Here is a 70,906-nt window from a genome sequence, read left to right on the forward strand (position 1 = left end):
CCTCTCAAAAGGTTTCTTACAGACACAGCAAGTCATAGCAACAACTGTTGAAATTTCTTCTTGTCCCTGGTCTGTTCACATTTAATCAAACTGATGGGTTTATGACCCCTAACAAAAGAAACATAGCCAATAATCCTTTCATCATTCAATCTCCAGCCCTTCCTGCCTACTCAACATCTACCACTTTCATTTATATAGCAGTTTTAACATAATACAATGTTCCAAGGTGCTTCCTCCTCACACAGTCCTTCCCTTTTCCTCATGGAGTTGCTGCCCATAGTCCCACCACTTTCTCTGGCCCCTTTTCACCCCCTATTGTAACATTTTTTGCTGTTTCAGCCCTTGCATTAGGTTTGGGCTGAAGGACTGCCCCCCACCCCCACTTTGTGCCCTTCAAAAACATCCCCCATTCCACACGACAGAATCTCACTTCCCAACTCCATGTCTCAGAATGTTTCTAATGCCTCACTCTCAGGCCTCAATGTAACCTTCTATTCCTTCTCCACCTCAAATGCATCATCTCTCTTGGAAAGTCCTGTTCACAGTTTGTCCAACAATGCCACTTCCTTCAGCTTCTGACACTTTTCTCTTTCTGGGCAAAAGGTGCCTCTTCCTCTTTCTTGCTCAGTTCCAGTGATTTTATCTGCCCTACCCCTTCCCTATCCCTCCTGTCATTCTTGGAGGGGTCCACACTTCATCTGGCTGCTGTTTATGGACCAATACCCAAACCTCCTGCCCACACAAAAAAAACCACCAACAACTATTTCCAAACTCACTCAAACTACTCACAGCGATCAAGCTCCTGACAAGCATCTTCTCACCCTGGCCGCTCCTACAGCACTTGAAGCACTTAGGCTAGAGTGGCTGTAGCACAGATGTTCTCTTTACTCAAAGGCATGCAGTGCTATGGCACTTCATTTTTGTAAGTTTACACTGTGCTTATCCTGTATAGCCACCTCTTTCACCAGAGTGCTGTTAACTATTTCCCATTACCATTACCCTTAATTTCACAGGCTCCTTAATCCCTATTAAGGAACAGAGAATGGAGTTGTATAATGGAGGTTTTCCAGGAGGGAGAATGATTCCTTCTGTCCTTACAAAAAACAATGAATGCTCTTTCAGAAAAGATGAGTGCAGTCTATGGAAAGCCACAGGAAATGGAAAATAATGACTCACTGCCTCTATTCTCTCCACTGGTTTTGTCAGTGTGAAGGCTGGGGCTGCAAGTGACAAGGCTCAGGTTTCCCTGAGTTTGTGTTCTCATATGAAGTTCTGGTTCACTGGTGCCCAGCCCTCATTTGCCAGGAATCCAGTCCCAAGTGATCGACAAAAAATGCTGGAAATATTCAGTAGGTCTGGCAGCATCTGTGGAGAGGGAAACAGAGTTAATGTTTCAGGTCGATGATTGATAAAAGGTTGTTGCGATGAAGCATAAGACCATAAGACATAGGAGCAGAAAATAGGCCATTCGACCTATCGAGTCTGCTCCACCATTCAATTATGGCTGACAAGTTTCTCAACCCCATTCTCCCACCTTCTCCCCATTAACTGTTTCTCTCTCCACAGATGCTACCAGGCCTGCTGAGTATTTCCAGCATTTTCTGTCTTTATTTCAGATTTCCAGCATCTGCAGTGTTCTGCTCTTGCCCAAGTGATAGACGCTTAGTTTGGCAGCTCCAGTCGATGCCATTGGGATGAGGGCATTACGTCCATTGCTGCTGGGAAATCAGTTTCTGCTTTCACTGGGATTCATTCTTCATTTTCCTGTGTTTCAGATCTAGTCTCCCCTAGTTTCCTCTTGGGATCCAGTTCTGAGGTACAGTTTCCGCCGCATGTGATCCCGTTCCGGCTGCGGGATCCAGTCCTGGAATCCAGTTCTAGTTTCCCTGAGATCCAGTCCGTTAATCCAGTTCTGGTTTTCGGGGATCCAGACCTGGTTTCAAGGATTCAGTCCAGGGATCCAGTCCCTGTTTCCATGGTTTCCACTGTTCCAAACATCATTTCCCAGGATGCCTCTGGCCACGCCCACCGTAATTATATAGCAGGCCTGACTCCACAGTCGCTCTGATTGACCTACCTAGCTGTATGGGGCGGGAACCAGTCAGTGATTGGACAGCGCCGCTGTCAGTCAGTGCATGGTAGGCGGGGCGAGCGTGGTGACGTAGTTTGTGTGCGCGGAGAGCGGCCTAGCGGAGCCGGGACTGGGGACCGGCCTGAGGAAGGGAACCGCGCACTCAGTGGCTACATGGAGGCGGTTACAGAAGCGGCAGGTAAGACTGGTTCCTCGGACCCGCCAGTCAATGTCACTGAGCGACTTCTAACAGAGCTCGAGACTGCGGCCTGCCAGCGGCCTCAAGCTCTAGGACTGCGAGTGGTGACTGCTCGGGGCCCAGCGGAGGCGGCCGGTAATGGTAAACACTAGTTGGCAACTCGCCATTCAATCCCCAACACCCGCCCGCCCCCCATCCCACCGCGTCTCCGTCACCCAGACACAATCCCCCCGACCCCCACCCATGTCGTCCCCCCGACCCTCAACCCCCGTGTGTCGTCCCCCCGACCCTCGCCTCACCCCCCGTGTGTCGTCCCCCCGACCCTCTCCTCATCCCACCCGTGTGTCGTCCCCCCGACCCTCTCCTCATCCCCCCCCGTGTGTCGTCCCCCCGATCCTCTCCTCACCCCCCCGACCCTCGCCTCACCCCCCCGTGTGTCGACCCCCCGACCCTCTCCTCATCCCCACCGTGTGTCGTCCCCCCGACCCTCTCCTCACCCCCCCGTGTGTCGTCCCCCCGACCCTCTCCTCACCCCCCCGTGTGTCGTCCCCCCGACCCTCTCCTCATCCCCCCGACCCTCTCCTCACCCCCCCGTGTGTCGTCCCCCCGACCCTCTCCTCATCCCCACCGTGTGTCGTCCCCCCGACCCTCTCCTCACCCCCCCGTGTGTCGTCCCCCCGACCCTCTCCTCATCCCCCCGACCCTCTCCTCATCCCCACCGTGTGTCGTCCCCCCGACCCTCTCCTCACCCCCCCGTGTGTCGTCCCCCCGACCCTCTCCTCATCCCCCCGACCCTCTCCTCATCCCCCCGTGTGTCGTCCCCCCGACCCTCTCCTCATCCCCCCGACCCTCTCCTCATCCCCCCGACCCTCTCCTCATCCCCCCGACCCTCTCCTCACCCCCCCGTGTGTCGTCCCCCCTCTCCTCTCCTCATCCCCCCGACCCTCTCCTCATCCCCCCGACCCTCTCCTCATCCCCCCGACCCTCTCCTCATCCCCCCGACCCTCTCCTCACCCCCCGTGTGTCGTCCCCCCGACCCTCTCCTCACCCCCCCGACCCTCTCCTCACCCCCCCGACCCTCTCCTCACCCCCCGACCCTCTCCTCACCCCCCCGACCCTCTCCTCACCCCCCCGACCCTCTCCTCACCCCCCCGACCCTCTCCTCACCCCCCCGACCCTCTCCTCGTCCCCCCCGACCCTCTCCTCGTCCCCCCCGACCCTCTCCTCGTCCCCCCCGACCCTCTCCTCGTCCCCCCCGACCCTCTCCTCGTCCCCCCCGACCCTCTCCTCGTCCCCCCCGACCCTCTCCTCGTCCCCCCGACCCTCTCCTCGTCCCCCCCCGACCCTCTCCTCGTCCCCCCCGACCCTCTCCTCGTCCCCCCCGACCCTCTCCTCGTCCCCCCCGACCCTCTCCTCGTCCCCCCCGACCCTCTCCTCGTCCCCCCCGACCCTCTCCTCGTCCCCCCCGACCCTCTCCTCGTCCCCCCCGACCCTCTCCTCGTCCCCCCCGACCCTCTCCTCGTCCCCCCGACCCTCTCCTCGTCCCCCCCGACCCTCTCCTCGTCCCCCCCGACCCTCTCCTCGTCCCCCCCGACCCTCTCCTCGTCCCCCCCGACCCTCTCCTCGTCCCCCCCGACCCTCTCCTCGTCCCCCCCGACCCTCTCCTCGTCCCCCCCGACCCTCTCCTCGTCCCCCCCGACCCTCTCCTCGTCCCCCCCGACCCTCTCCTCGTCCCCCCGACCCTCTCCTCGTCCCCCCGACCCTCTCCTCGTCCCCCCCGACCCTCTCCTCGTCCCCCCCGACCCTCTCCTCGTCCCCCCCGACCCTCTCCTCGTCCCCCCCGACCCTCTCCTCGTCCCCCCCGACCCTCTCCTCGTCCCCCCCGACCCTCTCCTCGTCCCCCCCGACCCTCTCCTCGTCCCCCCCGACCCTCTCCTCGTCCCCCCCGACCCTCTCCTCGTCCCCCCCGACCCTCTCCTCGTCCCCCCCCGACCCTCTCCTCGTCCCCCCCGACCCTCTCCTCGTCCCCCCCGACCCTCTCCTCGTCCCCCCCGACCCTCTCCTCGTCCCCCCGACCCTCTCCTCGTCCCCCCCGACCCTCTCCTCGTCCCCCCCGACCCTCTCCTCGTCCCCCCCGACCCTCTCCTCGTCCCCCCCGACCCTCTCCTCGTCCCCCCGACCCTCTCCTCGTCCCCCCCGACCCTCTCCTCGTCCCCCCCGACCCTCTCCTCGTCCCCCCCGACCCTCTCCTCGTCCCCCCCGACCCTCTCCTCGTCCCCCCCGACCCTCTCCTCGTCCCCCCCGACCCTCTCCTCGTCCCCCCCGACCCTCTCCTCGTCCCCCCCGACCCTCTCCTCGTCCCCCCCGACCCTCTCCTCGTCCCCCCCGACCCTCTCCTCGTCCCCCCCGACCCTCTCCTCGTCCCCCCGACCCTCTCCTCGTCCCCCCCGACCCTCTCCTCGTCCCCCCCGACCCTCTCCTCGTCCCCCCGACCCTCTCCTCGTCCCCCCCGACCCTCTCCTCGTCCCCCCCGACCCTCTCCTCGTCCCCCCCGACCCTCTCCTCGTCCCCCCCGACCCTCTCCTCGTCCCCCCCGACCCTCTCCTCGTCCCCCCGACCCTCTCCTCGTCCCCCCCGACCCTCTCCTCGTCCCCCCCGACCCTCTCCTCGTCCCCCCCGACCCTCTCCTCGTCCCCCCCGACCCTCTCCTCGTCCCCCCCGACCCTCTCCTCGTCCCCCCCGACCCTCTCCTCGTCCCCCCCGACCCTCTCCTCGTCCCCCCCGACCCTCTCCTCGTCCCCCCCGACCCTCTCCTCGTCCCCCCGACCCTCTCCTCGTCCCCCCGACCCTCTCCTCGTCCCCCCCGACCCTCTCCTCGTCCCCCCCGACCCTCTCCTCGTCCCCCCGACCCTCTCCTCGTCCCCCCCGACCCTCTCCTCGTCCCCCCCGACCCTCTCCTCGTCCCCCCCGACCCTCTCCTCGTCCCCCCCCGACCCTCTCCTCGTCCCCCCCGACCCTCTCCTCGTCCCCCCCGACCCTCTCCTCGTCCCCCCCGACCCTCTCCTCGTCCCCCCCGACCCTCTCCTCGTCCCCCCCGACCCTCTCCTCGTCCCCCCCGACCCTCTCCTCGTCCCCCCCGACCCTCTCCTCGTCCCCCCCGACCCTCTCCTCGTCCCCCCCGACCCTCTCCTCGTCCCTGCCCGACCCTCTCCTCGTCCCCCCCGACCCTCTCCTCGTCCCCCCCGACCCTCTCCTCGTCCCCCCCGACCCTCTCCTCGTCCCCCCGACCCTCTCCTCGTCCCCCCCGACCCTCTCCTCGTCCCCCCCGACCCTCTCCTCGTCCCCCCGACCCTCACCCTCTCCTCGTCCCCCCGACCCTCTCCTCGTCCCCCCCGACCCCTCCTCGTCCCCCCCGACCCTCTCCTCGTCCCCCCGACCCTCTCCTCGTCCCCCCCGACCCTCTCCTCGTCCCCTCCCGACCCTCTCCTCGTCCTCCCCCGACCCCTCTCCTCGTCCCCCCCGACCCTCTCCTCGTCCCCCCCCGACTCCTCACCCCCCCGCCCCCCCCGACCCCCCCGACCCCCCCCGTCCCCCGAACCGACTCCTCGTCCTCCCGACCCCGACCCTCCCCCCGACCCTCCTCCCCCCCCGACCCTCTCCTCCCGACCCCTCCTCCCCCCTCCCTCTCCTCCCCCCCCCCGACCCTCTTCTCCGTCCCCCCCCTCGTCCCCCCTCTCCTCCACGACCCCCCTCCGATCCCCGCCGACCCTCTCCCCCCGTCCCCCGACTCTCCCCCCTCCCCCCCCCCCCCCGACCCTCTCCTCTCCTCCCCCCCGTCCCTCGTCGTCGTCCCCCCCGACCCTCTCCCCCCTCCCCCGACCCGACCTCTCCTCCTCCCCCCCGACCCTCTCACGTCCCCCACCCCCACCCCTCCTCGTCCCCCCCGCCCCTACCCCTCTCCCCCCCCTCCCCCTCTCGTCCCTCCCCCCCACCCCCACCTCGTCCCCTCGTCCTCCCCCGACCCTCTCCTCCGTTCCCCCCCGTCCTCGTCCCCCACCTCTCTCCTCGTCCCCCTCGTCCCTCTCCCCTCGCTCCTCTCCTCGTCGCCCCCGACCCTCGTCCCGTCCCCCCACCCTCCCTCTCCCCCCGTCCCCGCCTCCTCGTTCCCTCGCCCGTCCACGTCCCCCGACGGTCCCGTCCCCCCCGTCCTCGTCGACCCCGACCTCGTCTCCCCCCCGTCCCTCCTCGTCACCCTGTCCTTCCCGTCTCTCCTCTCCTCTCTCGTCCCCCTCTCCTCGCCCTCCTCCTCGTCGTACCCCCCCGACCCTCGCCCCCCCACCCCCTCGTCCCCCCCCCCCCCCCCCCCGTCCCCCCCGCCGACGACCCTCTCCTCGTCCCCCCCGACCCTCTCCTCGTCCCCCCCGACCCTCTCCTCGTCCCCCCCGACCCTCTCCTCGTCCCCCCCGACCCTCTCCTCGTCCCCCCCGACCCTCTCCTCGTCCCCCCGACCCTCTCCTCTTCCCCCCGACCCTCGCCTCGTCCCCCCCGACCCTCTCCTCGTCCCCCCCGACCCTCTCCTCGTCCCCCCCGACCCTCTCCTCGTCCCCCCCGACCCTCTCCTCGTCCCCCCCGACCCTCTCCTCGTCCCCCCCGACCCTCTCCTCGTCCCCCCCGACCCTCTCCTCGTCCCCCCCGACCCTCTCCTCGTCCCCCCCGACCCTCTCCTCGTCCCCCCCGACCCTCTCCTCGTCCCCCCCGACCCTCTCCTCGTCCCCCCCGACCCTCTCCTCGTCCCCCCGACCCTCTCCTCGTCCCCCCCGACCCTCTCCTCGTCCCCCCCGACCCTCTCCTCGTCCCCCCGACCCTCTCCTCGTCCCCCCCGACCCTCTCCTCGTCCCCCCCGACCCTCTCCTCGTCCCCCCGACCCTCTCCTCGTCCCCCCGACCCTCTCCTCGTCCCCCCCGACCCTCTCCTCGTCCCCCCCGACCCTCTCCTCGTCCCCCCCGACCCTCTCCTCGTCCCCCCCGACCCTCTCCTCGTCCCCCCCGACCCTCTCCTCGTCCCCCCCGACCCTCTCCTCGTCCCCCCCGACCCTCTCCTCGTCCCCCCCGACCCTCTCCTCGTCCCCCCCGACCCTCTCCTCGTCCCCCCCGACCCTCTCCTCGTCCCCCCCGACCCTCTCCTCGTCCCCCCCGACCCTCTCCTCGTCCCCCCCGACCCTCTCCTCGTCCCCCCCGACCCTCTCCTCGTCCCCCCCGACCCTCTCCTCGTCCCCCCCGACCCTCTCCTCGTCCCCCCCGACCCTCTCCTCGTCCCCCCCGACCCTCTCCTTCGTCCCCCCCGACCCTCTCCTCGTCCCCCCCGACCCTCTCCTCGTCCCCCCCGACCCTCTCCTCGTCCCCCCCGACCCTCTCCTCGTCCCCCCCGACCCTCTCCTCGTCCCCCCCGACCCTCTCCTCGTCCCCCCGACCCTCTCCTCGTCCCCCCCGACCCTCTCCTCGTCCCCCCCGACCCTCTCCTCGTCCCCCCCCGACCCTCTCCTCGTCCCCCCCGACCCTCTCCTCGTCCCCCCCGACCCTCTCCTCGTCCCCCCCGACCCTCTCCTCGTCCCCCCCGACCCTCTCCTCGTCCCCCCCGACCCTCTCCTCGTCCCCCCCGACCCTCTCCTCGTCCCCCCGACCCTCTCCTCGTCCCCCCCGACCCTCTCCTCGTCCCCCCCGACCCTCTCCTCGTCCCCCCCCGACCCTCTCCTCGTCCCCCCCGACCCTCTCCTCGTCCCCCCCGACCCTCTCCTCGTCCCCCCCGACCCTCTCCTCGTCCCCCCCGACCCTCTCCTCGTCCCCCCCGACCCTCTCCTCGTCCCCCCCGACCCTCTCCTCGTCCCCCCCGACCCTCTCCTCGTCCCCCCGACCCTCTCCTCGTCCCCCCCGACCCTCTCCTCGTCCCCCCCGACCCTCTCCTCGTCCCCCCCGACCCTCTCCTCGTCCCCCCCGACCCCTCTCCTCGTCCCCCCCGACCCTCTCCTCGTCCCCCCCCGACCCCTCTCCTCGTCCCCCCCGACCCTCTCCTCGTCCCCCCCGACCCTCTCCTCGTCCCCCGACCCTCTCCTCGTCCCCCCCGACCCTCTCCTCGTCCCCCCCGACCCTCTCCTCGTCCCCCCCGACCCTCTCCTCGTCCCCCCCGACCCTCTCCTCGTCCCCCCCGACCCTCTCCTCGTCCCCCCCGACCCTCTCCTCGTCCCCCCCGACCCTCTCCTCGTCCCCCCCCGACCCTCTCCTCGTCCCCCCCGACCCTCTCCTCGTCCCCCCCGACCCTCTCCTCGTCCCCCCCCGACCCTCTCCTCGTCCCCCCCGACCCTCTCCTCGTCCCCCCCGACCCTCTCCTCGTCCCCCCCGACCCTCTCCTCGTCCCCCCCGACCCTCTCCTCGTCCCCCGACCCTCTCCTCGTCCCCCCCGACCCTCTCCTCGTCCCCCCCGACCCTCTCCTCGTCCCCCCCGACCCTCTCCTCGTCCCCCCCGACCCTCTCCTCGTCCCCCCCGACCCTCTCCTCGTCCCCCCCGACCCTCTCCTCGTCCCCCCCGACCCTCTCCTCGTCCCCCCCGACCCTCTCCTCGTCCCCCCCGACCCTCTCCTCGTCCCCCCCGACCCTCTCCTCTCGTCCCCCCCGACCCTCTCCTCGTCCCCCCCGAACCCTCTCCTCGTCCCCCCGACCTCTCCCTCGTCCCCCCCGACCCTCTCCTCGTCCCCCCCGACCCTCTCCTCGTCCCCCCCGACCCTCTTCCTCGTCCCCCCTCTCTCCTTCGTCCCCCCCGACCCTCTCCTCGTCCCCCCCGACCCTCTCCTCGTCCCCCCCGACCCTCCTCCTCGTCCCCCCCGACCCTCTCCTCGTCCCCCCGACCCTCTCCTCGTCCCCCCCGACCCTCTCCTCGTCCCCTCCCGACCCTCTCCTCGTCCCCCCCGACCCTCTCCTCGTCCCCCCCGACCCTCTCCTCGCCTCCCGACCCTCTCCTCGTCCCCCCCGACCCTCTCCTCGTCCCCCCCGACCCTCTCCTCGTCCCCCCGACCCTCTCCTCGTCCCCCCCGACCCTCTCCTCGTCCCCCCCGACCCTCTCCTCGTCCCCCCCGACCCTCTCCTCGTCCCCCCCCCCCCGACTCCTCGCCCCCGACCCTCCTCGTCCCCCTCCCCGTCCCCCCCGACCCTCGTCCCCCCCCCCCTCTCCTCGTCCCCCCCGACCCTCTCCTCGTCCCCCCCCCCCTCCTCCTCGTCCCCCCTCTCCTCGTCCCCCCCGTCCCTCTCCTCGTCCCCCCGACCCTCTCGTCCCCCCCTCGACCCCTCCTCGTCCCCCCCGTCCCCTCTCCTCGTCCCCCCCGTCCCCTCCTCGTCCCCCCCCGACCTCTCCTCGTCCCCCCCGTCCCCCCTCCCCCCCCGTCCCTCTCCTCGTCCCCGACCCTCCCCCCTCCTCGACCCCCCCGAACTCTCCTCGTCCCCCCCGACCCTCTCCTCGTCCCCCCCGACCCTCTCCTCGTCCCCCCGACCCTCTCCTCGTCCCCCCCGACCCTCTCCTAGTCGTCCCCCCGACCCGCTCCTCGTCCCCCCCCCCCCGACCATCTCCTCGTCCCCTCTCGTCTCGCCCCCACCCTCTCCTCGTCCCCCCCGACCCTCTCCTCGTCCCCCCCGACCCTCTCCTCGTCCCCCCCGACGACCTCTCCTCGTCCCCCCGACCCTCTCCTCGTCCCCCCGACCCTCTGCCTCGTCCCCCCCGACCCTCTCCACGCCCCCCCGCCCTCCTCGTCCCCCCGACCCTCTCCTCGTCCCCCCCGACCCTCTCCTCGTCCCCCCGACCCTCTCCTCGTCCCCCCGACCCTCTCCTCGTCCCCCCCGACCCTCTCGCTCGTCCCCCTCCGACCCGCTCCTCGTCCCCCCCGACCCTCTCCTCGTCCCCCCCGACCCTCTCCTCTCCCCCCCGACCCTCTCCTCGTCCCCCCCGACCCTCTCAGGGGTCCTCGTCCCCTCCCGACCCTCTCCTCGTCCCCCCCGACCCTCTCCTCGTCCCCCCGACCCTCTCCTCGTCCCCCCGACCCTCTCCTCGTCCCCCCGTCCCTCTCCTCGTCCCCCCCGACCCTCTCCTCGTCCCCCCCGACCCTCTCCTCGTCCCCCCCGACCCTCTCCTCTTCCCCCCGACCCTCTCCTCTTCCCCCCGACCCTCTCCTCGTCCCCCCGACCCTCTCCTCGTCCCCCCCGACCCTCTCCTCGTCCCCCCCGACCTCTCCTCGTCCCCCGACCCTCTCCTCCCCCCCGACCCTCTCCTCGTCCCCCCCGACCCTCTCCTCTCCCCCCGACCCTCTCCTCGTCCCCCTCCCGACCCTCTCCTCGTCCCCCCCGACCCTCTCCTCGTCCCCCCGACCCTCTCCTCAGTCCCCCCGACCCTCTCCTCAGTCCCCCCGACCCTCTCCTCAGTCCCCCCGACCCTCTCCTCAGTCCCCCCGACCCTCTCCTCGTCCCCCCCGACCCTCTCCTCGTCCCCCCCGACCCTCTCCTCGTCCCCCCCGACCCTCTCCTCGTCCCCCCGACCCTCTCCTCGTCCCCCCCGACCCTCTCCTCGTCCCCCCCGACCCTCTCCTCGTCCCCCCCGACCCTCTCCTCGTCCCCCCCGACCCTCTCCTCGTCCCCCCCGACCCTCTCCTCGTCCCCCCCGACCCTCTCCTCGTCCCCGCCCGACCCTCTCTCTCGTCCCCCCCGACCCTCTCCTCGTCCCCCCCGACCCTCTCCTCGTCCCCCCGACCCTCTCCTCGTCCCCCCCGACCCTCTCCTCGTCCCCCCGACCCTCTCCTCGTCCCCCCCGACCCTCTCCTCGTCCCCCCCGACCCTCTCCTCGTCCCTCCCCGACCCTCTCCTCGTCCCCCCCGACCCTCTCCTCGTCCCCCCCGACCCTCTCCTCGTCCCCCCCGACCCTCTCCTCGTCCCCCCCGACCCTCTCCTCGTCCCCCCCGACCCTCCTTCCTCGTCCCCCCCGACCCTCTCCTCGTCCCCCCGACCCTCTCCTCGTCCCCCCCGACCCTCTCCTCGTCCCCCCCGACCCTCTCCTCGTCCCCCCCGACCCTCTCCTCGTCCCCCCGACCCTCTCCTCGTCCCCCCCGACCCTCTCCTCGTCCCCCCCGACCCTCTCCTCGTCCCCCCCGACCCTCTCCTCGTCCCCCCCGACCCTCTCCTCGTCCCCCCCGACCCTCTCCTCGTCCCCCCCGACCCTCTCCTCGTCCCCCCCACCCTCTCCTCGTCCCCCCCGACCCTCTCCTCGTCCCCCCGACCCTCTCCTCGTCCCCCCCGACCCTCTCCTCCTAGTCCCCACCCGACCCTCTCCCCGTCCCACTCCTCGTCCCCCCGACCCTCTCCTCACCCCCCCCGACTCTCCTCGCCCCCGACCCCTCCTCACCCCCCCGTCTCCTCGTCCCCCCGACCCTCTCCTCAGCCCCCCCACTCTCTCAGTCCCCCCGACCCTCTCCTCGTCCCCCCCCGTCTCTCCTCATCCCCCCGACCACCCTCTCTCTTGTCCCCCCCGACCCCTCCCCCTCCCCCCCCCCCCCCGTCCCTCTCCTCCCCTCCCCCCCCCCCTCCCCTGTCGACCCCCTCTCTCCCCCCGACCCTCTCCTCGTCCCCACCCTTCTCAGTCGTCCCCCCCCTCTCCACCCTCCCCGTTCTCCTCCCCCCCCTCTCGTCCCTCCGTCTCGTCCCCCCCCCTCCCCTCCCTCTCCTACCCCTCCCCCCCGCCCGAGTGTCGTCCCCCCCGACCACTCCTCCTCACCCCCCCCGTGTGTCCCCGCCCCCCGACCCCCGTCCTCACCCCACCCGTGTGTCGTCCCCCCGACCCCTCCTACTCACCCCCCCGTGTGTCGTCCCCCCTACCCCCTCCTCACCCCCCCGGTGTCTCCCCCCCCCCCTCCCGACCCCCCTCCTCAACCCCCCCGTGTGTCGTCCCCGACCCCCCCACCGACACCCCTCCTCACCCCGCCCTGTGTCGTCCCCCCGACCCCTCGCTCCCCCCCCCCGTGTTGTCGTCCCCCCCGACCCTCTCCTCACCCCCCCGTGTGCCGCCCCCCCCGACCCTCGCCTCACCCCCCGGTGTGTCGTCCCCCCGACCCTCGCCTCACCCCCTGTGTGTGCCCCCCCCCCCCCCCCCCCCCCCCCCCCGCCCGACCCTCGTGCCGTCCCCTCGACCCTCACGACAACCCCCCTCATGCTGTCTCTCCACCCCACCGTGCCGTTCCACCCCCGGCACCCCTCCCCCCACTTCGTGCCATTTCCCCGGCACCCCCCCCTCATGCTGTCCCCCTCTCGTGCCGTCCCCCCGACACATGCACCCCCCCATCACTGTCCCACATGAAATCCCCTCCCACCTTGTTGCCATTCCCCTCAAATTTCCATGGCATTGTCGTTCCCCTACCCTATCGTCACCTCTGTCTCTTCCGCCCCACCCTCTCGTGCCCTTTCTCTTTGCCAGTTTGGGAGCCAATTTTTATGTTCCCATCATTATGCTCTAAACCCTTGCTGTCCTTTTCCCCTTCTCACTGTGAAATCTCTTGTTTTCATCCAATTCTGGCTTCTTGCACGTTCCTGAATTGCATTGACCCACCATTGTGACCATGCCTTTGGCTGTCTAGGCCCTCAACTCTAGAATCCCCACCCTAATCCTCTCCACCTTTCTATCTCGACTTTCTGTTTTAAGACTCTAATTAAAACCTATCTCTTTGAGCAAGCTTTTGGTCACTGGTTCTAATATCGCATGTGGCATAGTGCCAAATTTTGCGTGACAATGCTGCTGTAAAGTACCTCGGGAAGTTTTATTACATTAAAGGTGCAATATAAATGCACATTATTATTCTGTTAGTGAAAGATGCTGTTCTCCACTGATTCCCGAATTGTTGTTTCAGGTGCCCTGCTGTCTTTTCTTTCAGATTCCTGTGTTGTGTGCTCTTCCTTGCCGGGATTAAATGTGGGCTATTTCTCTATTTCTGCTCTCTGTGTAAAGCCTGGTGGTGAGCTACAGCACGGTTAGAGCAACAGATACAATTCACCCTGTGATCTTCTGAGCGGAGAGCAATGGAGCCGCTTAATATAACCCGGGACATCATCCAGCGGCAAATAAAGGTACCAAGTATTTCCCAGCTGTCATGCCTGGCATATGCTGGCTGTGGGAACCGCTTCAGGGAGGAGGAGTGCTTTGTGTCTGGTCCAGATGGGAGGGATGGAGCCAACCTGGCGAGGGGTGGTGGGGGGAAAACTGGTGGGGAAGGCGGGATTGGGAGGGGGTGTGCCGATTGCAAACAGAGTGAGCTGATACGAGTTTGGTGAGGGTGAGGAGTTGCTCCTTTTTTTCTACTTTTATTTGGTGCAGCAGAAGGAACTGGTTGGTGAGTAACTGATAATCTAATTAGGTATTAAGAAATGTGTAATTTAGTTATAGGCGTTACTAGCATTTAATAAGCACAGTAAATTATGAAATACATAGGAATTATTCTAAATTAATTAAGAAAGGAATTAAATTAGTTAAATAAGATAACTAACAATGGCAGGACAGGTGTGGTTCTGTAACTGTGGAATGTGGGTGCTTCTGGATCCAACACGATCCAGGCCAAACACATTTGCAGAAAGTGCAAGCAGCTAGAGGAATCCTGGATTAGGATTATTAATGTGGAAGGCGAACTGCAGACACTGCGCAATATCAGGGAGGGAGAGAGATACCAGGACACTTTGTACCAGTAGGCAGTCAGCGGGGAGGGACAGGAGGATGTGACCATGAGTGAGGCAGGTAACAGAACCGAGCAGACAGCAGTGGAAGAGCCTTAGGCTTTGCAGTTGTCAAATGGGTTTGAGGTGCCTACAACCTGTGTGAACGAAAGTGAGGTCTTCAGAGTGAATGAGTAGACTGGCCATGGTACAGGAAGCCATTCAAGTGGGGGGAGGTGAAAAAAAGAATGTAGTAGTAATAGGGGACAATATAGTGAAGGGGATTGACACTTTACAACAAAGAACAAGAGTCCAAAAAGCTGTGTTGCCTACCCATGGTTCGGGACATCTACTCGGGCCTGGAGAGGAACTTACAGTGGGAGGGGGAGGATCCAGTTGTTGTGGTCCACGTAGGTACCAACGACATAGGCAGGACAAGGAAAGAGATTCTGCATAGTCCTTTGAGGAGCTAGGCACCAAATTAAGAAGCAGATCTCAAAGGTAATCTCTGGATTATTACCTGAGCTACGTGTAAAATTGATATAGGGCAAATAAGATTAGAAAAATTAATGCTTGGCTCAGGTGTGGTAGAAGTGGATTCCGGTTTGTGGGGCACTGGAGCCAGTACTGGGGAAAATGGGGGCTATATTGTTGGGATGGCCTATACTTGTATCATGCTGGGACCAGTGTTCTAGCAAGCTACATAACTAGGAAAATAGAAAGGGTTTTAAACTAAATAGTGGGGGCAAGGGATCAAATTTGGGAAGATGTGATAAATCAAAGAGCAGAGGCAAGGCAAGAGAGAAAGGCATTGGAAATGATAGACCATGACAGGAAGGGACAGAGAGTACAAATCTTAAGTAAATCAGTAGTTAAGACTAGAGGTTACAAAACTAATATAAGGACAAAACTAAAGTCTCTGTATCTGAATGCACGTTGCATTCAAAACAAAACAGATGAACTGATGGCGCAAATAGGAATAATTAAGTACATTCTGATAGCCATTACAGAGATATGGCTGCAGGATGACATAGATTGGGACCTGAATATTGAAGGGTAGTGAATTTTAGGAAGGACAGGAAGCCGGGAAAAGATGGAAGGGTGGCTCTGTTAATTCATGATCGGATTAGCACAATAGAGAGGGTTGACCTAAATTCAGGAAACCACTATGTAGAAGCGGTTGGGTAGAGATGGGAAATGATAAATGCAAGAAGTCACTTGTGGAAGTGATATTCAGGCTCCCGAACAGTTACCACACAGTAGGACAGGGTATAAAGGAAGAAATAGTGGAAGTTTATCAGAAAGGTATGGTGATAGACATGGGGGATTTTAATCTATATACAGACTGGGAAAATCAGACGGGCAGATAGCCTAGATGAGGAATTCATAAAAGGTTTTTGGAATAGTTTCTTAGAATAGCACATTTTGGGTGCTAATCAGAGAGCAGGCTATACTAGACCTGGTATTGTGCAATGGGATAAGATTAATTAATGACCTCATAGTGAAGGCGTCCCTAGGTAGCAGCAATCATAATATGATTGAATTTTAGATTCCGTTTGAGAGAGAGAAGAGTGGGCATAAGACTATATTTTAAACTTAAATAAGGGCAATTATGAGGGCAGGAAAGCTAAAGTGAATTGGCAAATTAGATTAAGGGATAGGTCAACAGACATGCAGATGCAGACATTTAAGGAGCTGTTTCAGAATACACAGAATAGATACATCCAGTAAGAGAGAAAAATTCCAAGGGAAGGACCCACCATCCATGGTTAACTAAAAAAAAGTTAAAGATGGTATCAAACTTAAAGAAAAAGCATATCGTTGCACAAAGATGGGTAGCAGTCAGAAGACTGGACAAAATATAAAAAACAGCAAAGAATGACTAAAAGATTAATAAGGAGAGAAAAATAAGAGTACAAGAGAAAGCTAGCTAAAATATAAAGGCAGATAGTAAAAGTTTCTATAGATATTTTAAAAAAGATGTATTTTTTAAATAGTGAGAGATTGTGAGCTCTGAGATGCACAGGGATCTGGATGTCCTATTGCATGAATCACAAAAGATTACAGTACAGCAAGTTATAAGGAATGCGAATAAAATGTTGTTTTTTGCAAGGGAGATGGAATGCAAAAGAAGGGAGGTTATGCTTCAGTTATACAAGGTATTGGTGAGACCACAGCTGAAGTACTATGTATTGATCTCCTTTTTTAAGGATGTAAATGTATTGGATGCAGTTCAGAGAAGGTTTACCAGACTAATACCTGGAATGGGCAAGTTGTCTTGTGAGGAAAGGTTGGACAGGCTAGGCTTGTATCCACTGAAGTTTAGAAGAGTAAGAGGCAACTTGAGTGAAACATATAAGATCCTGAGGGGCCTTGACAAGGTGGATGTAGAGAGCATGTTTCCTCTTGTAGGAGAATCTCGAACTAGAGGTACTTTTTAAAAATAAAGGGTTCCCCCATTGAAGACAGATGAGGAGAAGTTTTTTTCTTTCAGAGGATGATGAGTCTTTGAAATCCTCTTCCTCAAAAAGCAGAGTCTTTGAATATCTTTATGACGAAGGTAGATGATTTTTGATAAGCAAGGGGGTGAAAGGTTATTGGGGAGGCAGGAATGTAAGTTGAGGTTACAATCTGATCAGCCATGATCTTATTGAGTGGCGGAGCAGTTTCGGGGGCCCAAGTAACTTACTCCTGCTCCTAATTCGTCTTTTCATTTTGGGAGAGCTGGTCCGGTGAGGGTGGGGCAAGACTGGTGATTGGAAAAGTGGGTTATGAGGCCTATCTTCATCTCACACTGCACCTTGTGTCTATAGGAGAGGAACACTCTGCAGTTCGAGCGACGATATCACGTCATTGATCCATTCATCAAGCGGCTGGGCCTGGAATGCGAGCTGGAGGTGAGGTGTCTGTACTCCTACTGAAACCCCCCCTCTGCCCTGCTAAAATATGGATGATTGAGTGAGTGACATGTGAAATTCATTGGCTGTTTTCTGTACTGTAACATTCAGTGCATCGTGACTGTGCCGGCTCTTTGAAAGAGCTATCCAATTGGTCCCACTCAACGCTCTTTCCCCAAAGTCCTGTAAATTTTCCTCACTTCAAGTATTTATCCAATTCCCTTTTGAAAGTTATTTCCCACTTGAGTCTGCTTTGACCACCCTTTCAGGCAGTGCATTCTAGATCACAACTTGCTACATAAAATTGTCCTCCTTATCTGCCTTCTGGTTCTTTTGTCAGTCACCTTAAATCTGCATCTTCCGGTTACCCACTCTCCTCCATTGGAAACAGTTTCTCCCTTTGTATTTTATCAAAACTACTCAGTTTTAAATACCCATATTAAATCTTCCAATAAATACAATGACCCCAGCTGCTGCTGTTCATAGACTTTCCAGTAAATGGTTTGTGTTTGTGTGCTTATAAGCTGTGGGTGTCGTCTTAAGATTTGACTCTTAATCTTATCCCTGTTCTCTCTCTCTGCTCCACAGGGTCACTCTGGGTGTGTGAACTGTCTGGAATGGAATGAGAAGGGCGAGTAAGTAATGGCGCCCACTCAATCAACACCACCTCCCCACCACAAACCACCACCTGTCTGTACCTTGCCCCTGATTCATTGTACCTTGCCCCTGATTCATTCCACCCACCCCTGCATACCTCACCCCTGCCACAAACCACTCCACCCCTCTGTGTCACTGAATTCAGGCACTCATTCTTACTGTCTTCAATTGTAGTTTGCTGGCCTCAGGATCAGATGATCAGCACACCATTCTCTGGGATCCCTTTAGCTGCAAGAAACTGCTGACCATGCACACTGGACACACGGCCAACATATTCACAGTAAAGGTATCTGCCTCTTTCCTGCTTACTGCACTCAGTGGTAAACTTCATATTCATTTTGGATTGTAGAGGGAATGGAGTCAGTGAGAGTTGTATGCCTTATGTTGATTGATCTTGAAGATGGAATTCTGTTGTGCAAACTATGGGGCAAATTTATATAAAGCTTGTATTTGCTATAGGTTTTATTTTCCATTGTGCTGCTTCTATCCCCAAGACAGAGCTATGATAGTTTGGTCCCTCGGCCTTGGGGCTGTTCCAGCAACACTCTTGAAATAGTTTAATTCTATGATTCTAACTAAAAGTGATGAATCTTGCCAAGCTCAATGGTGACTGAAAGGACTGCAAAGGTGATTGTGTCCCTGGAGCTTTGGGGAAATTGCACTGTGCCAGTCTGAACACTGGCTGAATGGATCAAGCACCCATTATAAAAATGGTTTAATTCACTGTTGTGTTGGGGATTAGCCGCAATATTTTCCTGACTTCTTGCCAGCATGTTGCACCTGATGACCTGTGCTGAATTATGCCAGCTGAGACTGGGAGATCGCAACCTGGGAGGAGATATCACTTTCCAACAAAGAGCTTTCTGACTTTGAGGTGCTGTCTGTGGAATCTCCTCCAGATTACAATCCACTATTTCTGGCTTCAGCCACTTGTCCATACTGCCTCCCTTTGCTCCATTATAGATGGCCCATGCAGCTGATGCAAGGCCCCAATTCTGGAGTTCCCTCTCTTAACCTCTTCGCCTCCTTCCCCTCAATACCTACTAACCATACTTTGTCATTTCTCCATATCTCCAGGAGATGGTATTTACTGTGAAACGGAATGGTGATTAATACCCTCCATCTTGATGCCACTGAGCATTGGTAATGATCACAGTGCAAATTGCTGGTGAGGGGACACTGTTTGCTGCATATGGCATTGTGGGCTGTTACCTCTTTATAATTCCCTGTTTTCCAGTTCCTTCCTCACTCGAATGACCGCACGCTGATAACAGGAGCTGCTGATTCCAAGGTGCATGTCCATGACTTGACTGTAAAGGAAACCATTCACATGTTTGGCGAGCACACCAATCGCGTGAAGCGAATCGCAGCTGCTCCCATGTGGCCCAACACGTTCTGGAGTGCGGCAGAGGATGGGACAGTCCGGTATGTGTCGGAGCACAGGCTACTCTCCCAGGATAGCTGCAGCTTGTAGCTGTGACTGAAAGCCCACTCACTGCAACAGTTTATACTGTGGGAGAGACAGCCACACTCATTGACTAACTGTCACTGTCTTCATCATTCCCATTGCTCTTTGTGGAATTTTAAGGAAGTGTGTATTAGGTTTGTTGTGTCTTCATACTGGACTCTCATTATTGGTCCCCTGTTCCTCTCCCAGGCCCAGAGACCTCCCCCTGCCATTGCAATGCAAGCTTGGGTTATTTTAGAAGGGAGACCTGCCAATGCTATACCAGAGGTACCCTGTCTCAGCTCTTGGGTTGTTAGCAGTGAAAGCTGCAGCAGTTATCATACAGAACATGTATCACCAAGGCCTTTCACCCAAATCCAATCGGACAAAACCCCAAACCCCTGGAGATATTAAGAAAGCTTGAATAAAGAGGGGGAGAGTTCTTTGTTCCAGAAGATAGTCACACCCCTTGGACTATAGTCTTTTGATTTGGTCAGGGACAGGAAGGTATGACACGAGTGAGGCAGGTAAGGGATTGAGGAGGTAGAAGTGGAGAAGCCTCAGCCCTTGCAATTGTCCAAATGGGTTCAAAGTTTTTGCAACTTGTATGGATGAAAGTGGGGGCTGCAAGGTAGATGAGTGAACTGACCATAGCACCGTGGTACAGGAGGTCATTCAAGTTGGGTGAGTAAATAGGAATGTTGTAGTAGCAACGGACCATATAGCCAACTACAGTGCTCTGGAGTTGAGAGCGAGAGTCCAGAGGGCTGTGTTGCTTGCCTGGTGCCAAGGTTCTGGACATCTGCTTGGGCTGGAAAGGAATTTGCAGTGGGACGGGGAGGATCCAGTTGTCATAGCCCACGTAGTTACCAACAACATAGAAAGGACTTAGGAAAGGAATTCTGCCTCGAGACTGTGAGCAGCTAGGGATAAATTAAAAAGCAGAACCTCAAAGGTGATCTCTGGATTGTTACCTGAGCCATGAGCAAATTGGCATAGAGCAAATAAGACGAGAGAGATGAATGCATGGCTTAAAGACTGGTGTGGGAGAAAGGGGTTTTAATTCATGGGGCACTGACACTAGTACTGGGAAAAGTGGGAGCTGTACCATTCATCTAAGCTGTGCTGGGACCAGTGTTCTGGTGAGTCGTATAACTAGAGCAAAGGAGAGGGTTTGAAATGAAATAGTTGGGTGGGGGGGGAACATGAGTGGAGATGTGGTAAATTCAATGGAAACATAAGGTGATAGAGCAGGGTAGCGATTTGGGTGATAACCAGAGTGTAACAGGAAGGGACAGAAGCGTACAAACATGAGTTCACCAGCAGATAAGGCCGGCAATTGCAAAAATGGTTAAAAGGACATAATTAAAGGCTTTGTACGTGAATGTCCGCAGTATTCATAACAAAATGAATGAATTGTTAGCACAGAAATAAATATGCATGACCATAGTACCGTGGTACAGGAAGTCATTCAAGTTGGGTGAGTAAATAGGAATGTTGTAGTAGCAAGGGACCGTATAGTCAAAGATAGACACATTGCTCTGTAGTTGAGAGCGAGAATCCAGAGAGCTGTGTTGCTTGCTGGTGCCAAGGTTCTGGACATCTGCTTGGGCTGGAAAGGAATTTGCAGTGGGATGGGGAGGATCCAGTTGTCATGGCCTACGTGGTTACCAACAATATAGAAAGGACTAGGAAGGGAATTGGTTGCAAGGTGACCAAGGCTGGGACCTTAATATTGAAGGTATTATTTGACATTTCGAAAACATAGGAAGCTAGAAAAGGTGGTGGGGTAGCTCTGTTAATTAAGGAAGACATTAATACAGTAATGAGAGATGACCTTAGCTTGAAAGAACAGGAGGTTTAATCAGTTTGGGTGGAGATAAGAAATAGAAAAGATAAGAGGTCACTTGCGCAAGTAGTTTATAGGCTCCCTAACAGTAGTTGCACTGTAGGACAGGGTATACAAGAAGAAATAAATGGGGCATGTAAGAACTGAACCACAGTAATCATGAGTGACCTTGTAGATATAGATTGGCAAAGGTAGACTGGAAAATGAGTTCATAGAGCGTATTCATGACAATTTCTAGAGCAACCACCTAGCACACTATTCTAGACCTTGTAAAATGCAATGAGACAATTAATTAATGATGTCATTGTAAAGGTGCCTGTTGGTGACGGTGATCATAACATGATCAAAATTCAAGTTCTGTTTGAAGTTGAGAAGTGTGAGTCCAAGGCTAGTGTTTTAAACCCAATTAAAGGTCATTATAAGGGTATGAAGGCAGAGTTGGCTAAATGAGCTGGAAACTACATTAAAAGGTAAGACAGTAGAGATGCAATGGCAGACTTTTGAGGAGGTATTTAATAACTTTCAGCAAAGATCCTAGTGAGAAAGAAGGACTATGAGGAAGATACGTCATCTGTGGCCAAATAAGGAAGTTAAGGATAGTATCAAATTAATAAGAAAAGTGTACAAATCTGTGAAGGTTACTGATCATTCAGAAGATTGACCAGATTTTAAGAACCAGCAAGAATGACTAAAACAATAGTCAAGAGGGAGAAAGTTGAGTAAGAGAGAAAGCCAGCTAGTAATATGAAAAATGGAGTTTCCAAGTATTTAGACAAAGAGTAACTAAAGTGAGTGTTGGCCTTCTAGAGTCAGCCTGAGGAATTAATAATGGAAAACACGGAAATGGCAGAGGTGTTGAACAGGTATTTTGTGTCTCTCTTCATTGTAGAGGACTTAGCTTCCCAAAGATACTTGAAAATTGAGCTGATAGGGAGAGAGGAACTTAAAATAATCACCGTCACCAGGGACAAGGTGCTGGGAAAACTATTAGATTTAACAGCTAACAAGTCCACAGGACCTGATGGCCTACATCCTCGGATTTTAAAGAAGTGGCTACAGAGATAGAGGCATTGGTTATAATCTTCCAAAATTCTTTAGATTCTGGAAGGGTCCCAGAGAATTGGAAAACAGCTAATGTAACATCTTTATTCAAGAAAGGAGGGAGACAGAAAGCAAGAAACTACAGGCCAGTTAGCCTAACCTCTATCATAGAGAAATTGCTAGAATCAATTATTAAGGAGGTTATAGCAAGATACTTAGAAAATCATAATGGGATCAGGCAGAGTCAACATGGTTTTGTGAAAGGGAAATTGTGTTTGATTCATTTATTAAGAATTCTTTGAGGAAGTAACAGGCAAGCTGGATAAATGAGGAACCTATAGATATGGTGTCCTTGGATTTTTAAAAGGTATTTGATAAGGTGCCATATCAAAGGTTACTGCACAAAATAAAAGGTCATGTGTAGGGGGTAACATATTAGCATGGATAAAGGATTGTTTAACTAACAGAAAGCAGAGTAGGGATAAATAGATCTTTTTTGGATAGGCAAGTTGTAATTGTTGGAGTGCCATAAGGATCAGTGCTGGGGCCTCAGCTATTTACAATCCATACCAATGACTTGGAAGAAGGGACTGAATGTAAGTAGCTAAAGTTATCGGTGACACCAAGATAGGTATGCGAGTAAATTGTCAAGAGGGAGTAAAGAATCTACAAAGGGATTTAGATAGGTTAAGTGGGTGAGCAAAAATTTGGCAGATGGAGTATAACATAGGAAAATGTGAACTTGCCCACTTTAGGAGGAAGAATAGAAAAGCAATATACTATTTAAATGGAGAGGGATTGCAGAGCTTGATGGTACAGAGGGTTCTGGGTGTTCTGGTACATGAATCACAAGAAGTTAGTGCAGGTATAGCAAGTGATTAGGAAGGCAAATGGAATATAAAAGTAGGAAAGTTTTACTGCAGCTGTATAGGACCCTTGGTGAGGTCATACCTGGAGTACTGTGAACAGTTTTGGTCTCGTTATTTGAAAAAAGGTATAATTGCGTTAGAAGCAGTTCAGAGAAAGTTCAGTCAACTCATTCCTAGGAAGAAAGGCTTATCTTGTGAAGAAAGATTGAACAAATTGGGCCTATATCCATTGCAGTTTAAGAATGAGAGGTGATCTTAGTGAAACATTTAAGGCCCTAAGGGGACTTAATAGGATGACTGTCAGGAGGATGTTTCCTTTTGTTGCGGTGACTAGAACTAAGGGGCACAGTTTAAATATAAGAAGTCTCCCTTTTAAGAAGATGAGATGAGTTTTTTTTTCAGAGGGTGGCTAGTCTGTGGAATTCTCTTCCCCATTAAGCAGTGGAGGCTGGATCATTGAATTGATTCAAGGCTGAGCTAGTTAGATTTTTGATAGACAAAGAGTCAAATGCTTTGGGGGGGGGGGGGACAGGAAAGTAGAGTTGACACCACATCAGATCAGCCATGAACTAATCGAATGGCAAGCAGGCACTGAGGGCAGAATGGCCAACACCTGCTCTGATATTCCTATAAAGAGGTAGGTTTAAAGAAACATCTTAAAACGGGAAGTCGAGGCAGTGAGATTTAGGGAGGGAATTCCAGAACTTTAGAGCCTAGGCAGCTGAAGGCATGGCAGCCAATGATGGAGCAAAGAGGGGGTTACATGAGAGACCAGAATTGGAGGAGCAGAGATCTTGATGGATTGTGGGGCTGGGAGTGATATAGAGACAGAGGGGCAAGGGAAGTCCGTGGAGAGGGGCAGTTAGTAACTGAGCTTTCTTTCATCTCCATTAATGTGCACTCTTTCCTTTTCTATTACAGGCAGTATGACCTGAGAGAGAGCAGCAAGCGCTCGCAGGTACTGGTGGATCTTACAGAATACTGCGGGCAGCATGTGGAAGCTAAATGCCTAGCCATTAATCCTCAGAACAATAACTACCTTGCTGTTGGGGCAAGTGGTCCCTTTGTGCGAGTCTATGACATTCGCATGATTCACAATCACAGGTAAGGTGGAAGTTGCTGGTACAGTAAGAGCAACATGTACATGCTGCCCAGAATATTCCATTCAGAAAATGCTGCTTGTATCTATAAATTGTATGTAATCAATTTCTGGAGTCCCTTCCAACAGGAAGTGTGTGGAGAGCCCATTATTTCAGTTATAATAGATGCATTGCCCCAAGTGTCACCCTTCCATTCAGTGAAAATTTAGGCCCTCCAGCTTGGAGAGAGTGAATTATTCCTGTTATACTGAGGTTCAGGAGAATGAGTGCCTGCTGTTTTGAGAGTTGATCCTTGTAAGAGTGGTTAGGACAATATCAGAAAATCATTGCGTCCAGCATGCATCCCTACACTGCGTTTCTAATGCTTGGATTGCTGGGCCTTTGTTTTTTGAGGCATTGGCTGCCCTTGCCTCAGCCCACTGGTAATTCTTCATGTATAAACCTAGAAAGTGAGTATTGACACAGTATCTCATGTTTTGGGCCCAATGCAGTCCTCACCAAATATCCATCCATATACAGAGTTTAATAGGCTGCATGCAGGAGCAGGACCTTTGATTGTTTTCTGTTCTCCTTGACCCAAAACACCTAAACCAATTATCTCAGACCAACTGAGGTGAGTTACCTGGTCATGGTCTGGGAGGTAAATCTTTGAATTTAGCAATTTGCTAATCTGTCATTAGAGATTTTTTTTTTTGTGGCTGTGAAACTATCCACTTTGGCCCCAAAGCCGTGTGGAGTTAGTGGTTTTTGGATAAGTTGATGAAAGTGACAAATTAACATTTGGATTGATACACCCTTCATCAGGTCTAACATGTTGAGAAAGGAAATCTAACCTCAACCAACTTCAAATACGGAGGCGAGAGGATGATTGGTAATGGAGGGAGTTACTGTAAAATAATTCCCCTTGTTCCCTCTATCATGACCAACATCATTCCATTGCTACTTCCTGTGCTCTGGTTGTCAGAAGACGTTGCACACTGGTATCCTGGACAGAGCTGCCCTCTCATGTTTATCTTCACCATATAAGGCCACATCATGGTGCAGCATTCAAAACATCCAATGGTATTTATGCAGTGCAAATTAATAGAATTCATGATATATGAATTCACATGTAAGTTTTGGGGTTAAAGCCATTTCTGTCAACTGAATGGAGGATCACTGCGGTTTCTTGTCTGATTTCTCCCACCGCCTTCTATCGCTCTGCCACCTCAAGTCTTCGCCTTCTATTGTGTGTAATCTTTTTCACTTTTCCTTTTGGTAGAAAAACAGCAAAGCAGAGCTCAACCCCTGGATTGCACACATTTTGCGACAGGTACAAGTCCGTGCCAGATGGAGCTGTTCAGTATTATGTAGCAGGTATGCAGCATTCAGTGTTCCCTTTTCATGTATTTTCCCAGGTTTGTTTACAGATCCCAAAACTATGGCCACTTTTATTTTTCCAGTTTCAAGGTGATAATTTTTTTCCTCTCTATGTCCCTCTGTCTTTGTGCAGTATTAGTGGTCCTTGTGATACATCTGCTGGACCCTGGTGACATATATTTGGGAACCCTAACCCAGCCCAGGACCAAGCCAAGTGCTTGTGGGGTATCTGACCTTGAGCTAATCAGATGAAGGTTGTAGCTGCTGAGAAATGGTATGTTCTTCATTACAGTAATTGAGGACCCATCAATAATCGGATTTCGGTTTTTGCACTGCTTGAGCTCCATAAAATCTGACGTGAAGCATCAGAGAGTCCTCTGATTTCAGCCAGACAGTCTGAAGACTTCATTCATTTGCCACAGTAACTGATTCCTGTTTTGGGCTCAAGTACTTTGACCTGTTCCTAAGGTTTCAGCACAGGAAAAGTCCAGCTTCTCACCAATCCTTTCTCTCTGCACAAATGCATCCAATTAATGGAGTTCTTTCCTATAACTCATTCCATCATTAGACTTTTGTTGAAGTGAGTCTTGAATACAACAGCTGGCCATTTGTAGAGTGCCTTTAATTTAAAACCTCCTATGGTGTTAACACAGTGTATGGAATATAGGCATGAGCCAGGAATCGAGGGTAGTCAAAAGCCAAGTGTTTGAGATTTGTATAGGTGGTGAGAGTGGTCGAGATTTAGTGGGACTTTTCTGTATGTGATGCTGGAGGAAACAGTTGTTTGTGCTGAATATTGTGTACAGGTCCTGTTCACAAGATGTTAATCCTTTCCTGGAGCAGTTTGTCATTGTGACCGAAGTGTTGCTAATGGGTCTGTCTGTGGGGCCAGTAAGAGATGAATGGGAGGATGTGCAGTGTGTGACCAGTGTTACTAAAGGATAAAACCTCAAACTAATCTGTTAATCCAACCGTAATTCTCCCTTGTCCCTGATAGCATACATCAGCTGTGTATTTTTAAAGATTTTTGTATCAGGTTTATTTACAACAAAATCACAGTTTAAACTTTAACCAGTGGGGAATTGTGTATCTATCCCTGTTCTCAACAGAGACCATCCATGAACCTAATTCTACATTCCTCTGATCACTTCCAGAATATTAGTGCTAGAAAGTGCATGTTTGGATCTTGAATGTGGTCATGTAATCCTCTTATAGTTGAATAACATTTGAATGGCTTGCCAGTACTGTCAGAGAGTCAAAATGGCCTAAATGAGATTCTCTGGCTGTAGAGACATTTTCTTGATGTTCTGTAGCTTCTGGTTAATTTTCTCTCTCTTTCTCTATCTCTCTCTCTCTCTCTCTCTCCCTCCCCTTCTTGTAGGTCATCTGCCAGTAAAACAACCCGATTATAACAATCGCCTCCGTGTGCTCGTAGCCACTTATGTGGCATTCAACCCTGATGGAACCGAACTCTTAGTCAACATGGGAGGGGAGCAGGTAGGACAGAGGGCAATTCTTTAAAGGGCCTGAACTTCCTTGGAGTGGCAATCAGTGTTGGATTGCCACTCCGTGCCTAATTTTTTACCTAAATTTTTTCCCAGCCTGTCTCGCCTGACCTTCTGACTCAGGCTGGGCAAGATCCGGGCAGTGCAGTGCATCCCTGGGGCCTGGTGTCGAACTACAGCCGAGTCGAAGAGAAGGAGGCCACACCCCTTTTTTCCGGCACTAGTTGCCGTAAACCAGATAAGTTTGAAGGTCCTTGACAGGCCAGGGATAAGGTAAGTGTCTAAGCTAATTGGATATGATTTGGGGGAGTTGTGAAGTCGAGGGGGATAGGTCAGAGGGGCTGGTCGGAGGATCGTGAGAGGTGGGCGGGGGTGAACTGGCCTCGGGTCGGCTGGGCCTGTGGGGATGGTTTGGAGGAGGGTATCGGGCCTCATGGTGTGGAGGTGGTGTGCTTCAGCTCGGGCCTGGGGGCGTGGTGGTGGGGGGAGGGTGTTGGGCCTGATGGTGGGGGGTTAGGCAGTCAGGCCTTCGAGGGGTAGGTGTGGGGGGGCGGTTGCAGTTGAGTCTGTGGATGTGGGAAGAGGGTGTTGGGCCTGGGGGGTTGGTGGTGTGGGGTGAGTCCTGTGAGAGGTCAACCTGGGTCTGTACAATAGGTACCCAGAAATTGGAAGTGGTTTTACCCCTTTTAACTTTTTCTGGCTAACTATTGGTGTAACTTATTTGGAACCATTCCAAAGTTTGCAATTGAATTTGTATTTCCAGATGGTTCTCAGTGCAGGGCAATTGCCCAGAGGAAGTTTGCACTTCTGGGCAATTGCCATGCAAACCTTACCTGGGAACTTCCGAAGGGGATTCCCCAGCGCTTCTTTGGGGTGCCCCCCAATACAACACTAGAGAGCTTGGAAGTTACGGCCCAATATCTTTATCTCCAAAGGAACCCAAGAAAAGTTGACCAGTATATGAGCCTTTTATATTAGGGTTTGAGCCTTTTATATTCGGGCCCTGTACACTGGGTGGATACTGCTCCCTAGGTCCTGTAGCTGGGGAGATACCCCTCCTCACACCCTGGGCCCTGTACCTGAGGAAGCACTCTACACCCACCCCCTCCCTGAACTAACTAGCAATCAATATTCACGCATTTTAAAAGCCATACTTGTCCAAAAAAATACATAAAATCATTCTTTTCTTTGGCAAATTGTAACCTGCCCCTCTTCCATCATTTATAAAACCGCAAACTATTCCCAGGAGTCAGATGGCTACAACAGTGCACGCTTTCCCACCCCCCCACCCCACCCCCAGCCCTGTAGAGCCATAGATGTAGAACAGAATGTTTTCTACCCCGTCCAATCGAAATCTGTGATTTGAATATGTTGAGGTAATTAATGGGATATAAGACAGGAACTCTCATGCACAGTGCCTTGAAGGGCTGTTGATGAGTAATTACTCAGATATTGCATGAGACATCACTGAGTATTTCTTTAAAAAGATTACTTTAAAGTTTGAGGCAAACCAGGCTGTTTGACAGGCTGGGGGCTGCTTGTACTTTGGGTATAAATTTAGATAAATATAGCTTGAGTTGCAATTGAGCAAAAAGTTGAAATGGAAATGCGCCAAATTTGCTGCACGCTCGTGTGACACAGCAGATAATGGCTGTGTGGGAGGGACAGGAACCCTCAACCATGAAAGAAATCTCCCTCCCACTCCCCATCTTACACTGTCCCCGCAAACATGATTTAGTTGCTAATTATGTCCATTGTTGATCAGCAGCAGAACAGTTGCTGTGGAAATGTTAAACTTGGAACGCAAACAGAAATATTTCACACAAGTGGAACTCATTCAAAGTTTGTTGCATGTGCATAAGTTAGAGCTTGCTTGGGTAGATTTTACCCTATCCATTTTCCTTATTTGATTTTAAGGGAACTGCAGTATAACTGAAACATCCCATCCTGGATTCCTGATGTACATAAGGCAGAATATTCATTCTTCCCATTTGCCAAGCTCCTTGTAGAGCTTTGTTGAAGGATTAATTAGTTGATTTGATGCTAGACTGCATTAATCCAGCTTGGTTTTGTAGCTACACTGCACAAGTTAATTCATAGCAAGCAAATAAATGTCTCTCGTTTGCAGGTCTATTTGTTTGATCTGACGAATAAGCAAAAGCCCTACACATTTCTGCTACCCAAGAAGTGCCACTCCTCTACTGGTGAGTTTTTTAGTGTGTGTAATATCTGTGGCAGGTAAAGGGACAGTGCATGTTGTGCACCACACTGTCTAGCCTCCTTCATCCTCACTGCTCATGTCTGAGGTCCTCTCCAAGTATTTTCTGTACAAAATCTGAGACTGAGAGGGGACAGTTCCTGGGACTATCTCAAAACCAGTGGCTTGCAGGGGTGGATGGAAAAAAATTACAAACAACATGTTAACGATCAGATCATCTATTTTTTGTGTTGTTGATTGAGGGATAAATTTTGGATAGGACACCACAGATAACTCAGATAAGCAGGAGTGGATATTTGAGACCATAATCCCTGATGTCTGAAATGCCAAGGAAGATCAATTAATAATATCTCAAAAATCTACATGCATCATTTGTTAACTTTGCCTTTATAAACCCCGTGTCCACAATTCTAATGGAAACTGCCTATGTAAACTTGTGATGTTATAATTACACTCTCCTGCCTGTGGGAATGCTGCAGTCCACTACTGGCAGTAGACATAATTACACTGATACGGTGTACAGTTTCCATTAGAAAGGGGAAGCTACATACCTGCTTGACAGATAAAGGGATAAAAGGATATGCTGATAAAGTGAGCTGAAATTAATAGACTGGGTGCTTGTGCAGGATCTGTTATCATGTTGTAAATTCTATAGTCAAAATGTATGATTTTAAGAATGTGATTGACTCACATCTGTGCAATTACTCAATTATCCCCCGCCCCAAACTTCACCTGAACACACATCTTCACAGTCCATAGTTTTAGATGTTTTCCTGAGTAGCTGACATCAATGATACTAATATTGAAAAATGTAGGTTTCTCCAGGATTGTGACATGGGATTTTCATGTTTAGCAGGCACTGAAACCGGGGACAAAGGATCAAGATGACTTTGGATGAAGGCCCATCAATTCTTTTCACCTCATTTATTCAATACCAACTCTGCTATCTCCCTATTACAACACTGAAACAGACAGGCATAACCTTGTTTGAAGCTCCAACAACCTACTGCACTTAGCACAGTACTGAGTAGCCTAGAATATGTGTTCAAGCAGTCAGGCTTGAACTCTCAGTCTTGTAACCCAGAGTTAGTGCTACCCACTGAGCCAAGTTGACATCCAGTTGACCAAAGTTCAATGATTTCATTGTAAGATCAATAGATGTTGTGAGGAACCTGATTACAAAGTACTTTACTCACAAACTCTAACTCTGCTCAGGCCTTGGACAAAGTGCCAGCAGCTGCTATATTAGTGATGGCCTCTTTCAAAAATCTGAGATTCCCAAATATCCCTGTAAGAGTCCCAAACATATGAAAGCCTAATTCCAGAGTTATGACATGGGGTCAACATCAGGAAGAACCAGAAACATCGGCTAGTGAATAGAAAAGTTAAAACCTGACTCAGAAAAGTGTATCCTTTTTAATTTCACAAATCCTTGACTGAAAGATACCACTTTAGTAGTGCAAATGCTCTCGCTTCTCCCCTAGAATCCTGACAGTACCTGTGCATTTGCTCCCTTTCTGTAGAGATTCATTAAAAGGCTCAAAATTGCAAACGCTGTAAACACTAAACAGATATTCTGCTTGCTTCTGTGGGGAGAACAGACAAGCTTGATTTCAGTTATAGCCCCTTTGTCATGGAGGGTTCTTCTTCTTCGCCCTCTGATTCTTTCTCTACCATGGTTCATTGTAATTGTTTATCTTTCTCTGTTCCCAAACATCACACGCACACACACTCATGGATTTAACCTGGGTGGCGCAGCCTTGCGCTCATCAGGATTTTGATGATGGATCAGTATTGGGTTTGAGGGGCTAGTTTTGGATAATTTGAGTCTTGTGCTTCTCTATGTTTTATTCTATTTGTATTCAGTTTCTGTGTATTTTTTATTTTGTTCAGCATGTGAACTTTGATCTCACTGTTACAATCTGGTTAGGGAGAATTAACATTTAAAGAGAAATCCGAATACCTGTCTTTAACCAGTAGAACAATGCCACAAGATTTCACTTTCTTTTTAAACAAAACACATACTTTATTGTAAAAGAGTAAAATAAAAGAATTAAATAAAACACACAATTAATTCAACATATAGTTACATATGTTATGCACTCAGGTTTACTTCTTACTTCCCCCAAGAATTCTCTCAAAAGACACACATGTTAAAGTTATTTACTTCTGTTGGGGCAATCCATAAAGAGTATCCACCCTTTCAAATAAACATTTTAACCAGCTAGATCAGATCACCCTTGATCCTCTATACTCCAAGAAATATAAATCTAATCTGTCCTCGTAATTTAAACCCTTTAAGCCCTAGTATTATTCTGGAGACCCTGCGCTCACTGCTCCAAGACCAATATATTTTTGTTGAGGTACAGTACCTAAAACTGCACGCAGCACTCCAGATACAAACTAACCAGGCTTTTCATACAACTGAGCATAACTTTCCAGCCTCCATGAGATAAAAGCCTTTGTTACATTCACTTTTGTAATTGTATTTTGTACTGTACTAGCTTTTAATTCCTATTATCTTTGCTGATAGTTTCTAGTTTGTTCCTGGTTTCTCATTCAGAAAATGGTTAGATTTATCTTTGAGTCCAAAATGGATGACTTGTACTTGCCCATACTGAGCTCCAGCTGCCACAGTTTTGCCTGTTCACTTAATTTGTCTGTAACTTGTTTTTTTTTCCGGATCGCCGAGACAAACGATCCACCAGCAGCTCCAAGAAACAAAAATTGTATTTCTGAAATCTCTTGATATCGATTCTGCACAGATAAAGTGCAAACGCCTCGTCCATGTGCTATTCACAGCAGAAACCCTTGTAGCTTCCTGTCTCCATCTGTACTAATTACTAGCCCCACCCAAATTTGTGTCATCTGCAAACTTGGATAAACAATTTCTGTTCCTTCATCAAAGTCGTTGATAGATAAGCTAAGGCCCAAGAACACATTCCTGAGAAAAAACACTTATTACATCCTGGTAATCTGAGCACATATGTTTTCTCCATACTCTCTCGTCTCCCCCACTCCAACCAATATTCAACTGAAGTCAATTGGCTACCTCCAATTTCCTTGAAATAAGTAGGAAAATGGAGTGGAGTGGGATATAATTGATCAGCCACTGAAGGTTCTCAAGCTGTAAGGAAAGTAAATAAGGTTTAAGGAATTATTACTTGTCTAGTAAAGTATTAAGGCTCTGTAACTCAGTGTAATGTATGGCTTTGCTACATTTGCACTTGGATATGAAAGTGGTGCCAGAGAGTTGCAAATATTGCATGCCTGTACAAAAAGGGAGATTGAGGCACAAGAGGGGTTACAGAAGAAGACAATATGAAGGCAATCTATACTTTATTCTAATAGTTACAGAATGAGAATTCAGATCATTCATTTGAAAAATGGTGACTCAAGGGATGAGACTTAATGTTTTTAAAATTGTAAATCATTTGGGTGTAACATTTTTGGATGACTATTGAAATGTATGGTGATAGATGCTGATAACATTGACAAAGGGTTAGGTTAGCTGCCAGAGACTCAGTTCTTTCCCTTCTGTTTACTGACCTCAAGCAGGTTACCAACAGATATGAGAAATCTTGAAAATGCTTTGGGAGATCCTAAGGGAGGACATTAGGCTGTGGAAGGTAGCTGTGATCTGGATGACCTATAATATCCAGCAGCTTGCTTGCCTTATGCAATCTGAAGGGAAGTTCCGTCAAATTTTCCTGAAATTGACCAAAACTTCATTTTGTTTTTTTATGCTCCTTCCTTCCCAGGATTAATGCTACAAACCATTGGTCTGCTCATGTGTGGAATAGATTACCATAAATGGTTATTGAAGCCTTATTATTTAAATAGCAATAAAAACAGAAAATACTGGAAATACAACTGCTCCTGATGTAAGGTCACAGACCTGAAACATCAACCCTATTTCTCTCCACAGCTGCTGCTAGACCATTGAACCATAGAAAGGTTATGGTGCAGAAAGAGACTGTTCAGCCCATTGTATCTGCACCAACTAAAAAAGAGAAGAAAAAAATCAGACGCTTGTTTTAATCCCACTTTCCAGCATCTGGTCTGTAGCCTTGCAGTACAGCACTTGAGGTGCACATCTATGTACTCTTTAAATGAGTTGAGCGTTTCAGCCTCAACCACCAATTCAGGCAGTGAATTATAGATGCCCACCACCTTCTGGGTGAAAAGGTTTTTCTTCATGTCCCCTCTAATCCTTCGACCAATCACCTTAAATCACCTTTGCTTTCCTCATTTCCTCTTTTACTTCACGCTTGTACTTTCTATACTCCCCTAGGCTTTCTACAGTATTAATGACTGTCATAAGATTTCTTTTTCTGCTTTATTTTATCCTGTATGCTTCTGGATAACCAGAGGCTCTGGATTTGGTGGACATGTCTACTCTGTGCCCATAGATTCTCACTTTTGAATGCCTCCTACATAAAACTGGCACTGTTTTCCCTTCTGGTAGCTGTATCCAGTCCGCTTTCACCAGTTCACCTCGCAGCTTTATAAAATTTAACTTCTCCCAATTTAGAACTTTTACTCCTGTTCTATCTTTGTCCTTTTCCATAATGATGCTAAATCTAACTGCATTATGGGTCACTTTCTCTAAAATGGTCCCCCACTACTACTTCATTCACCTGTCCAGCTTCATTTCCTCCCCTCATTTAGGGGAGATGATGGCATAGTGGTATTGTCACTGGACTGGTAATCCAGAGACCCAGGGTAATTCTCTAGGCACTGGGCAGATGGTAGAATTTGATTTAAATAAAAATCTGGAATTATAAGTCTAATTAAAAGTTGATTGTTGTAAAAACCCATCTGGTTCACTAATCTGTTGTCCTTACCTGGTCTGGCCTACATGTCACTCCAGATCCACAGCAATGTTGTTGATGTCAAATGCCCTCCGAAATGACCTAGCAAGCCACTCAGTTGTATCAAACCACTACAAAGTCACAAAAAAACGAATGAAACCAGATGGCCTACCCGGCATTGATCTAGGCACTGGAAATAACAACGGCAGTCTCAGCCCTGTTGATTCTAACTGCCAAAATTGGGACAGCTGTCTCACAGACTACTCAAGCAGCAGCCTGACATAGTTATCCTCAAGGAATCATACCTTACAGGTAATGTCCCAGACACCACCATCACCATCGCTGGTGGTGGCACAGTGATATACAGTCAGGAATGAGTTGCCCTGGGAGTCCTCAACATTGACTCCAGACCCCATGAAGTTTCATGGCATCAGGTCAAACATGGGCAAAGAAACCTCCTGCTGATTACCATGTACCACTCTCCCTCAGCTGTGAATCAGTGCTCCTCCATGTTGAATACCACTTGGTGGAAGCACTGAGGGTGGCAGGGGTGCGGAATGTACTCTGGATCGGGGACTTCAATGTCCATCACCAAGAGTGGCTCGGTAACACCACTAGACCGAGCTAGCGGAGTCCTAAATGACATAGCTGCCAGACTGGGTCTGCAGAAGATGGTGAGGGAACCAACAAGAGGGGAAAACATACTTGACCTCATCTTCACCAACCTGCCTGCTTCAGATGCATCTGTCCAAGACAGTATTGGAGGAGTGACCACTACACAGCTGTTGCGGAAACAAAGTCCTTCCTTCACAATGAGAATACGTTCCATCGTGTTGTGTGGCACTACCACCGTGCCAAATGGGATAGATTTTGAACAGATCCAGCAGCTCAAGACTGGGCATCCATAAGGTGCTGTGGGCCATCAGCAGAATTATACTCAACACAATCTATAACCTCATGGCCCGGCATATCCCCCCACTCTACCATTGCCATCAAGCCGGGGATCAACCCTGGTTGACTGAAGAATGCAGGAGGGCATGCCAGGAGCAGCACCAGGCATACCTAGAAATGAGATTTCAACCTGGTGAAGCTATAACACAGGACTAGTTGTGTGCCAAACAGCATACGCAGCAAGCGAAAGACAGAGCTGAGCGATCCCACAACCAACAGATCAGATGTAAATTCCACATCCAGTCATGAATGGTGGTGGACAATTAAACAACTCACTGGAGGAGTAGGTTCCACAAATATCCCCATCCTCCATGATGGGGGAGCCAACACATCAGTGCAAAAGATGAGGCTGAAACGTTTGCTACAATCTTCAGCCGGAAGTGCTGAGTGGATGATGCATCTGTGCCTCCTCTGGAACTCCCCAGCATCACAGATGCCAATCTTCAGCCAATTTGATTCACTCCACGTGATATCAAGGAACACCTGAAGGCACTGGATAGTGCAAAACTATGGGCCCTGACTATATTCTGGAAATAGTACTGAAGACTTGTGTTCCAGAAATTGCCGCCCTCCAATCCAAGCTGTTCCAGGACAGCTACAACACTGGTTCTGTGAAAATCCACCCTGTCCAATTACCAGCCCATCAGTCTACCCTTAATTATCAGTAAAGTAATGGAAGGGGTCATCAACAGTGCTATCAAGCAGCACTTGCTCAGCAATAATCTGCTCACTGATGCTCTGTTTGGGTTCCACCAGGGCCACTTTCCTCCTGACCTCATTACAGCCTTGGTTCAAACATGGACAAAAGAGCTGAATTCCCAAGATGAGGTGAGCGTTACTGCCCTTGACATCAAGACTGCATTTGACCGATTGTGGCATCAAGGAGCCCTAGCAAAACTGGAGTCATTGGGAATCAGGAAAGATGCTCCGCTGGTTGCAGTTATACCTAGCACAAAGGAAAATGGCTGTAGTTGTTGGAGGTCAGTCATTTCAGCTCCAGGACATCACTGCAGGAGTTCCTCAGGGTTGTGTCCTCGGCCCAACCATCTTCAGTTACTTCATCAATGACCTTCCTTCCATCATTAGGTCAGAAGTGGGGATATTCACTGATGATTGCGCAATGTTGCAGCACCGTTCGCGACTCCTCAAATACTGAAGCAGTCCATGTCCAAATGCAGCATGACATGGACAATATCCAGGCTCGGGCTGACAAGTGGCAAGTAACATTCACGCCACACGTGTCAAGCAATGACCATCTTCAACAAGAGAGAATCCAACGATTGCCCCTTGATGTTCAATTACAATACCATCACTGAATCCCCCACTATCAACATCCTTTGGGGGGAGGGGGTTACCATTGACCAGGAACTGTACTGGACTAGCCATTTAAATATTGTGGCCACAAGAGCAGGTCAGAAGCTAGGAACCCTGTGACAAGTAACTCATCTCCTGACTCCCCAAAGCCTGCCCACCATCTACAAGGCACAAGTCAGGAGTGTGATGGAATGCCCCCCACTTGCCTGGGTGAGTGCAGCTCCCACAACACTCAAGACACTTAACACCATCCAGGACAAAGCAGCCCGCTTGATTGGCACCACTTCCACAAACATTCACACTCTCCACCACCAACACACAGTAGCAGCAGTGTGCACTATGTACAAGATGCATTGCAGGAATTCACCAAGGCTCCTTAGACAGCACCTTCCAAACCCACAACCACTACCACCTGGAAGGACAAGGGCAGCAGATAGATGGGAACATTACCACCTGGAAGTTCCCCTCCAAATCACCACCATCCTGACTTGGAAATATATCACTGTTCCTTCACTGTCGCTGGGTCAAAATCCTGGAACTCCCTTCCTAACAACACCATGAGTGTGCCTACACCACATGGACCGTAGCAGTTCAAGAAGGCAGCTCACCACACCTTCTCAAGGGCACTTAGGGATGGGCAATAAATACTGACCTAGCCAGTGAAGCCCACATCCCATGAATAAATTAAAAAAAAGACAATCTGGAATTGTGCCCCCTCTTGTTAGACATAAGTGCTGGCTAAAATAGTTCTCTTGAATGCAATTCAACAATTTTGGGCCCTTCACACTGATCAACTGGATTTTTCTAGCATTTTCTGTTTTTATATCAGATCTGCAGCGTTTGCTTTTTTTTATTTCAGTAGCATTGGATAAAATTGGATAAACACAAAGAATCATGTTAAGGAACACAGGGAAAGAGCTGGGAAATGAGAAGATGGCTCCAATGTAGGGAATAGTAAGCGCATGATGAACAGAGTAGTCTTCCGAATGGAAATTCTTATTCTATCATCAGTTCTATGTGGGAAGAAATAATAAATTGAATTGCCACATCTGCGCATATGTACTCTCCCTGAAACCATGAGCCCAGCCTATAATGGTGGTCTTTCAACTTGCAGATTTACAGAATGGAAAATCAATAGCAAATGGAGTTACAAATGGAATCCATCTCCACAGTAATGGCTTCAGGCTGTCGGATGCATGGGCACAAAGCAGGTAAGAGAACATTCAGCTCTGACGATAGGATTGAACTGGATACATGCTGGTTGTGGAAACACTGGGATTGGAAACTGTGAAGTGTTGGGTCTGGGACCAACAGAGCAACCCTGGGATTAGAGAGCACTGAAAATACAATTTAAAAATCTATGAAAAGAAAGATTTTCATTTACAGTGCCTTTCACTCAGATGTCCCAGAGCACTTTACAATTCAAAAGTACAACATTGGCCGTATTCACTGCTGTAAAATAAGAAACACCTAAACCAACTTTGCACACTGCAAGCTCCTGCAAACAGTAATGTGATAATGAAAATTTAATTTTAAGTGATGTGGATTGAGGGTCAAACTTTGATCAGGACACGAGGGATAACTCCTTTGTTCCTCTTCAAAATAGTACCAATAGATTTTTTACATCCATCTGAGAGAACCAGTTTCTGTACTTATGTTCTGCCTCGGTTTAATGTCTCTTCTGAAAGACAACACCTACAACAGTGCAGCACTCCCTCAGTGCTGCGTTGAAGTGACAGCTTAGATCTTTGTGCTCCAGAAATGCACTTAAATCCACACCCTTCCGACCTGGAGATGAGCACTGCCAACTGAGTCATGACTGACACAGAGGGGACTCTGCGATACAGAAGTGGAGTGATAAGGGACCCTGGAGTCTTGCTGGAATTGAGGCTTAGGAGCTTTGAGGAGGCAGAGTTGGCTCAATCAGGATATAGGGGTCAGGGTCTTATAGCCTTGTAGAGGACGGAGGGGTACCAGTTTCTGTATTAATTTCCTGCCTTAGAGCAATTAGAGCATTCAAATTCTTTCCTCACATTTTCTGTCAGTATTTCAAATGATTTAATTCAATGATTAAATCTCCCCACTTCTGACGGTCTTCAATAAATGGAAAATTGCATAAATAAAATTTGTAACATTAAATGCTCAACAGTTCATCAGCTACGGTTTTATTTTTTAGGAACAGGAACCCCTCCAGCTGGTTCTTCATTCAATCAAATTATGCTGATCTATATCAACTCCCATTTATCCATTTGTGGATGTTTGTTCCAATTATTTTGAGACCCTTGCCTGACAAAAACCTATTGATCTTGGTCCTGAAAATTTCAATTTAGGTGTGGTATGCACAGTCTTTTGTGGAGAGTGAGTTTCTGAACCTAGCTCTAATTTTAAGCTTGTGCTCCTTTGTTCTAGAGGAAATAGTTTCTCTGTATCAACTTGTTGAATCCCTTATCGTTTTAAGCATCTCTATTAGTTTGTCCCTTCAGCCTTCTAAGCTCAGGTGATTACAGGGGCTATTATAATTTTAACTCTGGTATAATTCTGGTGCACCTTTGCTGTAACTCCTCCAAGGACAATATATCCTTCCTGAAGTGTTGTTCTCAGAACAGAATGTAGTACTCCAGAGGGGGTCTGACCATCACTTATACAATTCAAGTATAATACAAAAAATTTCCACTGTGCCTTAAAAATGGTTCAGAAAATAAGATTTTGTCACTGAATTTTCAACCTATCTGTTGAGAAAAAGAAATCAGTCTTCGTAAATAATCATGACATGTTGGAAAGCAGACACCACAGCTGCTTTTAATCCCAGACATATTAATCAGCAAACTTGCCTGATTGATCGTAATAGAGAACCTGACAGTATTTTAAGACAGACCTGACTGAAATATATCTTTGACAATCCAATCTCCAGTTTAAAAGCCTTTTGGAAAAGCAAAAATTTCTCTAATCCTCAGGATGAGAAAGAAAGAGAGACTTGCATTTATAAAGCACTTACTGCAATCTCGATGTCTCATAACAAGCACTTTCTGAAATGTAGCCACTGTCGTAACATAGAAGACATTGCAACAATTTGCCCAAAGCAAGGTCCCACAAACAGGAATAAGAAATGAGCAGGCAATCCTTTGGTGATGTTGGTTGAGGAACAAATATTGGTTCAAGGCATCAGGGAGAAATCCCTGTTCCCTTTTGCCTTAATTTGGAATGTGTGTTGGGAAATTCAGCAAACTTAACATGTTTCAAAGTAGTTGAAAGCTCTGTCCCGTTATTGAGGTAAACCTATTCAGCTGTTGCCAAGGCTTTTGAGGCAGGGTGAAGCCTTGAATTAGAAGCTTTAATCAACTTAAAACATATCATTATAAACAAAATAAACAATTCAATAGGTAAATTCAGTCGTGCAGAATTTCTAATTTTTTTTCTAGATTAAAATTTTACTGTTTGCAAAACTTTGTTATGAAGGGAAGAAATGGCAATTGAAAAATTATTCCTACAAAAACATTTTGAGTAATTCAGTTGGTTTATCAGGGACTGAAATTGCTGTAGCAAGAGTGAGGGAGCTTTGCGGTTATATGAATGTTGTCATGGGCAGTTTCAATGTTGGACACTGACATAAAAAGTATGTCTCAGTTGTGACCCAGGAAGTAAGGTTTGTTGATCGGATGTGCTAAATTTGCGCAAAATTTTTAATGCATAGACCATTGAAGTACTGTTGAAATTATGGTGTTTTTAGGATGGTTAACATTGAAGTGATGTCATGTTACAGTCATTTCCCAGTAAATTCCAGAGCTAGTGATCTATTATTTCTCTTGTGAAAAATGACATAGGATGGCGGTGGGGTGGCTTGGTGGCAGGGGTGTCCACCTCAGCAGGGCAGACTAGAGGGACTGAATGGTCTGCTCCAGTTGCTGCCAGTTTGTGGACCACTTGATCGTAATTATATTTTGACCTTCCTCATTTCCTGACTTGTCCTGTTTGAATCTGATTGGTGTGGGGATTAATGCTTCATTGAAGGATAAATCCAAAATCTGATGCATATCAGCTGAGAAATAATACAAATTTAGAGGATTTAAATGTTTATTGTGGTGCCTGAGATGAAAGCATAATCATTTTCCTAATATTTTTCTGGTTTATTGTGAAGCAGGTTTATGGGAGTAAGTGTAGTTGGGTCTGTGTGTGATTTAATTACATTTTGTAGTCAAGTAGACTGCAAGTTTGAAATCATCAAAAGAAGCTTGGTGTTCGACATGCTTATGAGTAAACATGAATGCTGGCTTAGCATATAATGTGTGAAGGGAATTTGCATTTTTAGATAAATGAAAGGATATTTTGATTTCAAAGGGATCTTAGACTGTTTACAAATAGCCAGATATGCGAGGCTAAAGAATGTATTTGTTTTTCCCAAAGGTTACTGACAATATACAGTGGCAACGTGAAAGTTTTTTATATTATGAGGGAGATACAGTTTCAAAGACATATGGACCAATAGAATTTACATATTAAAAAGAGAGAAACATATATAAAGGAGAATGAAAGGTTATGTGTCAGAAGGCCATGTAAGATCTAACAGGAGTGTGTGAAATAGCCTTAATGAAGCCCCCAGCATTTGTGCATACGTCTGCTATCTAATGAAACTGAATCTGAGGGAAAAGCCCTTTGGAATTCCACTGTCCAGAGTATTGTGTGAACTTGCTGAGTTTGTTTTAAATCCCAAATCTATTTTGGACCATTGCCTTAAAGGGAGTGTAACTGGAAATCAGGTTAATTAGGAATTTTAGGAGTTATTATAGTAGTAAGTAATTTATGTATGTGCTTGAAATCTTTTATATTTTGTTAATAAATATTTTAATTTAATTTTTACCTCTGAGTTCAGTGCACACATCTTGTAATAAATACAAATTGCAAAACCATTTTGATAGCATGACCAAGTTTCCCTCGTGGATTTGGTCCGCCTGGCACACATCATCTGCCATGTTATAACAGCACCATTGGACATAAGGAAGTTATACAGCAATGCACCCCAGGAGCCTGAGTGTGTGTTTTTTGTTAGTTCAGTGAATGACCTGGACCTGAGCATGACGGAGTATAATTTCTAAGTTTGCAGATACCTCAAATCTCAGTAATGTAGTAAAAGCTCTCTCAAAGAGCAAAGACATGATGGGTTGAATGGCCTCCTCCTGTGCTGTACCATCCTTATGATAATGCAAAGTACAGAAATGAAAACTTGGGTTGCTTTTCCTTGCAGGATAGTCTGCCTCTTCTAAGGGTTAGAGCTGGCAAGCAGTCATTCTGTTACCTCACACCAATAGCAGTTACAATCTGGATTGGCTGGGCTGTCAACTAGATTTGTTCAGCAAAAAGCTCGTTAGGTAGCCTTGTATCTTTTGATTGATCAGCTTAAATAGTTGTGGAGCCCAAACCTAAACTCCTAATTTCTCCAGCACAGGGTGCCCTAAAGGGACCTTGAGAGAAATGATTGTTTCCCAGCACCAAGTTTAGGGAGAGAACAATATCCTGCAGGTTTTACCCAGTTTTTCCTGTTCAACCAATATGGAAATGAAACACACAAAGGTTCAAAGTCATTTAAAAGTTTTTGTGTTCTGATTCAGAATTAGGACAGTTTGTGAAATTTTATGCCATATATTGCTTTACAGTTGGGATTTGGGTTTTATATCAAGTCATTGAAAGCTACCATGTCCCTACTTGCTGCCAGTTACTTTTTATTTTAAAACTGATTCATTAATCATTTGTGACAGTGATTATTCTTATGTTAGTCAAAGGCTGGATGGGTATGAGAGAGTTTGTTCATTCCTTTTGAACAAATTGCAGTCTCATAGGTGTTCTTTTCAATTCTGGGTGGTAGCGCACTATCAGTTATTGTGTGTACAATGTCATACCTTAGTTCATAGGGGACAATGGCTCATGACGCTGAGTAGGAGAGGCATATCCCACAGAAAGCTTGTTGTCCGTCTGGTCTTGAGTTGGCTGCAGTACTCTGCCTCATGGCATTGACATTTTGAAGTCTCTCTCAATCTGGTGACCACCAGAGCTGAATAGGGTTCAAGGCTGGACTGAGCTGAATTTCTGATACTAAGGCTGTTAGGGAAATTTGAGAACAGTCTAGACTTGTTTCTGACAATCTTAAAACTGCAAACAGCTAACTTTTTAAAAGAAGTGTGTGTTGTGTATGACTAGTGCTAGTTATGGATATTTAACATTTTCTACTTTTTTTAGTCAATTCTACATCTCATTCATTTATTTTCTCCTTGCAGTGTTCCCTATGAGTTGCCACTTCATTTAGAGAGGCTCAAACAGCAAGCAAATGATGCCTTCTCCCGGCAACAATGGACACAGGCCATCCAACTTTACAGCAAGGCCATTCAGCAAGCGCCTGGGAACCCCATGCTTTATGGCAACAGAGCAGCAGCCTTCATGAAGCGCAAGTGGTAAGGAACATCCTGCCCCAGTGCCAGACCTGCCAGAGTATCCTGTGCATTGTCAGTTTTGCCATGTGTGCCGGTTTTGTCTTTTCACAGAATCCATTATTTACTCCATGCTGCATTGTGGTGATAGAAGTTTACTATTTGCACGTCCTGGAGCTCTGCAAACATGAAACAGTGAGTGAAGCTCACTTTTGTAAGACTTTCATGTTGGCAAAATATCCCACAACACTCTATGTTGGAAATGGACCCAAGCAAAAATAGGGGTAAGATTTGGGAAGAACATCGTGGTCAAAATTAGAGGTTACATGGGGGCTTTGGAAAGTCGATGAGCAATGTGGTAGAGTGGGTCGTGCGGTAGAATGCTCCTTAGGCAGTCCCTCGGCTTCGAGGATAACTTGCTTCCACTGTGATTCAATCGGTTCTGAGATGGCTATGTCCAATGTGTGATCTGCAGACTCTGCCACGTGCATGCAGGTGATGCTTGGAGGGTTGGGTACTTTAGTTGTTCGTAAGTTTGTGCGCTCTCTCAGGTGACTTGATTTCACCTCTACGTGTTCCCAACAAAATCTCTTGATGTGTTCAGTGCCTTCCCGAATGAACCTTCTCCATTTCAGTTGGTCACAAGCCGGGGACTCCCATGAGTCGGTGAGAATGTTTGACCCCTTCAGGGATACTTGGAGGGCACCCCTAAAGTTTTCGTTGTCCTCCTGGGAGTCTTCTGCCACAGCCAGTTCCCAGTAGACCAGTTGTTCTGGGAGTCTGGTGTCAGGCATACAAACCACTTACCCTGCCAGCAGAACTGGTTTTGAGTAATTATTGCTGAAATGCTGGGCATGTTAACTTGGGAGAAGACACTGCTGTTGGACCACTTTTCATGCCAGATTTGGAGGATCTTGCGATGGCACCACTGGTGGTACTTCTCCAATGATTTGAGGAGCCTGTTGTAGGTTGTCCAAGTCTCCAAAGCATATACGAGCACTGGTCTCGCAGCTGCCCAGAAAACTATGACCTTAGTGTCAGGTTTAAGATGCTAGCCCTCGAATACTCTTTTCCTCAGTTGGCCAAAGGCTGGGTTGGCACATTAGAGGCCCTGGTGAATTTCGTCATCTCTGTCTGTCTTTGAGAGAAGGCTCTCAAAATCTTGAAAATGGTCCACATTTTCCGGGATTTTGGCATTGATCTTCATTAATGAGGGAAAGCATCGTGCGGTGGGACAACCTCCGTTTTCTGGGTGTTTAGTGAAAGGCTCATTTCTATTATACTTTGGAGAGGGAGTCAACAGTGACCTGAAGCTCAGTTTCTGAGTGAACATTCACAAGTGTCACCTACACACTGGAGCTTGGAGTGACATTAGCTTTGGATAGAAAGTAGCATAGGTTGAACAGTTTCCCATCTGTTCTGTAAATTATCGCCCCACCTGTGGGTAAGTTGCTGAAGGTGAGATGTATTACTGCAATGAGGAAGATGGAGAAGAGGGTTGGTGCGATGGCACAACCTTGTTTGACCCCAGTTTTCACTAAGCTTTGGTGGTTCCGTTAGTGAGATTCACAGCTTGCATGGAATAGGTGGAGTATGACGCCAAATTTCTTGAGGGCAGCCAAATTTGAGGAAGATACTCCATAAATTAATTGATAGAGTCAAAGGCTAGGGAAGTGGTAGAGTTAGAGAGTGACATAGTGTATGGCCATGCTGTCTTGGAGGCTCTATTCCCAATGGTAGAGCAGGGGGAATAGGGTTGGGAAAGGTGCTAAACAGACCAGAGTTCAGAGAGCGGGTGCAAGTGGGAACTGCATTTAATCAGTAACACCCTCGACAGAGACAGTCTGGCTCTTGTGTTGCTGAACCACTCATTATTCATGACTTCTGAACTATCCATTTCCACATTTCTGTGGTATGCTATAAGAAAGTTACGTTTCTTTCCAATTCTGAGAGGGACAGAGTTCTCCTAGAATTGTATTCAATGGGACTTCAGACTCCGTGTTATGGGTTCAGTATTTCTTTGGATTTTGCTATGAAGCAGATGTACACTGACTATGTGTTGAATTCATGATTCTCAGCAGCAGCATTGTGTGTGGCAGGGTTAATAGGATTGTGTATGTTCCATCCAGATTCTAACATAACCTCCATTTAATGTCTATGATTTAAAACATTCTTAACCTTGGGAAAAGAAAGATTAAAAACATGTACACGGATCCACGTACATCATTTTGTTTAAAAAGTAGTGTTGTTTTTTAAACTTCGAAATGTATTTTTTCAGAGTCTGTTAGCAGTAGTCCGTGACGGAGTTCTGGAGGTTACATTTACATTAACAGCTGTTGTGCTTGTAGTGGTTATAATGCCAATTCAGCAGCCCAGAGTTCAAATCCCATCATGGAAAGCTAAATTTGAATTCAGTAAATCTGATAATCTGTGATTTGGCACCAGGAGAATGACCATGTCAATTGCTGATTATTGTAAAACTCCAACCTGTTCGCTAATGTCCTTCAGGGAAGGGAACTTTGCCAGTCTTGCCTATACATGACTCTACCCCGTACTATATTGCTGACTGACAATGCAGTCACCTAGTAAGCCACTCAAACAACTTCAGGGCAGTGAATGTGGTCTTACCAAATCACTCTGAAATAACGTTAGATAAAAACCCTTGGTCATGCGATTCAGTGCACAGCAGCCTCGTGATTATTGAATAATATAAGACTGAAAATCACACTTAGTCTTCAGTCACTCAGTTTCAAACATGTTCTCTCAATGAGATGGAATAAAGATTGCCATTAGTTTAGTCAATCTTTTATTGATTGCAGTTGAAATTTCCAATGCCACTGCCCCCTGCCCGTCAAGCCTGCATGTCAGGGCAATCTAATCATTGAAGTGCTTTTATTTGAGGTTGATTCTGTTTTTAAATTAACTTCATGAGAATTTCAAGAGCAAAATATAAGTGGTGTGACATACTTGAGATGACTTATGTTCTCTTGAAAATACATGCTATTTGTATTTTTGCTTGGTTTCCCTGGATATTTTGAATCACTAGACCTGGATATGCATTTAGTGTTCTATTCATGATAAAGCAGGCTAGTTGCTCAGTAGCTGTGACATAGTCAAGTTCCAACAGTTGTTTAGATATGAAGACCGACTCCTTCAGACAGTTTTATTGCGTCATAAAACTCTCCACAGCATTAGTCTCAGCTGTTATCCCTTTTATACAACCAAATGGTACTTAGTTAAACAACCTAATAATTAGTAATTGAACTTCTTTAACCATTTCCTTCCCTAACAACAGTGACCTCTGGCTTATTAAACCCAGCGTCTAATTTCTGTCCTTTCTTTTACAGGGATGGAGATCATTATGATGCCCTTAGAGATTGTTTGAAAGCAATTTCTTTGAATCCCTCCCACCTGAAGGCCCATTTCCGCTTGGCACGTTGTCTATTCGAGTTGAAGTACGTTGCTGAGGCTCTGGAGTGCCTTGATGACTTTAAGGGCCGTTTTCCTGAACAAGCCCACAGCAGTGCCTGTGATGCACTGGATCGAGATATCAAGGCTGTGCTCTTCGCAAAGACTGACAGCTGTGAGTCTCAACAGCCCTGCTATCATGTGGTGACACTGACACACTTTCTATTCTTAAACCTAAGGGGATAAAAGAATCCAACCAATAGAACGCTAAATTTTCATTGTATAAAATCCCAGCAACCAGTGTATGGAGAAGTAGATACTGTAGGAATGGCACTAAAAACTCTCCAAACTTGGGCTTCATTGGTACCAGCTACGAGCCCCCAGATATGGGTTGAGGGCCTTGGATTCATACAGGAAATCTGTTACATGAAAGGCAGTAAGTTACAACTCATGGAATCACAATGTTTGAATGTAGAAGCAAGCCACTTATCTCATCAACTCAGCACCAGTGTTTATCCTTATATAAACCACACTGTCTATTACCACTCTTGTGCTCACTCCCCATGCTCTTTAATACCCTGTCTAATCCCACTCTCCCCTAATCTTCCAAATATGTGACCTCCTGTTTTTCTACATTGAGCTGCTCTGGCACTCATCTTTGTCCTCCTGCAGTCTGTATTTAATAGAACTTCTAATATATCCTATCCCACTTCAAAAGTGGCAAGAACCTCAACCATGGAAAGATGGGTTTTGAGAGAATCTTTAAAAGTGGAGAGAGAATTGGAGATCAGTAAGGAGTTCCAGAGAATAAGCCGAGCCAACAGCAGGCTCTGCCACTAATCAGGTGTCAGATTTGGAGGGAGTCGCACAAAAGGCCAGAGTCGGAGGGTGAAAGGCTGCAGGATCAATACAAGACTGGAGGCACTTGCAGAGATGGTGAAAAAGGCTGTGGAGAGGAAATCAAGGATTTTAATCTTTAAAATATCTGGAGACAAAGTTCCACTTAATAACTTGGTGATTGGTGAGTGGGACTTATTGCAGGGCAGGAAAAGAATAGCAAAGTTTTGAACAAGTTGGAGGTTAAGGAAGATACAGGGCAGTAGGCCAGGAAGGAGGACATTGGAGTCATCAAGTCTGGAGGTGCTGCAGGTTTCAGTAGGGGAGACAGGCTGGAGCGAGGCAGTGTAGTGGAGATTGAAATGAGTGGCCTTGGTTTTATTTGTTTTGTATCTTCACACAATTTTCTTTCCCTTTGGGAAATAGTGGGAAAGTGTTGGAAGGATCAGTAGGCTGATTATCAGCCTGTTGAACAATATCATGAATGTCCTTCCTTGCCCAACAAGTCCTGGGAGTGGGACTTTAACCCAGAACTTCTGGTTCAGAGGCTGGAGTGATATTTACTGAGCCACAAGACTTCCTCAGTGACTGTTGGGTTGTGGGTTTGTAGCTCGGCTCTGGGTTCAACAGGTTGCCAGCATTTCATGAACTGGTCCAGAGTGAGTGAGTGGCTGGGTGGAAAGAGATTGGAATTGATGGAAGTTGAAAACAATGCTTTGATGTTAGGATGGAAGAAATTGTAATTCATCCAGATTTGATGTGAGGGAGCATGGAGGAGATTGGTGGTGGAGATACAGAGCTAGGTATCCCCTTCTTTATAGATGGTGCCACTAAGGGGCAGCAAGTAAATGGAGAAGAAGAGATGGCTGATAGACCCTTGGAGGACTGCAGAGATGAATGTGAAGAAATGGTCAGGGATATGTTGATTTGGGAAAAAGAGAAACCAGATTGCTGGGAATTGAATTGGGAGTTTTGAGAGATGGAGAGAAGGCTACAAGCAACAATGCATTCAGGTACCTTGGGAAGGTTAGGGATGATATTTTAGATGGCGGGGACAAAGGTCAAAGTGTGTTTTCTAAAGAGTGGGTGGTGGAGAGTTTTGAAAGGGGATGCAGGGAAAAGTTAGCAATGTCAGCAAGCATGTGATCTTGGGAAAGAAATTTGAGTGAGGAGGGGTCTTGATACATTGGCGTGCCTCAGACTGACTCTTGTCTCGTTGCCTTAGCCTCTGCATCAAATAACTGTGTCCTTGGTGATTTTAACCTCCCTTGCTCGTTTCCAGAGATGGGGAGCAATGAGGCCACAGAAGGATTTAAGTACAAGGGTAAGAATATAATTTTGAGGTGATGGGGAACAGGAAGCCAATGTATGTCAACAGGGACAGGAGTGATAACTATGGGGTAACTAGGGGTAGGGAACAGGTACCAGGGTTTTGGATCAGCTGAGGTTTGCGGATACAGAAATTGTAATTCATTCAGATATGGTTTGAGGCATCATGGAGGAGGTTGTGGTGGAGAGGCAGAGCTGGGTATATATTGATGGTGCCACTAAGGAGCAGCAGGTAAGTGGAGAAGACGAGATGGTTGATAGATCCTCGAAGGATTGCGGAGGTGAATATGAGGAAATAGCCTGGCTGGGAGAGCAACATTTTAAACTTTGTGAAGAGCAATCAACTCGTTAGCGAGTGACACTGAGCAGGATCTTGTACAACCGGTTTCCATGGTGACACAGGCATTGGGCAGCTGTTAATGTCCTGTTATTTGCAATACCTTTAATATTAATAAAAGGTCATTTTTATTTGGCCTAACAGTATCCTAACACTACCAGTCTTGGACAGAGGCCAAGGAGACTCCAATCTTAGTCGTTATATTTTATTTATCCACTTTGTGTTTGAACTGAGTCGCTGCTCTTATTCCTGGGTTTTACAGCTGAGGAGAAGAAGGCAGGAGCTACCACCCCAATCCGCATCCGATCGAGTGGCAGGAAGGATTCCATCTCCGATGATGAGGTGATTCTGAGAGAGCGAGGTTATGATTACAAGTCACGCTATTGTGGTCACTGTAATACTACCACTGACATCAAGGAAGCCAACTTTTTTGGAAGGTAATTTCCTAATTTACAAGGAAGCAGCAGATTTTGTTTAACACTCTTAAACTGGTATGTGTGCAGAATCAATCTTTGAATATATTGCAGCAAAAGGTGACTTAAAGGATGCAGTTGTCCATTATTCTGTAAAATGTTCCTGAGATTGTTTTTAAGGACAGTTTCCCTAGCTGTTGCGGATAGGTCCAAATTGAGTAAACATAAGAATAACATTCTCGTGCTTTTCTTAATCTTCTTTCCCAGAGATTGCTGTGGTGTTTTCATCCATGCCTTTGACACCTCCAAACTGGACTATTCCAATGCTCTCCTGAATGACCTACCATCTCGCACCCTCCACAAACTTGAGTTCATCCAAAACTCTGCTGCCTGTATCCTAAATCACACCAAGTTCCATTCACTCATTGCCCCTGTGCTTGTTGAACTAAATTGGCTTAAAATTCTCATCCTTGTGTTCAAATTCCTCCTTCAATACTAGCCTCTTGTGTGTGTATCACCGACTTTCATTACTCCACCATTGTCCGTGCTTTGTTGCCTTGGCCCTAAGCTCTGCAGTTCCTTCCCTAAACCTCTCTGTCTCACTCCCTTCCTTTAAAACACTCCTTAAAACCTAACTCTTTAACCAGGCTTTTGGTCACCCATCGTAATATGTCCTCTGTCAAATTTTGTTAAAATGTTCCTATGAAGTGCTTTGATACATTTTACTATGTTCATTTTCCTATAGGAAAGCAAGTGGTTGGGACTCAAAAGGGAATTTCCAAGAGTTTTTCCATAAAATGGCTGCTGATGTTGTGTGTTTTTGTGCCTGTATCAAGGGATTGCATGGTTTGGCAGTGGATCTCTATACCCTAATCCATGAGACAGGCTTGATGGGCCTGCTGGCTTTTTCTGTGTATCTATGAAAACTTTGCTCAGTATTTGTGGAAGAGTGTAAGAGAAGTCTTGATTTTTTGGGGGGGACTTTATCTGGAGATGAAAAGAATTAATCTAAGAGATGGGGTTAAATGGTCAATGATAATGACAATCAGTAGATACCTGTATTAAGGAATCAGTTCTCAAGAGGATTAGGACATTAACAAATTCAGTAGAGATGGCAGCAATAATACAGCAGTTCAAATAGGGGGAAAGGGATAATCCAGGCAACTACTTCTGGTGAACTAGTTAGTTGTTGATTGGCTCCAATTGATTTCCTAAATTGCCTAAGTAAATGACATGGGCACGGACTGATCAGAGATGGTCAGTGAAGATAAAAACAAAAAAACTGCGGATGCTGGAAATCCAAAACAAAAACAGAATTACCTGGAAAAACTCAGCAGGTCTGGCAGCATCGGCGGAGAAGTAAAGAGTTGACATTTTGAGTCCTCATGACCCTTGGGTCATGAGGACTCGAAACGTCAACTCTTTTCTTCTCCGCCGATGCTGCCAGACCTGCTGAGTTTTTCCAGGTAATCCTGTTTATGGTCAGTGAAGAGCTGGCTAATGGTGGAATTCTTTTGAGAGAAAGTGTGGCTGGGAGTGGGTAGGATAGGATGGATTACACTTATATAAATTTAAAGTATTTGACAAATTGCTGGATGGGGAACTGTTTGCCTGGGTTTAAAAAGAATATAAAATTTCAAGGTTTGCTGTGCTAAGTGGACTAGCAACTCTCCTGGAGACAGTAACAGGCTACAGAAATGGGAAGATAAGTAGTAGGCAGAAAATGCAGAAAGAAGTGAGGTAATAAATTGTGGAAACAGGAACAAAGAATGCAAATACAGAGCTTGATGCTAAAATTCAGTGGGAATAGCCTGAGATTCTCCCTGTCAGCTGCTCTAATCTGGATTTATTGGGATGTGTCATGTATGCTGCATTCTCATGTGGTCAAAATGGCTAAACTATTACAGCATGGAATAAAATATGAAAGATCTTGGGGCTTGGTACAAAATGGATTTGCCCTTGAAAATAGCCTAGCTTAGCATAGGCAAGAAAGGCTGAATGGTCTTCTTTTATGTTTGAATGTCTAAAAGAAGGATGATTGACTTTGTTTAATTTGAGTGAGTGTGCTGTGTTGCTGGCTACAGATCGCCATGTTTTGTAGTTTCTTGCTCCTGAAGACACTGTCTCAGGCTGTCAGGAAAATATAATAATTTTCATAAGGTTATTGGAATTTATTGTAAGGTTGGAATAGTGTGTGTCTGTGTGTGTGTGGAACTTAATTGAATTAAAGATAGCTGGTCTGAAGGCATTGAGGTGTCAGAAGAGAAGCTAGGTTTGAAATGTTGAATAGGTAAACATGGCTGAAGTTTTAGAATATGAGGTATAAAGGAAAATTTGCCTTTTTAGATAAACCAGAGTAATTTGAATTTCAAAAGAGGTGGTGAAATGATAGACTTAGTCGGAAGAAGCTAGACAGAGAGTCTATTTTTCCCAAAGCTCATTGATAAAATTAGTACTATGAAAGATTTTTATTATTAGCAAAGTAGAGCTGAAAAGACATTTTGGGACAATGGGATTTGCATTAAGAAGGGAGAAACCTGTATAAAGATGAGGGTATGTGTCAGAGAAAAGTATTCTAAGACTTAACAGTGTGAAAAGGCTCCAGCCTCTAAGCCTCAAGTTGCTGTCTGCATGAACTGAAGTGAAGAAAACTCACTTTGAATTTGACTGTTCAGGGTATCGTGTTATTTACCTGGATTTTTAAAAATTTGTTTTACTGTTGCCTTAACATAGATGTAACTGGGAGTTAGATTAACTAGGCGAGCTAGGAGTTATCACAGCAATAATTTGTAAACCTATGTACGTGCTTAAAATCATTTTTTTTAATTAATTTAGTTTTGTAAGAAACCTGTTTGACTCAGTGGTCTTATTACTACTGAATTCAAGGCACGCATCTCGAAATAAATACAAATTGTAAAATAGTTGTGGCAGTTGTTTCAAATTTCCCTCTGAGATTTGAACAGCTCCATCTGCTGTGCCATAACAAGTTTGGAAGTGAATTCTGCTGCTAATGCGCCCAAGTGACCTTGTCTGAACCTCATAGTGATGATTAACTGGATAGGGCTGACAATTGAGCTTGAATTCCGTCCTTGCGCACTGAACTTTGCTTCAGGAGTCACCGGCTGGTAATTGCCAATCTCTGACCCAGACACTGAGAAATGGTTGTCCCTCATGCTGAATCAGTGACAGCCAACCTTCTCTTTCAATGTCTAAACCTTAACCTACCCTGAGACGTATGAGGGATGGCCCTTGGGACTGTGGAAGGTGATTCATATTAAAAGGAAATCTGTGTGACTGTAGCTAAAATTGTTCATTTTTTGTGACAAATGATTCCTGCAATGAATTTCTCTTGTCTTTCAGTAATGGCCAGTACATTGTCAGTGGTTCAGATGATGGATCCTTCTTCATCTGGGAGAAAGAGACAACAAATCTTGTTCGTGTTCTGCAAGGCGACGAGTCGATTGTGAACTGTCTGCAGCCTCACCCAAAGCACTGCTTCCTCGCGACAAGTGGCATTGATCCTGTAGTTCGCCTCTGGAGCCCGAGACCAGAAGTATGAACTCTAAGTGACTGTAGACCCTGTAGTGATAGCCCTAATGGGAGAGAACAAGAGCTACCTGCTAACCCAAAACTAGCCCAGAATGAGAGAGCTACCTGCTGACCCAATACTATCCCAACTAAATCAATAGGAAGGAGCAATTTGCCCAATTAATTCAACTTGCTACCTTATAGAGTAGTTGAGTAAATTAACATTGTTGCATTTAAGGGGAAAAAAATATAAACACAAGGGAGGAAGGAATGAAGTTATGCTGAGGAGGGAGGTGAAGCATAAACACAGGCATACACCAGTTGGGCTGAATTGCCTGTTCTGTGCTGTAAATTCTATTAAAAAATTCAATTGGTCTGACCCAATGCCCTTCCTAAATTGTCATACAATGTGTTCTATAAGTCAATGGTTTTCAAACTGTACTGCATTTTGGGAAGACTGAAGCCATTGTTTTTGGTCCCCTCCAAAAACTTTACTTCCTAACCAGTAACTCCATCTGTCTCGCTGGAAATTGTCTGAGGCTGAACCAGACCATTCACAACCTAGGTGACATACTTGTCACTGAGGTGAGTGCCTGATCACATACTGTGCCATCAGTAAGACTGCCTATTTCCACCTCTGAAATTATCTACCTTAGCTCATTTGCTGCATGCCTTTGTTACCTATAGATTTGACCATTTCAACACAGTCCTAGCTGGCCCCACACAGTTCTACCCTCCATAAACTTAGGTCATCCAAAATTCTGCTGCCTGTGACTTAATGCACCAAGTCCTCTTCACCCATCACCCCTGTACTTGTTGACCTACATTGGCTCGCAGGCAAGCAATGCCTCAGTCTTAAAATTCTCACCCTTGTTTTAAAATCCTTCTATGTATTTACTGGCCCCTTCCTATCTCTGTAATTTCTTCCTGCCTGACAGCCCTCAGATATCTGCACTCCTCTAATTCTGGTCTCTTGTGAATCCTGACTTTAATTGGTCTGTTGTTGATGGCTATGTCTTCAGCTGCCAAGGCCCTAAATTCTGGAATTCCCTCCCCTAAAACCTTCTGCCGCTTCTTTAAAGATGTTCCTAAAACCTACCTCATTAGTCAAGTTTTTGGTTATCTACCAATACCTCCTGTGGTTTGCTGCTAAATGTTGCTTTCTGACACTTCTGTGAAGCATCTTGATGCGTTTTATTATGTTAAGGGCAACAACAAGTTGTTTTGAGTGAGGTGAAGTGGGAACAGTAAAGGCTTCTGAAATAAATTTGATGTCAATGGGAATCAATGATGAGCAGGAGAGAAGCTATGGGGAACTAGTACAGAAAATGTCCTTTTTATTGAACTAAAACCTAAACTTTGACTTTTAACTTTTGTAACTGCGGGTCAGTTAATAGTGAGTGGGTCACTGGTCAGGTTTTGTTAGTTCCTTTGTAGTTCGGGACTGACTGACCCCTTGAAACTACTTGAGACGGAATAGTATATAAAGGAATGTAATTGTTCAAGCCCAGCTCAAGCTGAGCACATATCACGGAGTGAGGCAGAGAGAGTAACTTCTGAAATGGAAATTATACTGAGGAGGAAGGGACTGCTAAGTAGACTTACTAATTTTGTGCACAAGTAATATAAATTTTAAAATAAAACAAAGCAAACTTTAAAATGGCACCAGAGGAATCTTGCACGGAACATTGCATTGTACCATCAGCACACAGCACTATCACTGCTGTACCATCCTGCTCCAGTGGTTGAGCACGTGTTAGACTGAGGAGCTGATTAGAGTCTGGTTGGAGAACTGATTTATGTTGTTGTTTTTCCAGAGTGAAGATCAAAATGAGCGAGTGATTGAAGATATGGAGGGGGCTTCACAGGCAAACCAGCGGCGAATGAATGCAGACCCACTTGAGGTCATGCTCTTGAATATGGGATACAGGATCACTGGACTTACCAACAGCGGGATGGCCTCAGATGATGAGGAAAACTCTGAAGGCCAGGTGCAGTGCCGGCCGAGCTAAACCGCAACCCCAACAACAGCGTACTTGGGACAGACCAGGAACAACTCTCGGTTCAGTGTGTCTGTGGCTGAAAACACTGCACTGTCCTCAGCTACGCACCAAAAGCTTGGTTCAGGAAGCATTGACAGGGTTTGCATTCTTTCCAACACCTATCAGACTCACTTATGAATGAGCCCCATACCAGTCTGCAGAAGTCTCAGAGAGTGATGCTACTACCCTCTCAGGAACAGCTAACTGGGCCAAACCTGGTCTGAATCGCATATGGGAGACTTCAAATTGTTTCTGGTGATTGGAAAAGACTCATTTGATAAGCAGATCTTTTTGTAAATTGTCTAGATGCTGCTTTCAGTTTGTATAAATGCTTCCTCCTCTATCACATTCAGTCCCTTTGTAGTAATGGGTTCTGCACAATCCATTAGCAACAAGCAGCCAATAATATGGAGGTAAACTGCACTCCCTTCATAGTCCTGGAGCCATCACTTAGAGTCCCAGGACATCTTGATGCAGCTTTCATTGCAGGCAGTAGAGGGTCATGGCCAGTTGTCACACCCCTCAGTCACTGCCATATTTGTGACTCCTTTGCCTGACTCTGCCCCAGTTTACAATGTTCATACAGGATGTGTAGCTAAACACGACCTAACAGAGATCTCTGCATCATCATTGGGGATGTAGGACTGTGGACACAGGATGAAATCACAATGTACATGCAGCGAGGAGACTGTCCATGGTGAAGAATGGGAGTTGTCAGGAATACTTTGTTGTGAACAATCTAGGGTGGGGTTTGCAAAGTGTAATACTGCCCTCTCCTGGAATGCTTCTTCCAGGGTGTCCTTTTACTCGGGTGTCACTAAAACTCTGCCAAGCCCCAGTCCCATCAGGAGCTCGGAATCGAATATTCCATTAGCAGAACAGATTTCAGATGAATATGGGGGGGAGGATTTCTTAAGTATCTTTGGTTTCTTTTGCTGGCTGTTTCTTTTTGATGACTTCTGTTGCGATGTGTGAACTAGTTTAAGTATTGAGCTATCAGCTTTGAGAAGAAGCAGCATTGCTGTTGGTAAAGCTAGAGAAGGATTGATTGGTTTAGTTCTCATTCTGATTCCTAATTTGCTGTTCAAAGTGTAGCAAATTTTGTGGGGTTTGGCTGAAAGTTGTAGTGTGAGGTAGGGGAGAATGTTTCAGTTCTGGGCAGGTTGGGGGAACACTGGGTAACTCTGTGAAAGACTGGAAGGGGAGGGAAGCAAACTGACAATGTGGTAGGAAGTAATTAAAATAGCAACAACTAACTGCAACCATTCTGTTAAACACTGACCCAAGCAATCTGAGCACTCTACCTGATTTGTAGAGTGGGTTAGCAAGCTATTGTTCTACTTCTGAAACTTGCATTGAGATCTAATGAAGAGATGGGATTTTGCCTGCCAGTGTAAAGTTCCAGCTCGTGAAAGTTTCAGGAGATTCCACTCAAATTGACTGAAAATGTGGCACCCAAACTGATATGTTCAAAAGAGTGACAGATATGGGAAATGGAATGTCTTACTGACAGCAGGGGATAATGTTTTAGGGCAGAGTGCAGTGTATAAAGGAGTGCTGTTTTAAGAGGGTGTGCTATATATGAAGCGGCATGGTTGTGAGGAGCTATGATGTTGTGTATAGCAGAAGGTGGGGTTAAGGTGCTGTGTATTGATTGGTTTTGCAGTGATTGATGCTACAAGTAGTCAACATTAATTATCATCTCACTTCCTGGACAAACAAATCCATAGCATGCAGAGGCTCCTCTGCTGCAAGTTCTATTTGCATTTTAAGACATGTCCAGTTGCATTATACTGAATTGATGGTGAGTTTGTGTAATAGTGGTCACTTAATCACTTCAGCTTCACTTGGAAAGATTTGTTCATCGATGTATTTTAATAGTCACTAATTTATTGCTTTCATGAGCTGGCTGCAATCTGCAAAGCTCAGTTAGAAATTCCTCTGCCTGTGCAATAAAGGCCAAATTGACAGGGTCAGTCACCAATCACCTATGACTGCCCTTGCAGTTATTATACTGGGTATGCTGTGGCTGATTGATCACCTAGTTATTGATCAGTTGCTGAGAGCATGAGCTGCTAGATTATTGCAGGCTGGTGTTTCCTGAAATCCTCCCTAAGGGCTATAGCATTAGAATTCAGCCAGGAGCTCATGGCTCAGTGAGGTGCCTAATCCTAGGACAGAGAGGCTGTGGTGGAGGAGCAGGCTTGATTGAAATGTTGCCAGATCCAGTGTTTCATTACCAGCTGCTCCCACCATCAGCTATCATGTGACTACTTTGTTAAATTAATTTTTTAAAGTATAATTTAGGTTTTGGTGGGACTGTTAATAGGAAAAATTATTCCACTTAAAATCCTGCCCAATATCTTCACTGGGATTGTTGCTTGTTTGCCATTGCTTAAGAGTCTTGATCTGAAGTTGTAACCCCCTGTGGGGTCAGCCAGTATGTGAAATGGAAGAGATCATCAGTGGGGTCAGTCAGCAGGGTTGAGTGGTAGGGTAGGTGTTTGGGTCAGTCAGTGTGCTAGATATTCCTCTGCAGTAATTGCAGTCTCCCCACTCCCACCCAATTCATGAGCTCAGTGCCAATTGCTTGTTTAAACCTCACTCAGTTTGTTGCTCCTGTCCTTGCCTGTGATTTGATGAGGAATTATCCGTGGGAAGCTGCTAACTGTAAAAATTAAATTGTTAATCCACGGTTGTGATGAGTTTAAAGCCAGCATTAAATGGCGAGTTTAGCAGAATGCTGTTTGGTTTGGTTGCTAATAATTCATACTTGTATGGGGGCTGCTGCTTTCAAGTTTGTAGTTACACTCAATGTACATCAGTGCAATAAAAACACAAACCGCAGTACTCTGCTTGCATTCAAATATTAAACGTGCTGCACTCTCTCAAACAGCCACAATCTGTGCATGAGCGCTGTCACTGACCAGTGCACATCTCAGTTCGGCTTAAAATCATGGGTTTGAGTCCCACTCCAAAGACTTTAGCAAACTGATTCCATTGCAACACTGTGAAAGTGCTGCACCTGCAAAAGATGCTGTCTTTCAGATGCAGTATTAAACTGAGGCACCTCCTACCTCCTCAGTTGGATGGGAAAGATCTCATGGCTACTATTGAAAGAGCAGGAGCATTCTCCTTTAGTATTCTGGCAAACATTTAGTGCTCAACCAACATCAATAAAATAGAATTACTAGGTTATTTACCCCTTTGTGTGTGGAATGTACCCCTTTGTGTGTGGAATGTATGCACTAATTGGTAACTGCATTTCCCTACACAGCTATGGGGACATTTTAAAGTCATAAAAGACGCTGTCTCAATATAAAGGTCTTCCTTTTTTAAATCCAAGTAGAAAAGTAAAAGTACAAAAACTAAACCAGATTATTTATGGAGATGAATGAGCTGAGAGGTGAAAGGAGAAATTGTCACCCCCTTGCCCATTCCCCCTCTTCAGTGCAATGTGATCAGTTAGAGATCAGTCCTTTCAAGGTGCTGTAATGGTGTGGAGAATATTTTGACTTGAGATCGAAAATGTCAGTTTTAAAATCTCACCTCTCTGGGGTTTGGAAATTGTTTGTGCAATGGCCAACTGATGAGATGAGCTCTCCTGATGCCAGTCTCCTGTGACCAAAAGCAACAACTTTAATGAATGTATCCAGGTGTGTGATCTGCTGCTTGGGCCCTTTAAACATTAATATCAGCACAGCCAGCAGTGCAATCCAATGGGGAAAGGGCACCTGTTACATGGAACAAATAATACGTAAACATTTGTTTTTGAATAAGGGAGGAGAGTAATCCAATGGATGTCTATTTTGACTTACGAAAAGCTTTGGATAATGCACCAATACAAGATTGAAGATTCTACTAATACACTGATTGGATTCAAGATGGATTTGAATTGATTTAGGAACCAGGAGTGTCTCATAGGAATTGGTGTTGGGACCATTGCTCTTTATTGTTTCTATTTAGAGATGTAGATGATGTTAGCTCAATCAAACCAAGATCTGTGCCAGTGCTAGGACAGTGGACAATACTTGACCACATCAGTCGGATCTTGAGAGCTGCGGGAACGGATTTTTGATTTGGGTAAATGCAGTGGATAGAGCAAACGTTGAATTTGCTTTCACCCTTTAGGAAAAAGATCTGGGCAATCTAGTGTAGGCTGGTGGCTGCAGGTATATTTGTATGAGCTAAACCTCGATTGTGATATTAAATTTCCTCCCTTTGAGAACGGGTAACGATCTCCAGGAAAGGCCCTGGAAGCTGTAGTCCCACCAGCTTCAAATGCAGAGATGGTAAATCATGTAACACCGTCTGCGCCCTCCCATCAAACATTCTCATGGCAGGTAGAGCACAAATTAGAAACAGATTGGCTCTCTCGGTCTATGAGTGAAATAAATATTTATTTTAATTTAATTTACATTCTGATTGAGAGAAGCTTCAGGTTCCTGGGTAATTACGCAACAGACCTGCGGCTCCTGGCCGGTCGGCCCGTCACCCGGCCCCTATCCCTATCCTCTCCCACCCCCCCTCATTTTCTGGTCCAGGGGACGCAGCCGCGGAGCCCGAAGACGGCGGCCACTATCAGCGGCGCCCGGTGCCCCCGGAATTTGAGGCGGGTTTTGATGTTCTGGCTGCGGGCGCTGAGCCCAATCTCCCCCAGCTGGGCACCGCTCCGGATCCGGTTGACCAGCTCCCCGTGCTCCACCGCCTCCTGCTCGGCCCGGACCAGGATATCGTGCAGCTGCTGCAGGCCGATCTCCAGCTCCCGCACCCGGCGCTGCCGCCGCTCCATCTCCAGCAGCCTCCGCCGGGCTTCCGCAAACTCCAGGCTGCTGCTCGAGGTCAGGGCCCGGGACACCGGCTCACTCGCCGGGCCCCGCTGCTCCTTCGCCCGCACCTCGCCAGCGGCTGGCGGCGAACTCGCGGCTCCTTGGCCCGCTAGTTTGTCCCGGAGTTTCCCCATCGCCGTGTCCGCAGTTTGGCTGCGACTGCGGAGAGTGGGCGGGGTGGTTGGGGGGGGGGGGTGGAGAGAGAGAATTGGGCTGGGGGCGTGGCTAGTGTGGTGGGAGGGGCTCCCGCGGTTGAATGGGGGTGATATGGGCGGGGCTTCGTGGAGTGGGCGGGGCTAGCAGCTTGGGGGCTGTGCCATTCACCCAATCCCCAAACTGCTTCACAACTTGAAGATGCAACCAGATATCAAGGAGGACAGGGAAAATGTTTTAAGGACACTCTGAAGGACTCATTGAAACGGGGAAAAACTTGCTGCTAACCGTGCCATGTGCCGGCGCCTCATCAACAAGCCGCAATACATTAGGAAACGGAGGGTATAAACTGCTGCAAAGAAGCAACAAAAAGCAAAAAGAGAGAGAGAGAGAGCACAGCCCTTGCTTGAGACCCCACCCCCCCCCGCCCCCTCCACTCCCTCAGGGCAACTCTTGACAGGGCTATGAGGAAATGGGACTGACTGGATCGCTGTATAGAGAGCTGGCATAGACTCGATGAGCCAAATACCCTCCTTCTGTGCCATACTGACTCCAAGGCTCTATAAACACAGCTCCCCTAAATCCAATCCCTAATCAAAGCTTCCCCTTAAAGTCATATTCCTATTAAAAATATCCCCAAGAACCCAGAACACCTAATCCCAGACCCTCATTGACACATTCCCCAACCTCAGTCGCTTTTTAACACAAATACTTACTCCCAGCTGGTCACACTAACCCTCTCTAACACACTCTTCCTATTTCTGCTATGTTGAGCCTTATGAAAATGATCAGGTTGAAGTCAGTACCACACAGAAAAATGCCAAACAGTAAGTAACTTCCTCAGGTGGAAACTGGTTTGGTTCACCTTGTTTCAGTGTGGGTTGAAGGGAACCAGATAGTGACTGGAAGGAACCTGCACAAACCTTATAACTGGGTCAGGAGCTTGCACACACCTGTTTCTCGGTCAGGAAAGTGCACACACCTGTACCTGGGTCAGGGGTCTGCACATCTTTGTGCAGGAGACTGCACACATCTGTAACAGGGACAAGAACCTGCACACATCTGTAACAGGGACAAGAACCCGCACACATCTGTACCAGGGTCAGGAACCTGCACACACCTGTACTTGGGTCAGGAGTCTGCATATACCTGTCAGCAATTTGTTCACATATCTACCTGGTTAGGGCTCTGTACACCCATCAAGGGCTGCGTTTATAGTAACATACTGAAGGCTTGCCGGAGCCAGCTCAGGCAATGCTATAGTTAATAGGAAGGACGAAGGCTAATGGATCACAGGAACTGGGGAACCGATTCAGAAATAATTCCAATTCCCTTAATGTGCACATAGCTGTCTCTTTAAGGATTATTGTTTAATCTGCAGCATGACACTTTCACGTTCCTGTAGACTTTGTTTTATAACAACATATGAGAGAGGTGAAAATGGGGTTCGGGCCAGGGATAAGGAGGGTTTTTCGGTCCCGAAAACCAGGAAATATTGTGCAAAACACAAATAGCCAGAATGACCCAGAACCAGCCAGCTTCACTCAGACCTGCTGCTGATGTCATCGAGAGCTTTAACAGCCCTGACCTTCATTATGAGGAGAGCAGCAGAGGACAAAGAGAGACTCATCATAGTGAGAGCTGCAAACTGTTACTTGAATGATGGGTTTCGCAGAGTTTTATTTCAATGTGGACAGCGGTTACCTGGAGGGACTGGTCAGAGGGTTTAAAGGTGGGATACTGAAACAGGCGGATTTCCTCAATCTAGTGCAGTGTCAGACTCTGGAGGGTGAGTTCCTATTGAACTTCTTGCTGTTTTTCCAGTTCCCTCGCTGGGAGACCAAAAAAAGGGAAAGACTTGCATTTATATAGCGAAGACAGGACATCCCGTAGCGCACATTAGGTACTTTTTGAAGTGTTATCATTGTTGTAATGTAGAAAATGCAACAGCCAATTTGCGAGCAGCAAGCTCTCACAAACAGCAATGTGCTAATGATCAGGTAATCCATTTTTGTGATGTTGATTAGAGGATAAATATTGGTTAGAACACCGGGATACCTCCCTTGCATTTCTTTAATACAGTGCAGTGAGGTCTTTTACAACCTCTCGAGAGGGCAAATGGGGTGTGCTCAAAGTGCAATTTTTCCCATGTGGACCCAGTCACTGAGTATTAGTTGGAATTGCTGTAGCTATGGTGGGGAGAGGGGGTGGGGGGGGGGGGGGTGCTGGTACAGGAGTGGGGGGCTTGAGGGTTATAGGAAAAGGGAGTGGGGTGAGATATAGGGGATTGAGGAGCGGATGGAATAGAGAGAATAGGGTTGAGGTTGGGGAGGGTGAGTAGGGGGAGGGTGAGTAGGGTGGATTGTCGGGGGAATCCAGGGAAGGGGAATGGGGTGTGAAGTGGAGGGGGATATGTGGAGGAGAGGGAAGATGGGGAGGAGGGGAATATAGGATGACTGGTAACCGAGCCTGCTCCTGCCTTCGTGAGCTCAGTGTCTGGCTGGGTGCAGCCTCCAGTGTGAGGGCTCAGCAAAGGCGGGAAGCAGGATCCTCAGTGATTTGGAAAAACTCAGCAGGTCTGGCAGCATCGGCGGAGAAGAAAAGAGTTGACGTTTCGAGTCCTCATGACCCTTCATGAGGACTCGAAACGTCAACTCTTTTCTTCTCCGCCGATGCTGCCAGACCTGCTGAGTTTTTCCAGGTAATTCTCTTTTTGTTTTTGTTTTGGATTTCCAGCATCCGCAGTTTTTTTGTTTTTTTCCTCAGTGATTTCCCTCTTTGGCCTGCGAGCTGACAACAAACATGTAGCAAATGTGCCTGGTTATATTAGAGATAGTGAGTCAAGGTGAGGATTGCTGTGGACACTGAGGTATGAGCTATTTTGATGATGGAAATGGTGGAGCTGGAGATGTCAGTCTCCATTGGTTCAAAGGGAATATTAGAGAGGCGAGAGTGTGGAGGTTAATCTTGGGAATTAATCGCCTCTTGCCCTCAGTCCCAGCAAGGGTTAATACTCTTGCATTTAATAAGTGGTGTTTAGTGTGAATCGAGCACTGTTTTGTGCAGAATAAATCCTTTTCTAACCAGAGACTCTGGCTGTCTTTCTGCAGACCTGAAGCTGCATCTTCAGAGCACAGACTATGGCAGCTTTCTGTCCAACGAAACCGGCCCTCTCACCGTCTCCATCATTGACGATAAACTGAAACAAAAACTGCTGGTGGAATTTGTCTATCTGCGAAATCATTCCTTGCAGCCACTCACCACCTTCCTGGATTATATCACGTTAGTAATCGGGGCTTTGCGCTTAGTTTATTGCCACATGAATATTTTGAAGAGTCAGTTTAAAGCACGTCTAAGGAAATCAGTGTTTCATCAATAACTCAGTCACATTGCTCACTGTGTGACATTGAGAGAGAGAGAGAGAGTGACAGCGTGACAGATGGAGTGATACTGAGTGAGCGACAGTAAGTAACAAGTGTGAGAGAGACAGAAAGTGAATGACAGACTGACATTGGCTGGGTTACATTAGCCTGGATACTGAGTTTTGATGTGAACTTTCCGACGGCTCCAGTTCAGTGCAGTTCAGTGTAACTTGTGCCCATTGGTTGCTCTGTTTTGAAGGTACAGCTACATGATTGACAACGTTATCCTGCTGATTACCGGCACATTGCATCAACGTCCTATCTCTGAGCTCCTTCCCAAGTGCCATCCCTTGGGCAGCTTCGAACAGATGGAGGCTGTTCACATTGCCCAGACTCCCGCTGAACTCTACAACGCCATCCTGGTCGATACACCGTTAGGTAAGAGATGGACTCACGGCCCCCAGTATCGACCAGATGGCGTTCAGCACCATCTGGTCAATAGTCTGGAGCAGCTGCAATACGATGTAGGACTATAGTATACTGGTCAGTGAGAAGTATCTATATACTGTCAGTGCTGGGGTCCGAGTATCTGTGTATTGGTCAGTGCAGGGGTCTGAATATCTTACTGTGTACTGGTCTGGTCGGTGCAAGGGTCTGAATATCTCACTGTCTATTGGTCAGTGCAGAGGTCTGACTGTCTCACTGTGTATTGGTCAGTGCAGGGGTCTGAGTATCTGTGTACTGGTCAGTGAACTTCTCTGAATGATTTACTGTGTACTGGACAATGCAGGGGATCGAGTATCTGTGTACTGGGTATCCAAGTATCTGTGCAGGGCTCTGAATGTCGCACTATGTACTGGTCAGTGCAGGGATCTGGATGTCTCACTGTATACTGGTCAGTGTAGGGATCTGAGTGCCTCACTGTGTATTGGTCAGTGTAGGAAACTGAGCATCTCACAGTGCAGGGGTCTGGTATCTCACTGTGTACTTGTCAAGGCAGGGGTCTGAGTATCTGTGTAATAATCAGTGAAGGGGTCTGAGTGCCTCACTGTGTATTGGTCAGTGCAGAGGACTGAGTATCTTGCTGTGTACTGGTCAGTGAAGAGGTCCTAGTATCTGTGTATAGGTCAGTGCAGGGGTCCTAGTATCTGTGTACCAATCAGTACAGGGTCTGAATGTCTTCACTGTGTACTGTCAGTGTAGGGGCTGAATGTCTCATTGTGTACAGGTCAGTGCGAGGGTCTGAAAGTCTCACTGTGTACTGGTTAGTGTATGGGTCTGTGTCTCACTGTTTATTGGTCAGTGCAGGGTTCTGAATTCTCACTGTGTATTGGTCAGTGCAGGGGTCTGAGTGTCTCACTGTGTATTGGTCAGTGTAGAAGTATGTGTGTCTCACTGTGCAGGGGTCTGGTGTCTCACTGTGTACTGGTCTGTGCAGGAGTTCTGAGTATCTGTGTACTAGTCAGTGCAGGGCTCTGAATGTCGCACTATGTATTGGTCAGTGCAGGGGTCTGAATGTTTCATGGTGTACTGGTCAGTGCAGGGGTCCTAGCATCTGTGTACTGGTCAGTGCAGTGGCCCTAGTATCTGTGTATGGGTCGATGCAGGGGTCCTAATATCTGTGTACCAATCAATACAGGGTCTGAATGTATCACTGTGTACTGGTCAGTGCAGGCATCTGAGTGTCTCACTTTGTATTGGTCAGTGTAGGGGTCTGAAGACTCTCTGTGTATTGGTCAGTGCAGGGGTCTGACTGTCTCATATTTGCTGAGTTACAACACAGGCCATGTGTTAGATCATACAGCATGTCAGACTGTGTAAGAATGTTGAACGCTCACCTGGTAATTTCCATTTCCCAGCTTCCTTCTTCCAAGATTGCATCTCGGAGAATGACCTTGATGAAGTCAATATTGAAATATTACGAAATAAACTCTACAAGGTAAGAACAATAAATCTGATCAGAAAGCAGCTTGTAATTTTCTCCCAGGCGTCTGTTATAGGAACCAAAAGAAATAGGGGCAGAAGTCTGCTCTATGGCTCCTCAAACCTGCTCTTCATTCATTAAGATGATGGCTATTCTTTTACATCACCTCCTCTTACCTCTACTCCCGATATCCCTTGATATCAATCTATCTATCTGCTGACTGAACAACCACAGCTCTCTGGGGTGGTGAATTCTAAGGTTTCCCAGCCCTCTGAGTGAAGAAAATTTTCTTCATCTCAGTGCCGAACAGCCAACCCCTTATCCAGAGAATAACTGATAAACCTCACCAACCCCTCGATTAAATTTCAGCCTGTAACTCACTCCTAGGTGTATTATTCTATCTATAAAGCCCCCTGAAACCCTGGTGAGATTATTTTTATTTCTTTCATCAATCTGAGCAGAACCTATTGATAAATGATTTCTTGCTCACGAGCCTCGGGGTTGTCATTTTCCTGTTTCAGGCTTATCTCGAATCATTTTACAGCTTCTGTAAAGAACAGGGTGGGCAGACTGAAGAAGTGATGTGTCCCATCCTGCAGGTAAGCAAGTTAACCACTTCCCCCACTGTGACTGCATGTCTCTGTAAAGTGTAACTCTAGCAATCTGGCCCTGGGACTCTGGAACAATAATGGGAATCATTAAAATAGACATTGAACAATGAACAATCAGTGATCAATGAAGGTCAAATTTGAGCCCAGTCAAAGGGAGTTCAGGGGACCAGCAGCTAGGAAGGGATCTGTGCAGCCAATTATAGGGGTTTCCACTATTGTCACTTGATTCCAAGGGTTTCAGAGCAAGTGCTATATGGTTCTAGGGTCTCTGTATGAGGACTGAGTAAGCAAGACAAATATCAAATTAATAGATTGGAAGAAATCTAATTTTGAGTGGTTGAGAATTGAAATAGGGAAGAGCAACTGGAAAAAAATACAGAGAAAGAGTGAGAGCAGCAGTGGGAAATAGTTAAATCAGTGATCAATAGAGTGCAGCAGACATCTATTCCACTTAAAAACAAGAATAAACTAGCCCATAATGAAACATCATGGATGAATAAAAAGATGAGTAAGATTGAAAATTACCAAACACTAAGTATATGGACAACATGGGAGAGGATGACAAATAGGAATATAAAGAGGTTACAAAAGAAGTCAAAAGATGAGAATTAAGTAACTTAAAAAGGAGCTATGAAACTAAATTACTCAAGGATGTAAAAAACAAAATAAAATATTCTAACAAATAAAATTATGACAGATTTAGATAGTGTAAACAAAGAAAAAATGTTCCCATTAGCTGATGGTACAAGGAATAGGGGACAGACAAAGATTTAAGGTTTTGGGTAAGAGATACAGTGGGGATGTGAGGAAGAACCTTTTTTTACAGTGAGTAGTAATGATCTGGAACTTGCTGCCTATAAAGGTGGTGGAAGCAGAGATGAAGAATGATTTTGAAAGGAAATTGGAAAAGCACATGAGGCAAGTAACCTCGCAGGGCTGCAGGAATGAAGTAGATGAGTGGGACTGACTCATCTTACAGACTTACGGACTTACAGAAAGCTGTCAGGGACTTAAAGGGCCAAATGGCCTCCTTCTGTGAAATTATGGCTATGACTCCATAACTTTAAATAACAAAGGATAGGACCACTAAGAATATACAAGCTAAACTCACAGGTACTCTCAGCAAAATGGCAGAAATAATGAATATCTGTCTCAGTATTTATAGGGAGCCTAACAAAGTGGGCATGACATTAGAAAAAGAGATATAAAGACATTTTAGATTGGGGGGGGGGTGATAATTGATAAACTTAGAGAGGATAAGACTCCTGGTCTGGGAGGATTGTCACTTGTAACCATGCATATTAAAATAACTTATAGAACAGAGAGCAGAGGCACCATTACATACATATAACAATTCATTAGAAAAGGGAATAATGGCAAAGAACTGTCAGACATCTAATATTATACCTATATTTAAAAAGAGAGCTAGAACAAGCCCAGAGAACTATACAAAAGCAAAGTATTGTAGATGCTAGAAACCTGAAATCAAAATAGAAAAAGATAGAAGTACTCAGCAGGTAAGGCAGCCCCTGTAGAGAAAAGCAGAGTTAATATTTCAGGTCAATGACCGAGTATTTCCAGCATTTTCTGTTTCCATTCTAGGGAGCCACAGACTAGCTGGGGGCTGGTTAGCTCAGTTTGCTAGATGGCTAGCATGTGGTGCAGAATAACCTCAACAATATTGGTTTAATTCCTGTTCTGGCCTTTAATAAGGTAACGGACCCATGAGTAAGGTCAGAGCATACAATGCCAGGGACGGGTAGCAGAATAGCTACTAAACAGAAAACAGAAAGTAGGGATAAAAGGTGGGAAGTGGTGTTTCACAGGGACCAGTGAACTGTTGTTCACCATTTAAGTAAATAATTTTGTCTTGCAAATCAGAAGTATAAATTCAAAATTTTCAGATGACACGAAGTTACATTGTTGTTAATACAAAAGGAGAATGCAACAAACTAGAGGAAGACATTACTAAACTTGCAAAATGGGCATGTTTTTGGCAGGTGAATTTCAATATAGATTAATGTGAAGGGGTGCATTTTGTAGGAAGATTAAGGAGGCCACATACTGCTGAATAAAAAGTGTCTAAATGGGGTAGAGAAACTGAGGGATCTGGGAGCACTAAAAATAGTGCCACATGTTAATAAGGCCATAAAACTTAAATAAAGTACCGGGATTCATTTCTAGAAGGATTGAACTGAAAAGCAGGGAGGTTATGCTAAAGCTGTATCAAACCTTGGTTGGAACACACTTGTAGTACTGTGCCCTGTCCTGGTTTTGATATTATAAAAAGGATATAGGGCAGAATTTTTCGCCGAGTGGGTGGGCACACGCCCCACCCACTCGAGTGTAAAATAACACGTGATGATGTTGGGCGAGCGTCCTGATATCATCACGCACTCTGCATGATATTTCGGTTGGTTGGCGTGTGCAGGAATCGGAGCCGTGCCCAACATCAATTACAAGGCTGGTTAAGGCCATTAAAAAGGCAATTAAGCTGGATTTTACATTGCCTGTGTGATTTTATGCCTGTCGCACAGGCAAAACGGGCAGGCGGGCAGTTGACAATTTGCTAAACCTCATCCAAGGGTGGGATAAAAAGGGTCCACAGCATTGCCAGTGTGAGTAGTGAGGAGTTTTGGAGATAGTTTGCTGCTGGTTGCTTATTGGCACTTGACAGCTTCATCTCTGTTCAGGGCTTCATTGTTAGCATTTCCAGGCTTCATTTCGGGACTTATTGGCATCTCCAAGGCCCCCAGAAGATTCAGACCGTGTGGACCCTTCCAGGTGTCAAACAGCCTTCCCTTACCCTGGGAATGGAGATTGTGCTCTCTGCTGGTGGCACCTCCTCTGAGGAGGAAGAGAGGGACAGAAGGGAGAGGAGGCCAGGTGTCCCAGTGCAACTTTGAGGGGGGAGACCAATGGGAGGAGTGGCTCAGGCACAAGGCACGCAGGGCCAGCTGGCAGTCCAAGGTAGAAGGGGCCACAGGAGACATCACTATCCTGCTGCCAGGGTTTACAGGCAGTGATGCAGCTACCTCAACATGTCTGAGATACAATGCCAAAGAAGGCTCCGCCTCTCAAGGGAGACAGTGACCTCCATCTGTCAGATGATTGGGCCTGAGATCAGCTCTGACTGTGTGGATAGACACCCCATGCCAGTGGCTCTGAAGGTCACAGTGGCCCTCAACTTCTATCCCTCCAGTTCTTTCCAGAGGTCAGTGGGGGATCTGTGTTGGAGTCTCCCAATCAGCTGTCGACAGTTGCATCAAGCTGGTGACAGAAGCTCTGTTCAGGCAGGTACTGACCTTTATTATTTACCATACAGAGGAGGCCAGCCAGGCAGAGCAAGCCAGAGGCTTTGCAGTGATCGCTGGGTTCCCCTGCATCCAGGGTGCCATCGACTGCACACATGTGGCTATTAAGGTGCCAGTGGGTCAGCCGGGTGCCTTCGTCAACAGGAAGGGATTCCACTCAATGAACATCCAGATAGTTATGACCACGACAGAGATTCTGCAAAGTTTGTGCAAGGTATCCTGGCAGCTCCTATAATGCTTATATCCTCAGACACTCCCAGGTGCTGAGGCTATTCAGTGTTCCAGCCCGACTGGATGGATGGCTGCTGGGTGACAAGGGCTTTCATTGAAAATGTGGCTTATGACACTTTCCACCACCCAAGAACAGAGGCAGAGCAGTGTTATAACAGGACCCATGCCTCCACAAGGGCGGTGGTAGAGAGGACCATAGGCCTTCTCAAGATGTGCTTCTGATGCCTGGACCGTTCAGAGGGTGCACTACAATATGGCCCAGAGTGGGTGTCACTGATAGTGGTTGCATACTGCTCCCTCCACAATCTGGCACCAGCAAGCAGGGACCCACTGGAGGGAGAAGATCTTGAGGCAGCTCCACAGGCCACAGAGGATGAATCTGGTAGTGAGTCAGAAGAGGAGCACAGTGAGGAGAACACTGAGGGTGTGGAGCCAGACCTCAGTAACCTCCAGGGAGGCAGGGACACTAGGGACACCTTGATCCAATGCTCCTTCAGCTAGGCTGCCAAAGGTCTGGTTCCACCTCATGCCAGGGCTGCCGCTTCCATCCAGGATATTTGAGATGACCCTTTCATTTGAACCCAAAGTCCACTCAGTGCCTGTACAATAAAGTTTAGAGCCACTCACGTCCAGCATTACATACTGGCGTACCCTGCACCAAAAAAAACACACAGGCCATCAGAACAAAAGCAAATTTAAAGTTATTGTCACATTGAAAGCACGATGACATCACCATTACTGGTGTTGATGTCCACACCAGCAAACATATAAACCAAACATAAATGAACAGAAAATCACCTGTTCACTGTCCTTCTTGTGCTGAAGGTGCCTTTAACTTACGTTTCCGAATGCTACGTCTTAGTGCCCCTCCCCCACCCCCCTTTGTACTGGCACCGGCATTGGAGACAGCCTGCTGACTGGTGTCTTGTTGGTCTTGATGACCTTGGCAGTCATCCTTTGGCCAGTGGAGCCTGCACTGGCCAATACTGTGAGGGAGCGGCCAGTGCCAGGGCTGGCATCTCCCCAGTCATTGCAGCCTCATCAGATGCCACGGTCACTGGCAGAGGGGATGGAGGAGCTGCTGCCATTATCCAGAGTACCCTGAGAGGAGCCCACGGAGATGACAAGCAGCTCGTGTGCTCTGGACCACCCCACTCACCATTGCTGGATGGGTACCTAGCTGGGATACTGGGTGCCTCGTCCATCTCCCACACTGGCGCTGACCACCTGAGGTCATTGCCTGTGTAAGGGCTTGCAGGTTGGAGCGCAACCCCAGGGACCCCTGGTTCTGTTCTTGGAGCTGCCTCTCCATGAGAGTCGCCACTGTCTCAATGGAGGAGGCAGTGCGCTCGGCCATGAGGGTCAATACAATGCACATGCTCCTCATGGACTCTTCCATAATGGAGAGCATGCATGCAGACCCTCATGGACCTCCGCCAAATCCTCCCACACATCTTGATGGACATCCAGCATCTGCCACCTAATGGACAACTCCAGAGGCTCAACATCTGCCTTCAACTCAGCATTGTCTTGGTCCCCAGCAGTCCTCCGAATGCTGGTGCCCTGGGCACCCTCTGCCTCCGCCTGCACCTCAAGCGAGTGTAAAGTGCCCTCATCAATGTGCACTGACATTCTAGCCGCCGATCTAATGCCCACCAAGGTGCTGGTATCTGCGCTACTGCTTGGTTCAGCGGGTGGGTGTGAAACAGATGCAAATAAAGCCTCCTGCATCAGGGTGGCCCTTTGGGATCCAGAGAGTGAGTGCGTGCTGGTGAATCTAAGGGAGAACAAGGACATGTCATTAGTTAAAGTCATTACACTGTCACTGTGCATGCCAGGCACCCTAGTGAGACAATGGAGATCTGCATCATGGTGCCATCATCTTTCAATGATCAATGAGGACTCCAGGTTTGAGGCTCCCATCAGCAAAGAGACTACACTAGAATGGTTGCACAGTACAAAACTTTCACATCTGTGCACTGCCCTCTCACCTTCATCTAGCACCCCCGCCTCTCCACACCCAGTTGCATGTGGAGCGTGCCAGCTCTCTAGCTCTAGGGCATCCCGCTTGAATCTGGTGAGCAGCAGCAGGATGAGCAGGCCTCCACCTGTATGTGACCTCTCTGATTGGTTATGGCTTATCCTCTCCTGAAAAGAC

At 48.3% G+C, this 70,906-nt stretch overlaps 2 protein-coding genes and 1 non-coding gene across 4 annotated transcripts in view; 2 read left to right on the top strand and 1 right to left on the bottom strand.

The window, feature by feature from the left end:
- Nucleotides 1–2,128: 2,128 nt before the first annotated feature.
- wdtc1 (WD and tetratricopeptide repeats 1) lies at nucleotides 2,129–57,171 on the top strand. 2 transcript variants are annotated; one of them, XM_041212129.1, is made up of 16 exons: nucleotides 2,129–2,270; nucleotides 13,222–13,414; nucleotides 16,807–16,890; nucleotides 17,479–17,525; nucleotides 17,722–17,833; nucleotides 18,785–18,972; nucleotides 23,675–23,857; nucleotides 25,115–25,209; nucleotides 26,594–26,709; nucleotides 28,846–28,921; nucleotides 37,129–37,225; nucleotides 42,281–42,454; nucleotides 45,778–46,013; nucleotides 48,604–48,778; nucleotides 52,115–52,307; nucleotides 54,100–57,171. In XM_041212129.1, the coding sequence occupies exons 2-16, from the start codon at nucleotides 13,367–13,369 to the stop codon at nucleotides 54,292–54,294; spliced, it is 2,019 nt and encodes a 672-aa protein (XP_041068063.1). In that variant the 5' UTR covers nucleotides 2,129–2,270; nucleotides 13,222–13,366; the 3' UTR covers nucleotides 54,295–57,171. The 2 variants fall into 2 exon arrangements, with proteins under 2 accessions (XP_041068063.1, XP_041068064.1); XM_041212130.1 differs by having other exon boundaries at nucleotides 2,162–2,270; nucleotides 13,198–13,414.
- Nucleotides 31,616–31,751, bottom strand: LOC121292044. The gene has a single exon (XR_005946170.1). It is a non-coding gene; the product is annotated as a U11 spliceosomal RNA (small nuclear RNA).
- Nucleotides 57,172–60,925: 3,754 nt separating the features above from the next.
- The window catches only part of LOC121291719 (V-type proton ATPase subunit d 1-like), a 13,617-nt gene continuing 3,636 nt past the window's right edge, over nucleotides 60,926–70,906 (top strand). Inside the window, exons 1-5 of the mRNA XM_041213215.1 lie at nucleotides 60,926–61,095; nucleotides 62,417–62,588; nucleotides 62,928–63,106; nucleotides 64,528–64,607; nucleotides 65,114–65,191. Coding sequence (XP_041069149.1) covers nucleotides 60,966–61,095; nucleotides 62,417–62,588; nucleotides 62,928–63,106; nucleotides 64,528–64,607; nucleotides 65,114–65,191 — 639 coding nt within the window. The 5' untranslated portion in view covers nucleotides 60,926–60,965. The remainder of the gene's footprint in view (nucleotides 61,096–62,416; nucleotides 62,589–62,927; nucleotides 63,107–64,527; nucleotides 64,608–65,113; nucleotides 65,192–70,906) is intronic.

This window comes from Carcharodon carcharias, chromosome 19, assembly GCF_017639515.1.
Source record: "Carcharodon carcharias isolate sCarCar2 chromosome 19, sCarCar2.pri, whole genome shotgun sequence".
In the NCBI taxonomy this organism is placed as follows: Eukaryota; Metazoa; Chordata; class Chondrichthyes; order Lamniformes; family Lamnidae; genus Carcharodon; species Carcharodon carcharias.

Bases quoted from the DNA above. Each gene is read 5' to 3' on its own strand.
- wdtc1 (XM_041212129.1), top strand. From the start codon at position 13,367: ATGGAGCCGCTTAATATAACCCGGGACATCATCCAGCGGCAAATAAAG. The intron at 48,779-52,114 runs GTAATTTCCTAA...CTTGTCTTTCAG, and splicing joins GAAGCCAACTTTTTTGGAAG to TAATGGCCAGTACATTGTCA. The intron at 52,308-54,099 runs GTATGAACTCTA...TTGTTTTTCCAG, and splicing joins TCTGGAGCCCGAGACCAGAA to AGTGAAGATCAAAATGAGCG.